This window comes from Danio aesculapii, chromosome 13 (genome assembly GCF_903798145.1).
Source record: "Danio aesculapii chromosome 13, fDanAes4.1, whole genome shotgun sequence".
Taxonomy (NCBI): Eukaryota; Metazoa; Chordata; class Actinopteri; order Cypriniformes; family Danionidae; genus Danio; species Danio aesculapii.
Genome location: NC_079447.1, coordinates 2,427,100 through 2,496,786, shown reverse-complemented (window position 1 = coordinate 2,496,786; position 69,687 = coordinate 2,427,100). Strand labels below are relative to the sequence as shown.

Sequence of the window (69,687 nt, the reverse complement as noted above, 5' to 3'; positions counted from 1 at the left end):
CACTGAACGGTGTTCAACTATAACATGACATCTGTTGATTAAGTCACCTTTTTTAACTGTTTAAATAACTCTCAAATACTCTAAGATCACCAGAGAACACAAATTAAATTAGACAGATTTATCCAGTATAGGTAGATAAAACAAAGAAAAGTTTTACTCTTATCAATTAATTAACTTTAAATAAACCAGAATAAGCAAAATATAATGTGGTAATTAAACAATCACCAATATAGAACAAACACACACAGAAAGAGAGAAACACAACGAATAGTATACGGCTAAATGGTAATATAAATGTTTATGGTAATCGTTTATTAATTATAGTAATACAATATAATGTAACTAATAATTTAATCAAGTAATATAACAAACAGATAATAACAAATAACATAACAAACATTTATATCAATAGTTACTAATACCTTACTTTGTACAAATTTAAAGATAATATATATATATATGATCTTGTCATCTCCTCTCCATACATCAATGAGGGGCTTAATTATTCAGCTTTCAGATGACATACAGGTTTGTTTCAGACGATTGCCCCTCATGTCTGGTTTTGTGGTCCGGGGTCACATATTTAACATTTATTTATTTTGATTCATAGTCTCATAAATGTTTAACGTTACAAACTTCTGGTGAGCACAAACCCTCAAATATTTAAACTGCCTTTTGCTGATATCTTCATTACATAATAGATCAATATTCGATCTGGCTTTAAAAAAGGTGACTTAATCAACAGATGTCCTGTTATAGTTGAACACCGTTCAGTGATTCACTGAGAGACTCTGCGCTCGCTGCCTGTAACGTTAACTGACATTATGCTAGCTCTCTATCCTCTTCCCGTTCTTAATTTTGATTCAGTAAAATGTCCAAAAAACACAGCGAAATAGGACCTCATTGAGTCTCAACCTTTATTACAGCTCATGACGGACATTTCTCAAAGAGGGAATAACAGAAATCTTATCTGAGACGGTGTGTGTAAGCTCGAACGTCCAGCAGGCGCGCCGTTATGATCGATGACTCTCGCTTGTTTATTAATGCCTGTGGAAGCGGTGACGTAATTTTGACAGTGAAGTCTCGCTGTTTGATTCGTACTCGTAATCAGGACTTCGTGTCCGTGGAGAAACTATAATTCGTGTTTGTAAAGTACACCCATCGTAAATTTATCAGTCATAAACAAACAGAAAAACAAAATGTCGTATCTGTGTCTGTTCTAATCGCAGATTTTGCAATTGTACCCTCGTAAAATTACGAGTACGCTCCGTTTTCCTTTACGATTTTATAATTACGGATGCGTGAATTTTATTTACGCACGAAATATTAATGACAGTGATTTTATTCCATATCTATCCCCCGGTTGTTACAGCAGATTAGTAATATTTACTGACAGCAAAAAAAATCATGGTTTGTACATTACGACACTAATTCAAACAACAGAACCCCCAAAATACAAGCATACATTCATTTACACACTGGACCAGTCACATTAGAATTTTCTGGATTTTGTTGAAGTTATGGGAGCCTCATCGGCATGTGACGCCAATAGTATCTGGATGCAGCCTTTATGATGCAAGCTGAGTTTGCATTACTCAGCGATGCAATGTCAGACACAATGAACTCAATAGAGTGACGTCACTGTGACAGTGAGCCCATTAAAAAGCATTGGATGCAGATTGCACTGCACCAGGGCTGCATCCAGACCCCTCTCTATAATGCAGCAAAGACAGATTACTAAAGTCAACCGATTGCAATATACACCTACCAATTCCTGCGTAAAACTAAAATGACATTCATTCATGACACTTTTATCTCATCTTTTATTCACCAAGTGTGCGAAGATCAAAAGTGTCTTTCTCTAGAGGAAAATGCAATGAAATCGTTAATAAAAATGACATAAAAATATGAGCCAGGGCCTTAATTTAACACAAATTTAACTAGGGGTGTCAAAATTAATTGTTTCTTCGGTGCACCGCGATGCAGACTCGGACAATTCGGTATCGGTTCAGTAATAATCATAACCGGTTATTATGTACTGACGTCATTTATCTCATAGGTGCTCTGTCGCGAGGGAGGCGAGCGCAGGTATTTACAACACTACAGGCGCCAACTACTTAAAAATTTCACTGTGTGTGTTTTCTGGACAGTCTTTCACTGGCACTTACAGCAGAAGCCCCTATTTCTCTGCGATTGAGGGAATGAAAGTACTCCATTTCTTTCTCTCTCTCTCTCACTGTGGCCCATTTCACCTGCTGGCGTGTCTTTTCCTCCCCTCTCTTTTCCTCTCGGCTGTATGCATTCCTGCTGCTGTACCTGTGCATTGTCGCGGGACCCGACCAGATTTCATGCGGCGCGGGAATAAATTTCCGAATAAAGCGCGGGAGCGGTCGGTAACTCTGGTGTAATTTTAACAGGAGTGGGCGGTCTAATAATATCGCTTCCAAGCGAGCAAGCAATCGCGCGTGGCGTGCGTGCGTGGCGTGCGTGCGTGCGCGTGTGTGTGTGTGTGTGTGTGTGTGCGTGTGGTGCTGTCTATGTTTGTGTATGTGTGTGAATGAGAGACAGTGTGGTGCTGTGTGTCCATGTGTGTGTTTATACAGACAGCTTGTTATAGCCACCTTTCAAAATACAACACTGTGTATGGAAAGCATCGTCAATGCACCGTGATGCACTGAAATATCGAATTGAACCGAATCGATGGCATGATAATCGTAACCGAACCGTGAGACCAGTATAGGTTCACACCTCTAAATTTAACCCTTGTGCACTGTAGGGTTGCACGGTTTACCGGTACTATGGTAGTATCACTATACTATGGCTCCAAAATACTGGCGGTGCCACTGTAGTTCGTAAACGGTAGCATCTCATTAATGGTCTATCTACAATATATAATATTGCATGTGGAAAAATGCTCCCACGTTTGTGCAACGATAAACCATTTTATTTTAATAGTCTGTGTAGCCCTTTAAGATTGCAAAACTGTGTAGAATTCGTGCCTTTTATGGTAGCCTACTACATGTTTTCTAACGCTTCAGTTCGAACGCACATCTGAATCGGTTCATTTCTGTTACTGTTAACATGATTGAGTAGCTACAACAACAGTGACTATCTCTTTAAAAGAGCAACTCAAAAAGTGACATTTTTAATTACTTTAGATTGATACCTGATAAGACTGAAAAAAATAGATGAAATACCCAAATTAGCAACAAGAAACATTGAAACTATTGTTTTCTAATATATTTTAGTTAGAAGACCCGACTTTGTGGCTATAAATGAATAGAAGATGATGTTCTGATAGATAAATATATGCTAATGTATGTACATGTATACGGTTATACTTATTCATATTATAATGTGTGACATCCGTATGTGTATAATGAGGATGGTCAGTTGAGATTATTCTGGAAGGAATTATATTATGACATGTGTTCTTACCCTGGATGTAAATAGTGCTTTAATTTCTATTTATTTTTGATTATTATATTTTATTTTATCTTTTTCTTAAATTTTTTATTTTTCTTCTCTCTTTATGCTGTTTTTTTTTTAATTGTATAACTTATTTGAGTACTGTGTAGTAAATACACCTGACAATAATGTATTGTACGTCATTTTTTACACCACTTAAGTTCAAATACTGTGATACCAATGTACCTTGAAATGTTGTATGATTGTACTCAATTAAATGCTCACAATAAACATAAAAGTAATTTTTTTTAAAAAGAAACTATTTTTTCTAATGTAACAAATTTGATTTGGTATAATTTGTTTTGTTATTTTAATGCATTTTTGTTGGTCATTTATCTACAAAATAAACAAAAAGAATCAATCAGTTTTAGGTTAAATGATGTACAAATAATACTTTTTTGGCCTTATGGGAATTGTGAATTAAATTCAAGTAGGCCTATTATAACATAAATTGTAGTATTTCTGACAATTTTCTTTATAATTTGAGTTATGAATTACAGTATCGCAATACTACTTGGTATTGTGATACTTCAGCTAGTATAGTATCGTAAGATTAATAATGATATCGCGACAACTAGGGCTGTGGAATTAATCGAAATCGAATCGCAATTTGAAATGTTGTGATTAGTTAATTGCAAGAGGCTGCAAAATAAACTATTTATGTATCTATGTAAACAAAAATAACAAATAACATCTGAGATGAAGTGCTTTAAAACCAGTCCGCTATGCTTCAGAAAATTAAACGTGCTAGACTTTCTGTGATGGTGTTGTGAGGCATCACAGTCATGGTATCAGTTGTTATGAACTATGCATTACAGGAGAAGAAACGATTGAATCTTCTGTCAGGACAAGTAAATCGTGCTGAAATTGTGTGATCTGAGCGAGGCTGACCGGGGCTTTATAACACAATAAAAAAAAGAAAACAAGCAGGAAAGCACGGACAAGTGGGATTAGGCGTCTGCTGCTTCAGAAGCATTAATAGACAAATTAATATAAAAGAAAACAGCATGTGTAATATGGGAATATTTTGGTTTTAAAGTCACAGACACCAAACAAAAACAGGTAATTTTTTAAAAGCTGTCCCAAATTGTTGCCACAACTTACAAATCATTGAGCTGAAGCTCTAATTAAATTAAAATCAACTTGAAGCTTGAATTAAATTGTAAATCAAATCAAAATTGCAATATCTGTCAAAAAATTAGATATTTTACCCAAATCACACAGCCCTGGTGACAAGCCTAGTGCACTGTTCAAATGTACCACCCTTTTGTTATGTTAGGGATGAAAACATCCACTATATTAAAACTAAACTGCTGTAAAAATGCATCACATAAATATGTTTTTCACATTTCTTTGCATAAATCTGTTAATCAGCCTCAATCCTGATCAAAACTACTAAATGTTTTTAAAAATGACAGGATTTTAACTCTTTAAATGTCAAGTTCACAAATGATGTCACTGATTTGGTGGAAAAACACACAAAATTCTGTATTTTCAATATAAAGGTAATTGTGGACTGGACTGTTTTTTTTTTTTACCTTTTAGTCTTGGACATGTAAAAAGATTAGTAACAACATTGCCTTTGATGCATTGTTAGTCTTTGTGCAGCATAAGATTTTCATTTTATTCTCCCTAATTTACTGTTGGTGCTGTTTTTTCCCCATAGACTTCCATTATAACCACATTTTTTGATTGCAAAACCATGACAGTATATAATCATGCATTCTTGATTGTTGCTGGTTTTCCCTGTTGGGAAGAGGCAAAATTTGTCGTTTTTACTGTTGATTATAAGTTGGCATTTTAAACCCTTTAGATAGGCCTGTGCACAAAAAGCTTAGTTTCTGGATTTTATATGGAGTATAAGAGCAAATTAAAGTGGGTAAACATAACGAAAGGGTAGTAGATTTGCCTAGAGTGTATTGTTTTTTTTTTAAATTCAAAGCATTTTCCCAAAATATGTGTCAAAATAAGATTTGTTACCAAAATTATTCTGCTAGCTGAAACAGAGAAAGTTGTGGCCAAATTAAGCCTCAAAATCACCCCCAGGCCTGTAACCAGGGGGGTCCAGGTAGTTTGGCAGACCCACCCCTCACTGACAAAGGTCCAGAATTTACATGACCCATACCTGAGCTCATTTGTCCTATTTTGACTGCTATTCCATCATAAATTGTAAAAAAAAAAAAAAATAACCCATTTTTTTTCTAATGATATATGATGTAATAAATTTGTATTAAGAAAAATAAATATTTGCATATTTCTTTATTCTAAATAGTTAGGAAATATTCTGGTACATCAAAAAGTGTGGTTATGATGTCCATCTGACAAGCTAATTTAGCTAAGAATAGTGCTTAAAATGTCACCTAAATTACGGTGACGTGGTGGCGCAGTGGGTAGCACGTTAGCCTCACAGTAAGAAGGTTGCTGGTTCGAGCCTTGGCTGGGTCAGTTGGCTTTTCTGTGTGGAGTTTGCATGTTTTCCCCATGTTGGCATGGATTTCCTCCGGGTGCTCCCCCACAGTCCATGTGATATAGGTGAATTGGCTATGCTAAAATTGACTGTAGTGTATGAGTGTGTGTGTGAATGAGTGTGTATGGATGTTTCCCAGTGATGGGTGGACGGGTATCAGCTGTGTAAAACATCAGCTGCGTAAAACATATGCTGGATAAGCTGGCGGTTCATTCCGCTGTGGTGACCCCAGATTAATAAAGGGACTAAGCCGAAAAGAAAATGAATAAATGAACAAACTTATAATTAAATAGAAAGTGAGGCGAATGTCTAAAAAAGGTCCACTTTTTTGAGGAAAAAAGAACCGCCTCTTTCACCAAGCTGGCTATAGGCCTGACCACCAGGTGGATGAAAACATCCCCAACAGCACACAAGGGTATACACAAGCAAACAGTCAAATATGAAACTAGTTTACTCACCTTCATAATATTATAAGTTTCACGGTATGTATTTGCTGCTGCTCTTTTCTAACAATGAGGAAAATGAACCATGACATTTCTTAAAGAAATACGGTAAATGCTAATATTTATCAGGTTTTTGTTCATTTATTGTCTCCACTACGCATTTCAACTAGTTTTACTGACATCTTATAATTGTTAGTGCATTGAAACTGAATAATTAGCAACCTTTGAACTGAATATCTAGTAAAGTAAATAATAATAATGAACCTTTTTATATATTTTAAGTCCAAACATTAAGTCAAAAAAAATTTCAACATTTGCTTTTTATACTTACGAAGTCTTGGGGTTGCTGTAATTCAAACATGACTGACTAGACATCAGTTGTCGAAAAGGTAACAGTTAGATACACACTCCGTTGAGCGAGCTGTGCATGCGCAAACAAAACCATCAGCGCGGTAACAACGACACCTGGTGGAAAGCTTGTATATTTAGGGACTTACTGGTCAAACTACTTATTTAAACACAAATTAACAAACACTTCAATATTCTAGCGCTTCTGAACATTTTATAACTTCAAACCACTAGCTTTGTGTTAGTCCGAGCTAAATTCTCATTATAGTTTTGTCACACGGGATGTAAACAAATAGCTAATTAGCTCAAAGAGGAGGATTGTGTGCTTACTCATGAATAAAAAAGGTTAACTCTGAAATATCTGAAAATGAAGCTGACTATTTTAGAATATTATAAATCATATTTTACCACAGAATTCAAAGTTAATGAATGACTTACATCGACGTGTGTTATTCGGGTTTTTCCGTCCTTAATGAGGCCACTTCCGGTTGAATTTTAAGCTGGAAAATTAGAGCATTTTATTTGTTCATATATTTTATCAATAAACTGCCAGTATTTTCGTGTAGACAAAGAGTTTTAGATTATCAAACTAAAGCATTGCAATACAAATAATATTAGTGTTCCCTACTGAAAAAAACAGCCTACACCAGCCTAGGCTGGTTGGCTGGTTTTAGCTGGTCAACCAGGCTGGTTTTAGAGGGGTTTTGCCCACTTCCAGGCTGGTTTTCAGCCATTTCCAGCCTGGTCTTAGCTGGTCAGGCTGGGAGATGACCAGCTAAAACCAGCTTGACCAGCCTAGCCAGGTTGGGAGCCCAGCCAAAACCAGCTATGTCCAGCTTAAACCAGGCTGGTCAAGCTGGTTTTAGCTGGTAATTTTCCAGCCTGACCAACTAAGACCTGGCTGGAAATGGCTGGAAACCAGCCTGGAAGTGGCCAAAACCCCTCTGAAACCAGGCTGGTCAACCAGCTAAAACCAGCCAACCAGCTTAGGCTGGTTTAAGCTGTTTTTTTCAGTAGGGTTGTAAAGAATTTCTTTTGTATGAATTGAAATTTTATTTAACCACCCACATAGCAAAATTTCTCTGGCCCACACAATCAGCTTTGCTTGGCCCTCATGCTGCAGGAAATTACGGTACATGCCTGGATCAAGTTTGCCTTGCAGACAAAGGGTCAAACATTGACCATATCTGGGCCAAGCCTCAGCCAGAACTGGGCCAGATATGGCATATGTTTGGTTATTGTCTGGAAGCCAGACTTGTTGTGTCACAACTCCAATGCAATTGATAGACCCATAAAGAATTGCATTTTAGACACCATATGGGCATGTTTTTCTCGAAGCAACTTGATTGGTTGAAATGTTTATTTTATTTTAAAGCAGAACAATTCAATATGTGCTTGTGCATGAAATAAGACAATCAGAAAAAAACTATTTTTATATTTTATTTAAAAAAATTACTGTGACATTTGGTTTCTAATAATATAATTAGTAAAAAAATTATATTTATGCAATGTAGGTTAAAGTCAGTTATTTTGCATAATACATAAAAAAATTTAATAATTAAATCTTGATTGTTTCCTGGATTAAAATGAAGGCATTAAAAGATGCAAACAGAAAGATGGAAATTACTTTGTGTATTAAAATAATTCTTTACCCAAAAAATGTATTTTAAATGTGGCTCCAGATAGACCAAATATAAGTGGCCCACTTATTAATTTTAATCATCTGGGCCAAAGACTACATTTGATATCTGGCCCATGTCTTGTGTGCCACCTTAAAGGCAGTGCCACTTCTGCTAAACCCGGGCCATGTTTGGCCCACATGCCGTATTCCAGTGAACGCCTGCTGTGCCAGCTCTATGCCAAATCTGGGCCAGAATTATCTGCTACCTGGTATGATGAGGGCATTAATAACACGTCTTCTATGTCCATTCTTTCTTTATTCCACCCAGCATGTACAGTACATTCGTCAACAACAAAAATGTCAACTCGAGCAGCAAAGTTCCCAGCAGCAGACATTAAAAAATATTGCATTTTAGTTTATATTGTAAACCAAACCAACCACAGCCTGGAGAAGTATTATATTTATGTAACAAAAATACATTTATATTCAGACACCGTTTTAGAAATGTTGTAAAATGACATTCATTTTCAGATTAGTAAAATATTTAAACAAAATAGACCTTTGAAGCATTTGACATTCATGATTTAAAATATATATATTTAATAAATCTGAATATTATGCTTATATTTTACTTATTATGACCAAATTCTAATATCATCATTACATTGGGGGTCTTTTATATGCCACAAACATATAAAAGACCTCCAACCTAAAATGTAAATGAAATGTATTTAATTCAGTGTTGGTGTTTAATCCCATTTGTACTTGTATGTCGTTGTTTTGTCATAAAGAACACTTAAATAAGTTTGATTAAAGATAATTCATTTAAATGTCAATTTTTATTTTTTATAATCTTATTTACTATTTTATGCATTAAATATTTTTATTTTCTGCCAACTTTTCCATGGACCATCTGATATTATTCTGCAGACCCAGTTTGGAAATCCCAGCATTAAAACAGTTTATTAAACCTGGAATGAATCAATAAAACCCTTAAAAGTGCTCTGCAGAAAACCATTAACATCCTACCAAACAGACATCAAAAAAGTCAGATGGTTTTCTGACTCAAGCTGTTCTGATGCAAAGAGAAAAATGTCTCCAGATTTAGTCTGATGTCTTTAGCGTGTGGCCTGTCCTCTGGTGTCACGGACAGCATCTTCTCTATGAATTTATTCTAAACAAAAAACAAAACAAAATTACAGACTGAACTCAAAGAAATCCCATCAATCTTTACTTGAAAATCAAATGTCTTACTTCAGCTGGATATCTCTCACAAAACTGCTCAGGAAACTTTTGATTTCTCAAATTTGTCCAGATCTGCAATATCAAAAACATGAATTAATCAATCAATTCTTAAAAAAAAATACAGGTAGTGCTGGACAAAAATTAAACCCATCCAAAATAAAAGTTTGTTTTGAGATAATTTAGGTGTGTGAACTGTGTATTTTTTTGTTTTACATACATTTGTATATTTGTTTTGTATATATATTTTGGGGTTTGGTTCTCCATGATGCCCCTAGCAAGATGCCACCCTGGGCGATCGCCCATATTGCCCATGCCTAAATCCACCACTGTATATATACCGGTGAGTATATAAATATATATATACACACACACACACATACACATATACACACACATATATATATATATATATATATATATATATATATATATATATATATATATATATATATATATATATATATATATATATATATAACAATAAACACACTCCCCGGCCACTTTATTAGGTACACCTGTCCAACTGCTTGTTAACGCAAATTTCTAATCAGCCAATCACATGGCAGGAATTCAAAGCATTTAGGCATGTAGACATGGTCAAGATGATCTGCTGCAGTTCAAAGCGAGCATCAGAATGGGGAAGAAAGGGAATTTCAGTGACTTTGAATGTGGCATGGTTGTTGGTGCCAGACAGGCTGGTCTGAGTATTTCAGAAACTGCTGATCTACTGGGATTTTCATGCACAACCATCTCTAGGGTTTACAGAGAATGGTCTGAACAAGAGAAAATATCCAGTGAGCGGCAGTTCTGTGGGCGCAAATGCCTTGTTGATGCCAGAGGTCAGAGGAGAATGGCCAGACTGGTTCCAGCTGATAGAAAGGCAACAGTAACTCAAATAAGCACTCGTTACAACCGAGGTCTGCAGAAGAGCATGTTTGAACACACAACACGTCCAACCTTGAGGCGGATGGGCTACAGCAGCAGAAGACCACACCGGGTGCCACTTCTGTCAGCTAAGAACAGGAAATTGAAGTGTGTATCACACCGGATGCACACGGCACGCACATGACAGTTGGAAGTATCGCACACCAGACGCGCACATTTACATGTTATTTAAAGTGAAACTATTCAGATGGCGCTCTGTGGCGCAGGAGAAATATGAACAGTATGTCATGGCTGGGATTTGCGGCGCCGGTGTGTGTAACCTGACAGAAACCTTTGTTAAGAATTCTGAAATGCTTATCGCTGCGTGGCGCTACACAGTGCGTAGCCGAGCGGGTCATCTGGTGTGCGACCCCCTTGAGGCTACATTTCACACAGACTCACCAAAACTGGTGTATATATTTACACACACACATAGGCATGTATTTATTTGAGAAAATGTTTATTTGTGTTTATTTATGTTTATAAATGTTTATTTAGATAAAAACAAATTGTGTATATTTTATGTACTGTATGAGTGTGCACTGTATGAGTGTGCATACATATACATAATAAATATATATATGTGTATATATAAGTGTGTATATATATATATGTGTATATATAAGTGTGTATATGTATATATATATATATATATATATATATATATATATATATATATATATATATATATATATATATATATATATATATATATAGTCAAAACAAACTTTTTTGGATGCAATTAATCGTGATTAATCTTTGCCCAGTACTAAATATAACATAGTAATATAAAAAACAAATAAACATTTCAAATAATCAATAAACCCATTATAAATGGCAGCACGGTGGCGCACTATGTAGCACGATTCCTTCACAGCAAGAAGGTCGCTGGTTCGAGCCTCGACTGGGTCAGTTGGCATTTCTGTGTGGAGTTTGCATGTTCTCCCCGTGTTGGTGTGGGTTTCCCCCACAAGCCCAAAAACATGTGGTACAGGTGAATTGGGTAAGCTAAAATGTCCGTAGTGCATGTGTGTGAACGAGTGTGTGTGGATGTTTCCCAGTGATGGGTTGCAGCTGGAAGGGCATCCGCTGCGTTGAACATATGCTGGGTCAGTTGGCGGTTAATTCCGCTGTGGCAACCCCAGATCAATAAAGGGAGTAATCCAAAAGTATAAATGAAACAATACTGACCTTTGCTCTCTCCATCCCAGAAGACATGTTCCACAGCATTTCAAACCACATCAGTCCAAGGGGAAAAATGTCTGTTTTTTCATCATATTTCCTCAGATTTTCCTACAAAAAATAAAATCTCTTATTTATTCTACTTATTTACTTTATTCATTTATTATTTATTTGAATGATTTCATGTTAGTTTTATTTTAATTAAACATCTTTATCCATTTAAAAAAGGACATCTATAAAAAAATACTTATTTAAAATAAACTAAAACAACCACTCTTGAGTTTTTTGGGGGAGAACTTATCTTGTTTTACATTAAATCCATTTAAATTTGTAAAAACTAATAAGATATTGATAACTTAATTCCTTCATGTTCTCTCAACACAAACTGATTGTGTGGAACCCAGCATTTGTATGTACAGTGTATATAAAATTCATTTATTTTCCTTCGGCTTAGTCCCTTATTTACCAGAGGTCGCCACAACAGAATGAATCGCCAATTATTCCAGCATATGTTTCACGCAGTGGATGCCCTTCCAGCTGCAACCCAGTACTGGGAAACACCCACACACACTTATTCTCACACACATACACTCATATACTACAGCCAATTTAGCTTATTCAATTCCCCTAAAGCGCATGTGTTTAGACTGTAGGGGAACCGGAGCACTCATAGGAAACCCAAAACAATATGGGGAGAACATGCAAACTCCATACAGTAATGCCAACTGATCTAGCCGGGACTTGAACCAGTGACTTTCTTGCTGTAAAACCACAGTGCTAACCACTGAGCCACCATGCAGCCCCATGTAAATACTCATAAAGTCTTCATAAAATGTGCTAATACAAGCTGTTATAATCTTTGTGAAAAAGCCAGAAGTTTAAATATGTCACCTGTTCAGGACTCATATATGTGAGTGTGCCTTTCCTCTTTGACCGCTCTATAGGATCTCCGCTGGGATTCTTCTGAGCTGCCACCAACCCAAAATCTCCAATCTTCACTATGCCGTCATTGAACAATATGTTATCAGGCTAAAATAAAAGCATACGGTATTAGAAAAATGCTTATTTTAAACACAATATTCTACCAGATAGAAAATATCTCCTATATGATGTTGAACAGATTTTTTCACAGTATTTCCTATAATATTTCTTCTTCTGGAGAAAGTCTTTTTGTTTTATTTCAGCTAGAATAAAAGCAGTATTTAATTGTTTTAAACCCATTTTAAGGTCAATATTATTACCCCCCTTAAGCAATATTAGATTTGGATTGTCTCCAGAACAAACCACTATTATACAATGACTTGCCTAATTACCCTAACTTTACCCTAATTAACCTAGTTAAGCCTTTAAATGTCACTTTAAGCTGTATAGAAGTGTCTTGAAGAATATCTAGTCTAATATTATTTACTGTCATCATGACAAAGATAAAATAAATCAGTTATTAGAAATGAGTTATTAAAACTATTATGATTAGAAATGTGTTGAAGAAATCTCTCCGTTAAACAGAAATAGGGGAAAAATAATACAGGGGGGCTAATAATTCTGACTTTATCTGTACCTTCAAGTCTCTGTGGATGAGATTGTTTGAATGGATGTATTCCACCCCACTGCTGATCTCATAAAATATCTGATGGATTTCCAGAGCGATTCTTTGCTTTCCACCGTAATTTCTCTCCTCTATCCATGACGTCAGTGTTCCTCCCTCACAAAACTCCATCTGAATAAATAAATATGTCCTGATGCAGATGAAAGGAAGAGAAAGCATACGGAGGTTCATGGAATTAATCTTGAACGTTGTAATGTACATTATTGTTTAAAGGTGCCTTCATTTACACACTCATTTACACACACACACTAATACACTACGGTTAAGTTAGTTCACCAATTCACCTACAGCTCAAGTGTTTGGACCGTGCGGGAAACCGGAACATCCGGAGGAAGCTTACGGCAACATGGGGAGAACATGCAAACTCAGAAATGCCAACTGACCGGACTCAAACCAGCGACCTTCTTGCTGTGAGGCGACTAGTGCTAACCACTGAGCCACCATGGCACCACATAGGTTAAATTGTTCTATCATATCTACATTGGTATGTGGCTTTGGTAAGTGCAAACATTCTGCAGAAACTGTTTTAAATTTATAACCACGGAAATTACCCCTAGAATGAAAAGAGAAGGTTTGACCATATTTGGAAGGGTCATGAATATTTATGAGTTCTGCTCTGATGCTCAGCAGCATATTAAGGATCCTGTGTGGATTGTAACAGTCTGTGTTTTTGTTTTTTTACCTGGATTTACATGAGAACGAGAAAAATGACATGTTTGAGGCTCACTTCATGCCCATTTCCATGTACTGACCCTATATTATTTAACTGTGCCTAGGTATATGCAGATTTTCATTGTATGAAAAACACCACACCATACTTGATTTTATATCATGAAGTTTGCTGTTAGTGTTTGAACCAAACTATCAATTTATTTTAAGCTCATCTTCTGACTTGTACAATTGGTGGTTATACTGTAATCAAACTGCATCTTTGAGAAACTGCTAGGTAATTTTACATTATAGACATGTTGTAAAGCTGCATCTATTTTCATTCATTCAATTATTTACCATAGGCTTAGTCCCTTATTTATTAGGGGTCGCCACAGCGAAATGAACCGCCAACTATTCCAGCATTTGTTTATGCATCCGCTGCCCTTCCAACCCAGTACTGGGAAACACCCATACACTCATACATTACCGCCAATTTTGTTTACCCAATTCACTTATAGTGCATGTGTTTGGGGGAAACCGGAGCACCCGGAGGACACCCATGCCAACACGTGAAGAACATGCAAACCTCACACAGAAATGCCAACTGACCCAGCCGGGACCCAAACCAGTGACCTCCTTCTGTGAGGCGACAGTACTAACCACTGAGCCACCGTGTCACCTTCATTTATATTCATTCATTCATTTTCTTTTCAGCTTACTCCCTTTATTAATCTATGGTCGCCACGGCGGAATGAACCGCAAACTTATCCAGCATATGCTTTACACAGCAAATGCCCTTCCAGCCACAACCCATCACTGGGAAACATCCATACACACTCATTCACACACATGCACTACGGATAATTTAGCTTACCCAAGTCCCCTATACCATGTTTTTGGACAGCGAAATGAACCGCCAACTATTCCGGCATTTGTTTTATGCATCGGCTGCCCTTCCAACCCAGTACTGGGAAACACCCATACACTCTCACATTCACACAAACACTCATACATTACCGCCAATTTTGTTTACCCAATTCACTTATAGTACATGTGTTTGGGGGAAACCGGAGCACCCTGAGGAAACCCACACCAACACAGGGAGAACATGCAAACTCCACACGAAAGTGCCAACTAACCCAACCGGGGCTCGAACCAGCAACCTTCTTGCTGTGAGGCTATTCACTGCGCCACTGTTCTGCCCTCATTTAAATTAATTAAATTGAAAAGTAAACAATAAAATAACATAAAAAAGTACAAATAAAACCTGGATTCACAAGGAAATTTTAATTCCTTTTGACGTTCTGTCATAAACGTATAGCTAACAGCAAACAAACTCACTGATTTGAAGGATCACACTGTCCACCGGCTTTAGCAGAGGATGTTGATCTGAAATCAGACACATTTACATTAACGCATTTGGCAGATGCCTTTCCTAAATAAACATCTGTTTTCATATGAAGAGACCTGTACACACTTGGTTGAGATAAGACTTTCCATTCCTAATGTGACATCATCACTGACATCATCATCATCATCCTCATCACTAGCACTTCTCTCATCAGTATCATCAGTGTCAGTTGAAGAACCTGTTGTGCTGAAAGTAAAACACGTAAACATCATTACAGTGAAGAGCTGAGTGTTTCGGTCTACAGTGTTGAAGATTTGCTTACTTTGACTTTTCGTTTGTTTCTAGGTTTGACATCCAGTTGTCAGAATCAGGCCAGCACGTGAAGTACCGCACTATGTTTGGGTGATCTAGTCGAGCCAATGCCTTCACCTCAGGTTCAGCTTCACTGTTTTAATATTTAAAAAAACATACATATATGCATTAATAAATAAATAAGTGCAAGAACAAACAAATGCATGAAAATATACTGTATGTCACGAATGCATACATAAATATACACTGTAAGAAGTATCCATAAATGAGCTGTTTTCAGTATTTTGTGACTCATGTTTTTATTTTTCTCCGATTACTTATGCTGTTGAATTGCATTCTGGGATCTTGATCTTTCTTCTAACAACTTTTAACCTTGAAAAGTGTGAAAAGGTGACTTTTATGATCATTTTTAATAGATTAAAGGGCCCCTGTTATGCATAAAAAGGTTTTGGGGGTCTCCAACAACAGGCTGATCTGCATGCAATGTCAAAAAACACTTTTATTGTCTTATAATCTGCGTTTATTTTTACCTAATTATCCCAGCGACTCCCATATGATTTGTTCAGCGATTAATTAGTTCCCAAACCCCTTCTTAGTGCGATGCTAATCTGCGCTGAATGGTTCGATGAGCCAGTCTGTTGTGATTGGTCGACAGCGTTCAGAGCAAACAGAGAGAAACGCCCACCACGGCTTATCAACATTATTGAAGTAGTCAGAGTGCAGAGTGTATGTGTGAGCCCAGTGCAGGAGTGCATTAAAGCAACATTAATATAAAAATATAAACAGCAGCACATTGCTCTATTCTTAACCATGACACACATTCAGTATTAATCCACACAGCGGCAAAAGCTGAACTATTTTGAAACTTGACCGCCGCATGTATGTAGGAACAGCTGACGGTGGCCATAGCAGTGACAAACAGCAGTGGATCGGGAGCTCACATGCGCATTTAAATCCATAAACAAAGTGGCACACGTCATGTTTTCAACATGATTTTAGATGTGATATTAGAATATATAAGAGTTAACCAGATACAGGACAAGCCGTGTGGAGTGATTACAACAAAACACAATTAAATACATCATTTGCAAGCTAGAGAAACAAGAAGGCAGCCATTTTAATCACACTTACTTATATTGTGAAATGGAGGAAGAAACTGATCCATGAACTGTGTACTGTAAAGTTTGGGGGTTCAATTTTCCAAGGTCTGTATGCACAGCAAATGGGCGGGGCTTGAGTTTCATTTCGACGTCACACAGACACGGCTAAAGATTCGTTACCCCCACGATTCATTTGAATCACTCTGAGTCAACTCTTTTATAGTTGAATCAACAGTTTTAAAACATGGCGCACTTTCAGATTTAAGCCTTAGCTTTATATACAGTATCACCTCACTTTGAGCTGTATTACACACTACATAGAAAAGTCATTTTCAAAAACCCATAATAGGGGCTCTTTAAAGTGCTGAATTGTCTGGGTTGGTGTTGTATATTACGCTACAAACCCCTTGTAATAAACTGCAGCACATTTTCTGTTATTATACAGACTTATTCCTCCAGATATTATTTCTTATACATTAACATAATATTTCAAGCTACTAAAATGTCAATAAAAGTCACTTTGTTGAACTGTAGAGTTGAATTTTCAACATCAGAAGTCAACAGAGCAGAGATCAACACTCTATAATGCAATTCACAACCACAAATATAGCCAAAATACATAAAATACAGAAACTGTTCATTTACAGATATATTTTACAGTGTACACTACCAGTCAAAAGGTTTAATATACCATGATTTTTAATATTTTAAAAGAAGTCTCTTAGTATAATAGTAGAAATACACAAAAAGCAGAAGAAAACATGAAAAAGTATAACATGCATGGATTTATAAAATATATAAACATGCATACGGTTTATAATAAAATACAAAAAATATGGAACAATAAATAAATACATGCATGAATATGAAAAAACTCTTGTACGACATAATCATAAGTGATTGAGGTAAAATTGGTTCTATAGACCATTTTGAAGGATGTAAACAAACACAATGGTCCCCGTGTATTTCCTGTTTTACATTTATTTCTATAGCTTCGAAGAATCCAAAAAGAGCCACATATTGATAAAAAATGTTATGACAGCTGTTTTAACATTTAGTTCTGACTGAATCGCCTCTTGTTACAGTTTTGAAATAGTTTGCTAACAAGCAGGAAATGTTCATGGGCCAATGACATGACCACACATTGAAATGGTCTATATTCAAACATTCTGACTTTCTCCTCAAAAATGGAATTTCAGAAAAGTATTCTTTGCCAATTCTAACCAGGTAAATCATATCATCAACAACTATCAAAGTACAACATTGTTCACAGTCAATTATAGTGCTAATGTTGTTTTGAAGAATTAGTTAGATGCGATTTCAGACACAATATTCAAAGTAGCATGGTATATGGTATATCTGTTATATACCATATGGAGCATCCCAACTAATAAAGTGTGGTATATATGGAGCATCCCAACTAATGAAGTGTGGTATATATGGAGCATCCCAACTAATGAAGTGTGGTATATATGGAGCATATATAACCATGGAGCATGGTGTATATATGGAGCATCCCAACTAATGAAGTGTGGTATATATGGAGCATCCCAACAAATGGAGCGTGGTGTATATGGAGCATGTCACTGAATAAATGTGCGAATTTAAAACCAACTTTACCTCATTCACAAGTGTTCATTCTAAGATGAGTCATGAGCTCATGATATGAACTTACCAGTTAAACTCGACTCTCTTCACAGCATAGATCTTGTCATCAATCTTATGTTTTACTTTGCAAACAAAACCATAGCCTCCATCACCAAGCTCTTCGATCACATCAAAAGTTTGAGACATCCTGCAGAGTAGAAGACACAGCAATAACAATAATAAGCTCTGGAAAGGCGCTATATAAATAAAATGTATTGTTATTAATATTATTATTATTATTATTAACAGCAATAGACAATTTAATTATGCATCATTCCCATAAACAAAACACGGATTTAATGGTATTAACATAAAAATACTCTACTGCATAACAGTGTTTTTGGACCATATATAGTAAAATACTAAAATTAACATAGACTATATAATATAAAGGGACTTTGGAATTAATCAGTTGTGGTGATTTTATAGTTGCTATGGTAACAACCATAATAAACAACAACTACTAATAAAAACAAATGCCCCAATATGCGTATATTATACCAAAATACACCAGTTTACTGTAGTAAAACTACTACAAACTAATAAAATGATATATTTTACACAATATAATACACTTATGGTAATATTTACAGTACTAAAACAGTATTTTTCAATGTGGCATGTCAGGTCAAGTATGCTCACCCTGAAAACGAAGTCAGTTTGTGACCACTGGAGGGGGAAAAAGAACAGGATTTAATCGATGACAAGTGCAAAGTTTCATTATAGGTAAATTAAAACACACAAACCTGTCACTTCCATTCCTCTCCTGGTCATTTTTCAGAGTCCACATGTGGCTTTTACTGCATTTGCGTACCTCACCTTTCTCCATCAAGCTGTACAATAGTTTATTTGTTGATTGTGTTTGTTGTCCCAGTTTGCTGGCGATATGAGAGGCTTTTAAACCTCCTGATTTCAGCAGATCCATCACATGTTTTTCTTCAAACGCGTCTCTTGTCATCTCAGGCTTTATTTGCTCTGGTTTGGCTTTTTGTACGTCATTCATCCTCTCCACCAGATCCCAGACTGGCCGCTTATTGTTTTCCACTGTTTTAAAAACCTGATTTGACGTCTGTAGGCTGTATAAATGCCTGTTCACGGTGGATTTCTCTAATTTTAATTCTTTAAAAATGTCCTGTACGGTGCTCCTGCCGTGTCTCCTCAGGTAATCACAGATCTTCCTCTCTATTTCATTTTCTGCGGACATTTTTGCCATTTTGTCTGTCAGAATGTTGTATTCCACCTCCTCTGGTCGGTCTAGAGTCCTTAAACGCCCAGATTCTCGTGTTAAAGTAGGCTTGTCCAGCTTTCGGTTTCGATTCCTGCTCCGTTTCGTCCGTCAGCTGCATAGACTAACCTTTTCTGATGTTACGGTCTGTAGACCCGCCCATCGGGTGGCGTGTCATCATGGAGGGCGTGGTCCAGGGCGGAGTCAGTGAACACATTACTTATTCCCCTTCTCTCCTCCATTGGAAATGAATAGCGGTAACCAGGAGTTAAAGAGCCCATATTATGGGTTTTTGAAAATGCCCTTCCATGTAGTGTGTAACACAGCTCTAAGTGAAGTGAAATATCCAGCTAAGGCTTAAATCTGTAAGTGTACAGTGTTTAAAACTATTGATTCATCTATAAAAGAGTCGACTCATAGTGCTTCAAACGAGTCGTCTTGATAACGAGTCATTAGGTGTTTCGCGATGACGCAGCCACGAAACACAAGCCTCGCCAGTAGTTACGCACGCAAACCAGGGAGATTTGAAACCTGCGGCCCGCCCACTAACACAGAAAAAACACTAGACACACACACAGACGCCGCCGGTCGAATGAAGTCACGCTGTGCTCAGATGGATAATATTGACAGTCTCTACCCAAAGATGAAACTGTGAAGAGTCAGTGGTTGAGGTTTATTCACTAGTGTAAGTAAGTGCGATTAAAATTGTTGCCTCGTTTACTCTAGCTTGCAAATTATGTATTTATTGTGTTTTGTTACTTGTTAACCTGGTACAGTACACGCGGTTACTCTTTATATTCTCTTATCACATGTAAGCCACGTTAAAAACGCGACGCGTGCCGCTTTGTTTACGGATTGAACGTTAAAGGCTTTTGTGAGCTCGCGTTCCACTGCCGTTTGTCGTTGCTATGGCGATCGTAAGCTAGGAGACTCGCGTCGCTTTCCCTAGTTCTGAGGAGCGTTGTGTGTGTGTGTGTGTGTGAGAGAGAGAGAGAGAGAGAGAGAGAGAGAGAGAGAGAGAGACTCGCGTCGCTTTCCCTAGTTTTTCTGAGGAGCGTTGTGTGTGTTTGTGTGTGTGAGAGAGAGAGAGAGAGAGAGAGAGAGACTCGCGTCGCTTTCCCTAGTTTTTCTGAGGAGCGTTGTGTGTGTGTGTGAGAGAAAGAGAGAGAGAGAGAGAGAGAGAGACTCGCGTCGCTTTCCCTAGTTTTTCTGAGGAGCGTTGTGTGTGTGTGTGAGAGAGAGAGAGAGAGAGAGAGAGAGAGAGAGACTCGCGTCGCTTTCCCTAGTTCTTCTGAGGAGCGTTGTGTGTGAGAGAGAGAGAGAGACTCGCGTCGCTTTCCCTAGTTTTTCTGAGGAGCGTTGTGTGTGTGTGTGAGAGAGAGAGAGAGAGAGAGAGAGAGAGAGAGACTCGCGTCGCTTTCCCTAGTTCTTCTGAGGAGCGTTGTGTGTGAGAGAGAGAGAGAGACTCGCGTCGCTTTCCCTAGTTTTTCTGAGGAGCGTTGTGTGTGTGTGTGTGTGTGTGTGTGTGTGTGTGTGTGTGTGTGTGTGTGTGAGAGAGAGAGACTCGCGTCGCTTTCCCTAGTTTTTCTGAGGAGCGTTGTGTGTGAGAGAGAGAGAGAGAGACTCGCGTCGCTTTCCCTAGTTTTTCTGAGGAGCGTTGTGTGTGTGTGTGAGAGAGAGAGAGAGAGAGAGAGAGAGAGAGAGAGAGAGAGAGAGAGAGACTCGCGTCGCTTTCCCTAGTTTTTCTGAGGAGCGTTGTGTGTGTGTGTGTGTGTGTGTGTGTGTGTGTGTGTGAGAGAGAGAGAGAGAGAGAGAGAGAGAGAGACTCGCGTCGCTTTCCCTAGTTTTTCTGAGGAGCGTTGTGTGTGTGTGTGTGTGTGTGTGTGTGTGTGTGTGTGAGAGAGAGAGAGAGAGAGAGAGAGAGAGAGACTCGCGTCGCTTTCCCTAGTTTTTCTGAGGAGCGTTGTGTGTGTGTGTGTGTGTGTGTGTGTGTGTGTGTGAGAGAGGGAGAGGGAGAGAGAGAGACTCGCGTCGATCTCCCCAGTTCTTCTGAGGAGGGTTGTGTGTGTGTGTGAAAAAAGCCTTACACTATGAAGCGCGTGTGCACTGTGACTACTTTTATATTGTTGATTACCAGCTGGGCATTTCACTCTGTCTCGTGCTGAAGCCTGTCACTGTCGACCAATCGCAGCAGGCTGTCATCGGTCCAATCAGCGCAGATTAGCTTCGCGCTGAGGAGGGGGTTGGGAACAAATGAATCGCTGAACGATTCATATGGGAGTCGCTGGGATAATTAGGTAAAAATAAATGCAGATTATAAGACCATCAAAGTGTTTTATGACCTTGCATGCATATTAGACTGTTGTTGGAGACCCTTACAACCTAAATATGACCCTATTTCATGTATAATATGGGCTCTTTAAAGCCGAAAACTGCTTTTTACATCGAAAAGGACACCCCTGCCAGATTAAACACACCCTTTCCTTAAAATTTAAACTTGATTGACTAATCCAAGCCATTTCTCCAACAAATATTAATGTTACCATTAAATAATCAACCTAATAATCCATTATTGATACTTAGATGAAAATAAATGATTTGTGTGTGGGTGTATATATATATATATATATATATATATATATATATATATATATATATATATATATATATATATATATATATATATATATATACACATACATACAAATAAACGTATCTATGCAAAAAAGTTTTTTATGTATAGTCTTGTTTTTGTTTTATGTATGTGTTTTACATATACCTAATGAAGATAAAACACACACACACACACACACACACACACACACAGACACACACACACACACACACTTTTGTTTTAGACGTAATAGGTCGTAGTTAATCTTTGCCCAGCATAATAGTAATTAATACAATATTAAAATGAATAGAATATTGCAAAAAATGTGGAAAATACATCATTTTATGATTTAATCTGAGAAATATCGCTAAATTACAAGTATGCCATCTCAGATGCAGAAAAGTTAGTTCATGCCTTTATGACTTCTAGGCTGGATTACTGTAATGCTATGTTCGTTAGTTGCCCAGCATTCTCTATTAACAAACTTCAGCGAGTACAAAATGCAGCTGCCAGAGTTCTTACCAGGTCTAGAAAATAGACCAGGTAAGGTCTATTTTCCGGCGCCTAGACTGCAGCTCTGCACAAGATGTTTGGCCATAGGAGAAATGGTCATGCCCTGGTTTCTCTCAAGGTTTTTTATCCTTCACTTTTGCCAATTGGTGAAGTTTGTTCCTCCACTGTCTCCACGGTGGGGACTTGTAGAGCTGCGCATCATTGGATTTGCTCTTCAGTGTTTGGACTCTCAGCAGTGATTATTAAACCACACTGAACTGAGCTAAACTGAACTACACTGTTTCAATTCATTATAATCTTCTATGTGAAGCTGCTTTGACACAATCTACACTGTAAAAGCGCTATACAAATAAAGATGAATTGAACTGAATTAGCATATAGGATAGCAAAACATAACATATAAAGCTTAAAATATAATAATAATCTAAAATAGCTAGTAGTATAAAACTCTTTTCATTTCATTCAAAATCATTTTCAATCATTCATAAGCCTAGAATAATAGCACAAGAGTGTTTATACAGTAATGCAGCTTACAATTTGGCCCTAAAATTGCTGTTTGAAATGTTTATACTTCAAACCACTATGTTTACTTGATTGATTCCTTAGTAGATATTAAGGAAGATGTGAATTATTAACTGTTTAACTAAGCAAGGAAATTTTCTTATATTTTTCTTCTGGAAAAAGTCTGATTTCTTTTCGTTTGAAACAAAAAGTAGTTTTTAAGATGCTTACAAATATTTTTAGGGTCAATTAAGATTTCTTTGTTTTGGTTAGCTACAGTTCAGTTCAATTCACCTTGATTTCTCTAGTGCTTTTACAATGTAGATTGTGTCAAAGCAGCTGAATGTCATGATTACCAGCGATCTCTAACCACCAGAGGTCGCTGGTAAGCACTCACTTTCACATGGACTACATCTTATGAACTACATATTCAATCATGCCACGCACACACACACCTGCTTCAAGTCTCCACTGATTAGACTCCCACAGCTGATGAGTAAGGTGAAGCTGCAGGCCAGGAGACCCATCCGCACGCTCAGACCTGCACACACAGACCTGCACTTCCAGACCTATCATTTTCTCAGACAGTGCCACCTGCTGTTGGGTTGGGTGAAGCGGCAGGTACGGAGACGCAACTGCACGCTCAGACAAGCACTTTCTAGCAAGTAGCAACATCAGACACACGCTGTAAGGTTATTGATTATTAAAGCGATTACTGAAAATGACCAGGTTTTATAGCATAAATCAATGTGGTGTAAAATATTACACTAACAAACAATAATTTTAGTGTTTGATTTGATCAAAATTTGTGCCAAAAGATAGTATTATTTTAGGATATTTACAGCTTGCTCTTATTTTCAGTGTTATTGGGACACTTTTCTAGCAATGTTTTCTGGCAAAATAAACGTTAAAGTAAAAATGTTAAAATAAAATGTTTAATATATAACGCAATTATTGTTTGAAAGATATTTTAGTGCTATGTAGGTCTACTGTACATATTACTGTATTTTCTATCTGAAAGTGTTAGCACAGAAAATAAGAGTAACACAATAACAGTTAAACAATTATTAATAAGTTCTGTAATGATTACAAATAAGTCAATATGAGCTCTCTAAGGTTGAAGCAAAAATAATTTGTTTCTGACTTGTGAATTTTTTCCCCAGATAGATATTACAATTGAAAGCCAACACTAACACAGTGCACCAAATGCTGCAGATATTTCAACTGTTTTTTGCTCTAGAAATGAAAAATCTCCCTAACAAGAAAGTAAAGCATTTATTTTATTTGATGTTATTTTCTACGTAAAAACATTATTATTAATCCAATAATTATTTTTCACTATTTTTCTCTGCATTTTTTACAGCTTGATGATTTGCAGAACCTAATGAAAATTATACAAAAATAAAGTTTGTTGTGAAAAATTACTCAGAGTACTATAGTTTATTGTATGTTAAGAAATGTATTGTATATGAAGATAATATTTATTCCCTCAACTCAATACGAAACGGTGATAAATGATTAAAAAACAATAAAAAAAATATTGAAGTAACTGAACAATATCTATTTACAAATACAAACAAAAACAAAATCTAGTATGTTTAATACTTCATATAATAATGTATTTAATCATAGCGTAATATTTTATAGTAGAAAAAAATAGTTTTAGTTACAATTTAAAAGCAGCTGATTTCAGGTCAGTCGATCTTTCAAACAGCAGGTGGCACTGAAAGGTCTGGAAGTGCAGGTCTAGCCGTCTGAGCGTGCAGGTCTGAGCGTGCGGTTGGGTCTCCGGGCCTGCAGCTTCATAATGTTGCAGCTGATGCAGCTTCTGGACTAATCACACACACTACTTTAACAGCACACACACTCACTTCCTGGCTGAGTCTTGTTTACCTGTAAAGTGAAAATTCAACGCGTTTTCCTTAGTCTTGGTTCTCCGTGTTTTGACCCTTGCCAAGTTAATCTGTTTGTCCATGTTCACTGCCTGCCTTCCGACCTCTCGCCTGTTATAGTGACTGCGATTCTGCCGTTATTCACCAGTGTTGACCCTTGCTTGCCCGACTACCGAATAAACATGCACTTGGATCCCAACGTTGTCTCTGTCATCCACGTGTTACACTGAACATGGAAGTTCTAGTAAATTAAAACTGTGTCAGTCCAGTGTTCAGAGTTTAGTTCAGTTCAGTTCAGTGTGGTTTAATTTTCACTGCTGAAAGTCCAAACACTGAAGAGCAAATCCATCAATACGAAGCTCCACAAGTTGGTAAAATCTAGATCTGATATGCGGCCGACCGGAAGAGCGATATATTAATAAAGCAGCATTTTTTTAATGGCACTGAACAGTAATTAATAGTTTTACAGTACTGTGACGGTTGGGTTTAGGGTTGCGCTGGGAGTAGGGGTTAAAAAAATTCAATTTATTGGGTAATTTAATAGATAACATAAATAATACTCTGTACAAATACTGTTTTTACATTACTGTGATGGTTGGGTTTAGAGTTGGGGTGGGAGTAGACCTTAATAAAAAACAATAAATGTGAAATTTAATAAATAACAGAAATAATTCTCATTAACCTCCGACCGCAAACGTATCCGATCTAACAACAACCCCACAAGTCCCAAACAGAACAAACAATGACAGGTCAGAACAAGTTTATTTATTTTAATAATGAATGACAATAACAAATAAGTTCACCAATATTTTGACTTTTTATTTAATGTCAATGTACAGGGTTCTTACACCTTTTTCAAAGTCAAATTTTAGCCCTTTTCAAGCACTTTCCAGGTGAAATCTTCCAGCACTTTATAAGTGTGGCAAATGACACTTACAAACACACACATTTATTAACATTCTCATTTGAAAGAGCGCAGATTAAAAAAAAAAAAGCGACAGTCAGATCCCGCTTCAAGCACTTGCACAGACTCCAGTTTTCACTTTATGCAAAAGCAAAGAGATTTATTTAAAGTTTTTATTATCACCCATTTAATAAGGATTATGAAGCACTTTTCAAACCTTGAATACACTAGAATAAAAATCAAGCATTTTCAAGGATCTCCAGCACCCATAAGAACCCAGCATACACTGTAAAACACATCTGTTAATGAACAGTTTCTGTATTTAGTATTTATTTGTGGTTGTGAATTTTGCATTATAGGATGTTGATCTCTGCTCTGTCCACTTCTGATATTGAAAATTCAACTCTACAGTTTAACAAAGAGACTTTTATTGACATTTTATTCATTTAAAATAATATAACACCAACCCAGACGATATATCACTTTAAACTATTAAAAATGTTAACAAAGACCCCTTATTTTAAACTCCCGGGCGGTGCGGGGGCTCAGTGGTTAGCACTGTGGCCTCACAGCAAGTCATTCCATTCATTCATTCATTTTCCTTGGGCTTAGTCCCCTTATTCATTGGGGGTCGCCACAGCGGAATGACCCGCCAACTTATCCAGCATAAGTTTTACGCAGCGGATGCCCTTCCAGCTGCAACCCAGTTCTGGAAAACACTCATACACACTCATTCATACATACACTCCGGCAAATTTAGTTCATCAATTCTCCTATAGCGCATGTGTTTGGATTGTGGGGGAAACCAAAGCACCCGGAGGAAACCCACACCAACACTGGGAGAACATGCAAACTCCACACAGAAATGCCAACTGATCCAGCTGGGACTCGAACCAGTGACCTTCTTGCTGTGAGGCGACAATGCTAGCCACTGAGCTGATTTATCAGAATGATCTACAGTTACAGATTATGCAAAGCAGATGTGTACAATAAGACAAAACTTTTCTTGAAAAGCTGATGGACTCAACTACTCTTCCAAAAGCAAAGAGAGTGAAGCGAAGCCAACAGTATGTCATCCTTTTTTAATTTATGAAGACATGCAGAATGAATACAGTAACGAAACAGCATGATCAAGAGCTTTAGACTAGAGATAATTCACCCAAAAGGATCATTTACTCACCATTTACTAAACATCAAGTGTTTCCAAACATTCACGAGTTTCCTTTATCTGTTGAACACAAAAGAAGATATTTAGAAAAATGTTAGAAACCTGTAACCATTGACTAAAAATAAATACAAAGGAAGTCAATGGTTAAAGGTTTCCAACATTTTTCTAAATATCTTTTTTTGTGTTGAACCGAAGTAGGAAACTCAACAGGTTTCAAACAAGTGAAGGCTGAGTAAATTCATTCATTCATTTTCCTTCTGCTTTCAGGGGTCGCCACAGTGGAATGAACCGACAACAATTCCAGCATATGTTTTACACAGCAGATGCTTCTCCAGACGCAACCCAGTACTGGGAAACACCTATACACTCTCATTCACACTCATACACAATGGCCAATTTAGTTAATCCAATTCACCTATAGACCATTTCAAAGCATGTCATTGGCCCATGAACGTTTCCTGCTGGTTATCAAACTATTTCATAACTGTAACAAGAGGCAATTCAAGCATATCATAATGTTAAAACAGCTGTCATAACATTATTTATTAATATGTGGCTCTTTTTGGATTTGCAGAAGCTATAGGATTTAAAAATGTACAACAGGAAATATGCTGGGACCATTGTGTGTTTGTTTACATCCCTCAAAATGGCCTATAGCGCATGTGTTTGGACTGTGGGTGAAACCGGAGCACCCGGAGGAAACCCACGCCAACACGGGGAGAACATGCAAACTCCACACAGAAACGCCAACTGATCCAGCCGGGACTCAAACCAGCAACCTTCTTGCTGTGAGGACACAGTGCTAACCACTGAGCCACCCCGGCGGAGTAAATGATGACACAATTAAAATTTTTGAGTGAACTATCCCTTTAAATTGAAGATGTTTCACAATGATTGTTCTTTCTTTTGTGAAGCGCACTTCTGCAGCTGAATATGTCTGAATAGAGTGAGGAGGAGTACATGATGCAGATTAAAGATGAACTTTTGTGTAGTTTGTTTATCTGAATTGCACATTTGCCATCTGATTTGTAAGTACTTCTGTTGCTCTTACAGTGAACAGTCAGTACAGCAGAAGACAAAATTATTAGCAAATATTAATTATTAATATTCCCGAGTGATGTTTAACAGAGCAAGGTCATTTTCACAGTATTGCCTATTATATCTACTTAGTTTATTCTTTTAGTTTGGCTGTAATAAAAGCAGTTGTTAATTGCTTTGAACCCATTTTAAGGTCAATATTATTTAAAGGGCACATAGTTTACCTCTTTTTTTATGGTTTAATAATGATATTATGGTTCTTTTGAGTGTGTCAGTTTAGGTTCAGTTTAAAACACAATTCAGATTTGTTTATTATAATGTATTAAAAAGTGTCATGTTGGGGGCGTGTCCACAGCTCGCTGATTTAGGGGTGTGTTGCTTCACATGTAGATTAGTTTCGGCTTCCCGCCAACGTAACAAGAGGGCGGGGCCATGAGCTCACCTGCTCTGCGTTTGCAACAGACTCAGACAGACTGAGAGAAGGAGCAGGAGTGAGAGGATCAGCATTCAGTCGTACATGTACGACTCTGACACAGACCAAGCAGATAGTATCTGTGATGTCACCCACAGGTTTCTGAAGAATGCAAAAGAAGCTACATGCACCGACCGGGGGGATACCAAACAAAGCAAAGAGGCAGAGCGTGGGGGAGCTACAGATGCCTGCCAGCATTTTGCATAGACAGGCTTTTCCATGGGAGAAATGCTTAATACTTCATTACCTGCGACTCGTTTGTGTTCTGACCACATGTGCTTGGTTGTACACTATATCAATAAAGTGTTTAGACTTTTAAAAACACTGTAGTAATACATTGAGCCACTAAACATTGTTCTTATGACGTTTTTCTACAGGAGGAAAACGCGAATTACTTCCAAACACTTCAGATATAGTGTGTGTTAGTAAATGCAGGACTATTGATGAACTCCAGCATAACACTGTATGACAACGCTTCAGATGACTGTTCTAGAGCCTACAGCTAATCAATCTGTCACATTCTGGAGTGCTTTACAGGTCTAAAGAAAAATATTAATGATAAATGATCTTAAATAAAACAAATACATTTATAGAGACGGTAAATAAGTGTATAATTACACTCACCAGGGAAATGGAGGCCACGTGAATGGGTTATGAGCACAATTAAGTGCACACAGCATCCCATATCATCTGATAATTGTTGGAAATAATTCCAAAAGGCAGCTGACTGTGTAAAGCCACATAAAACAACACATAAATGCAACATATATGCTGAGTTCAGCAGCTAATCAGCCGGAATCAGCTGAGGTGAAGTGACGGCGACCAGCGAGACCTAGCTGCCACTCAAGTGGCCACGCCCTTAATTATGTAGACTTAATATAACCTAAAATAAAGGAAATGGATGAGTTATAAAAAAATTCACCCTCTCACAGTTGTCATGATGGGTAATAATAGCTATATGTACCAAAATGGTTCTTTGTCCCAGGCTGTAAACACTTTTTTTTCTGTTGTAAAGTTGGCCATTTTAACAGTGGGCTCAACAGAAATGTGCTCCATACGGACTAGAGGAATTTCCATGAATTGCAGTTTCAGTTCCATATTTGCTTCACGAGGGATAGCGGGAGACTGCAGCTTACTTCAGTCATGCTCTAGCAGAGCTGTTCACTGTTCCTGTCAGCGATCTCCCAATAATATCTAGCTGCAACTCAACCGCCATCAGATCGATGCGTTTCAACAGATTTAAGGTGTTTTACTGTATTTTACATTTGTCTGTATATTTTTGAATAGTAGATATTTAATAGCAGATATTCAGTCAGTCCAGTTTAAAGCAGAAGCTGGTCTTGTGCAATCTCACTGTTGACCTGTGGTTCTCTTTGAATCTGTGTATGTTTTTTTTTTTAAATATATAAAGAAGCTGGCCACGAAGTGAAAAAGGTCGAAAACCCCTGGGGCCTCATGTATCAATGCTGCGTACGCCAGATTTCACACTCACGTTTGGATTTACTAACGATGAAATGAGCGTGAGAATGTGCGCTGGTCCACGCCAACTTCATGTCTGGCATACGTGCATTTCTTGTGTGTATCCCCATTGGCGACTCCTAGAGGCAGTTGTGTTAAATTGCACACTACAAAGTATCTTTGAGCCGTGCAATGGCAGCTGTATGGGACGGGATCATCCACATGTCTAGCAGATTTAGAAGGTTTCCATACAATGCAGTTGATCAGCCAAACATTAAAGCGCAATTTGCAGCGATCGCCGGTTTTGCCAATGTAATCGGAGCGACTGACCGCACGCACATTGCAATAAAGGCGCCATCTGAAGATTGCTTGCTTTTGCCATTGCTTTTTCATTTGGTTTTGCCCAAGTAGAGTCATTAGCATATTCATACAGGGGAGGAGGCAGGGAGGGGTTTTGCACTCGTGCACGTGCGCTCAGTTTCACGTTAATTCGGATGTACAAAGAGAATATGCGTGGGATTCATACATGAGGCTCCTGGTCTACGGAACAAACCACTGTTATACATGACTTGCCTAATTACCCTGATTACTCTAGTTAAGCCTTTAAATGTCACTTTAAGCTGAATACTAGTATCCTGAAGAATAGCTAGTCTAATATTATTTACTGTCATCATGGCAAAGAGAAAAGAAATCAGTTATTAGAGATGAGTTATTAAAACTATTATGTTAGGAAAAGTGCATTAAACAGCGCTCGGGAAATATTAAAAAAGTTAATTTCACAGGGCTAATAATCTTGGCTTCAACTGTATGTGGTATACCCAAATGATCCTATAAGAGCTGGTCCATCAGACGGTCCTGAGGTCTTGATCTGTCTTCAGGAGTGTGTAATGTTGATCCAGATCCAGGATCAGCTCTGTGGCGTCTGGTCTGTCTTCAGGAGTGGGACTCAGCATTCGCTCCATCAGCTTGTGCTGTTTTTATCAGCATCAACAAAACACATGAACAAGTTAGACCATGTCTACTAGGGTTGCACGATATTGGAAAAAAATGACATGATATTTAGTTTTTCTGCGATATATATTGCGATTTGAATATAACTGCACAAGATGACTTGACTAACTCTATATGGAAAGTATTTATCATTTTGAGGCAGTGCATCTGCATAAAATATACCAAAAAAATTACCAAACAAAATAATGCACAAAGATAAAAACAACCCAGGCTCATTCTGAGAATGTAGTCCTGTGGACGTTTCTGGAGACCGCGAAATACGCAGCCGGGGGTACGTACGGCTGCATTTCATTTTTTCCTTTCCTTTCGGCGCTTGCCGGCCAGCCAGCCGGCCGCTCGCCTCCATGTGGAGGGCTTTCCCGCTGCAACCAGTTTGTCCGGTTAGCTCTTCGTGTACTCTGGCGGACTCAAGGTGCAGAGAGGGGCTGACCACGACGACGACGAGCGGGTTCGAGTCCGGGAAGAGCGGTTCCAGAAATCAGGTAAGAAAACAAAAACAAAATCCAAAAAATGAAGTGAACAAGTTCGTCACAGGGTGAGAATGTGGTCAAAATCCGAAAACGTGGTAAAAATCAGACGAGGGCTTTTCTTTTTCTGGACGGCTTTTGTGAATCGTCGTTGGTTGGGTTTAGGGACGGAGGAGGGTGGGTCAGCCGATTGGCCGGTCGCACGGCAATCATTCTGTCATCCAGGCAGACAGGCGGAAGGTCGTTCGACAGCGGCCTCTAGCGGGTTTACGCCAGAACGGCGCAGGGAAAAAGCGCACACAGCGGCCTCTCGCGGATTCGCGAAAACAAAAACTGCAAAAATACGTACCTCCCGGGACGTATTTCGCGGTCTCCAGAAACGTCCACGGGACTACGTTCTCAGAATGAGCCTGGGTTGGATAAAAATGAAATAAACAGCGCTTCACAGTTTTCGGTGGAGTCGAACAGCATTGAGGTTCAGAAACGCAATGATCATATGTAAATTAACACTGTATAGTCTGCACTGTATAAATAATTCATCAATTAATCCTTGTTAAAGTGGCAAACTTTAGAATTTCTTAGTTTAAATTTGCTTGAAATCTCACTGTCACAAGGCTTCAATAACATTAAAATGAAGGTGTTGCGTTGACAGGTGTGTTTGTTTGTGTGTCTGTCTCTCTCTCTCGCTCTCTTTCCACCTGCAGGCCCCACCCTAACTACGCAGGCGACGTGCCCTGGGATTGGAGGAGGTTACCCAGGGCGTCCTTTAAAAAGGGAACAACGGGCGTGGGGCGAGAGAGCGAGTGTTGTTTGAGATTGTTGTGATGAAGTTATTTCTGTTGCTGAGTTGTTTTTGTTGATTGTGTTTCCCGTGCTGTTGTACTAGTTTTGACTTTGTGTTGTATACCCATCCGTGTTCCCCCTTCCTATTATTTTGTTTTGATTTGTGTGTTTGTTGATTGTTAATATTGTAAATATATTATACACGGTAAGAGGCAGTAGGGGTGGACGCCACTTTTCTCTTTGTAAATATTTTCACCTGTTTTTGTTAGTCAGGGAGATAAGTGTAGATTTTGTATTTTTATTTCTGTTATTTTATTAGGTGTAGTTTCATTTGGGTGTTTAGTTAGTGTATTTTTGTTTATTATTTTTCAGTGGGTTCACCCCGAGGTAGTTGGCTTCATGTTTTTCTTGGTGATAAAAAAAGAAAAAGACAAAAAAAAAGACAAATAAAGAGACCCTACACAAAGGGGTCATTAAAAGTGAATTTTATTTGTCGGGTGTTCGTTTATGTTGCAGCCTTGACCCTAGACCAGGGTCATAACAAAGGTCTTTCAGAATCAGAAAGAGCTTTATTGCCAGGTATTTTCACACATACGAGGAATTTGTTTTGGTGACAGAGCTTCTACAGTGCAACAGGATTACAGAGACAGAACAAAAAACAGATAATAAATAAATAATAAAAATAGAAGTAAGTAGTGAATGCAAATATACAGATTGACAAGTGTATGTAGAGCTATATTATTATATACAACATTATATGTGCAGCTGTTATATGCAAATTGGCATGTAAAGTGTGTGGTTAAATAAGTTTATATGTGTATAAAGTGTATGGCAAGTAGTGATGTTGGTTTCGCAGGTTATTATCATCAAGTGTTCATGAGATGGATTGCCTGAGGGAAGAAACTGTTTCTGTGTCGGGCTGTTCTGGTGCGCAGTGCTCTGTAGCGTCGACCAGAAGGTAAAAGTTCAAAGAGGCAGTGTGCTGGGTGTGAGGGGTCCAGAGTGATTTTGGCAGCCCTTCTGCTCGCTCTGGATAAGTACAGTTCTTGGGGAGTAGGAAGAACTGTACTGTTGGGGAGAACTGTACTGTCTTCCTACTTGGGGAGTAGGAAGAACTGTAGTTTCATGCTATTAGATTAGGTCAAGTTTTATTAATCCCAACACGGCACTGCAGATTCTGCGATGTGACTATTGCAGATGTACACATTGCCATATCAATGCTGAAACCAAATACTGTGCAGCTCTTATGTCCACTCTAATACGTTTTCATTTTAAAAAGTGTCTTTTTCTCTCCGTAATGGCCTTTTGACCACACTGAGACGCTGTTTTCAGGAAATGACAACGCTGTCCAAAGGGGATAAATCTGAAAATGGTGTTTTCATGTTGCAGTGTGGACTGAGAAAATGGAGGCTTTTGAAAATGAGGATGCATTTTCAGCTAACATGGTGGACGACACTGTAAAGCAGATGTTCTGGATGCTGTCCATTTTGACAGCTTTATTAATCATGAATATAAGTTTGTAGATGATCCATATTGAGTGTCTTCAAAGCACAAAGAATGTGTACTGTGTACAGAGAATGAGTACACTGTTGACACATTTTGCCGCGACGTTTCAGAGACAGAAATAAATCCCAGGCGGATATGAGCAGGTAAAAGTCTTTTACGCCTGTGCGAATGCTCAGTCCATGAACAAATGGCTTTCAGTCATTTAAGTGTGGATTGCCATTTTTTCTGAAAATTTTTTAAATTAAATTCAATTCCCCTTTATTTGTATAGCGCTTATACAATGTAGATTGTGTCAAAGCAGCTTCACATAAAAGATCACAGTAAATAGGAACAGTGTAGTTCAGTTTTCAGTGTTTAAGTTCAGTTCAGTTTAGCTCAGTTCAGTGTGGTTTAATAATCACTACTGAGAGTCCAAACACTGAAGAGCAAATCCAACGATGCGCAGCTCTACAGATCCCGAAACATGCAAGCCAGTGGCGACAGCGGAGAGGGAAAAAAACTTCACTGATTGGCAAAAGTGAAGAAAAAAACCCTTGAGAGAAACCAGGCTCAGTTGGGCACGACCATTTTAATTTCTCCGCTGGCCAAACGTCTTGTGCAGAGCTGCAGTCTCAGCGGCGGAGGCTGGAAGCTGACTTCGCGAAGACTAAATGATAGCATAGAGATGTTTTAGAGATGTTTTCAGATTTATCTGGATTAGTATAAGTGTAGTCTTAGATAATGACCATCTTAGAACGATAGCTATAAATATAATGATAACTGTATTTGTTTTCACACCAGGAAACAATAATAATCTGTTTATTTTTTGCTTATGCTTTTATTTTTTGCATTAACCTGTTATAAACAGTAGGTGTCTTCACCTTTCCACATTTCTAGCACATCTGACCAGTGAATCCAGCTCGTGTGATCAAACAGTGAGTTAAGCGACTGTAGTAAGTGCAGTGGAATAAAAACACGAATTATTTTTCCTCAGCAGGCAAACACAAAGACGACAAAATTATACTGTATACCTGAGGTACTTTTATTGTTATACTTCAATTTACCAGCCTGGCTTGCATAAATTCCATGTATTTTTATCATTATTTTCCATGGTATAACCTAATGTTTTTTACATTGTCATTATCTTCTAAAAGAGCACCTGACATCAAGCAAAGCTTCTCCACAATGTCATCTGTAGCTTTAAATTGCACAAGCTCTTTATACTTCAGTGGATTCTGACTGGCTGTCAGTGTTTTATTGTTTATTTGTTGACGATCTTTATGGTTATAGCTGTGATCTGAACTCTGCTGTTGTTTTACATTCAGACCAAGTTTATATTTATGGTTATCATGATTGATGTGATGATGATGATAATAATAACAATAATACTTTTTATTATTATTATCATAAACCAGCAGCTTTTCTTTCTGCAAGCTTTACATTTAATACCATTTTGAGTAAATTAGTACAGCTTAAGGGCGCACTCACACTATGCTATCCGAACCGTGCCCAAGCGCGTTTCCCAGTATGTTTGTGAAGTGTGAGTGCTCTGAATCGGGCTCAGGCACGGATCAATTGGCCGGCCCTGTCACTGCATCCCACACGACTAACAATATGAATAAAGAAATCTCCACTGTGCTGAGCGAGAACTCTTCTCTTCTGTTAAACTGAACAGCACATCATTGAAGACGTAAGCATGCTAAGGCTTGGTTGCAATGTAAGTGCAGGCCGTTGGGGGAGACGGAAGGAGGGACAAGCGTGCTTCGGCATGGTTCAACGCAACTGTACATAGTGTAAGTACGCCCTAAATCAATGTTTTGCATCTAAACAGTTTGGTTTTGTGGCCAGTAGTATTTTGATAACAACAAGGCTTTATTCTGAAATAATAACCGACTGGATGTACATTATCCCTTAATTACTGATCATTTTGGCATAGTTTAACACTGGTACAAAAAAAGTTGATCATGAAATGACACTCACCTCAAAGATAAACATCTTCGTGAACTGTTGTGGAAAAATCCTTATTCTTAATTTATCCCATATCTAAAAAAACACACACAGAGAAAGTTGCATCATTATTTATACACTGTAAAAATTAAATTAAAAGTTAAAAAAGAAAAAATACAATATAGTACAACAGTCCTCAATATTGCTGTTTTCCAGCATGAATGCTCTCAAATCAAATACACTGAGAAGTACAACGACAGATATAAGAAAATACATCTGCCAATAAGGTCAGAAAAATAATCTTGGTTTCCTACTAAATAAGTTCTTTTTCTCTAGTATAAAATCTATTGTATATGTTGATCCCTTACAAATTTAAAAGACAAAAACACCAAGCAAGAGAATCATTCACACAGACTAAGATAAAAAATATATATTTAAATATACCAATAAAAATACATAGCATGTAATGTTAAAAAAAACAAATCAAACCTTTTCCTTTTCGTGCACTGTGCCAAGATTCCAGATGAGTTCGAAATAGATGAGACCCAGAGCATAGATGTCCACCTTTCTGTCATATGTTGTTTGATTCATCTAGATAATCAGATTACAACAAAGATGTACAAAACAGGGTTGGGTAACTTAGTGCTGAGCAAAACTGAATTACGATTAATGGCATGCAAAATATATATAATATAATATATATAATATAATATAAATAATATATATAATAATTATATTATAATATAATATAATATATTATAATATAAATTCATATATATATATATATATATATATATATATATATATATATATATATATATATATATATATATATATATATATATATATATATATATATATATATATATTTGAGTGTGTACTGTGCATATTATTATGTATATTTAAATACACACACACACACACATGTATATATTTGAGAAAATGTTTATTTACATATAGATATAAAATATATGTGTATATGACACAAATTATATATACATATAAATATCAAAGTAAATATCAAAGTAACAAAACTGTTTTGTTTAGTTTTGTTTCTGTGTATGTGTGTGTATGTGTCACATATACATAATAAATATATATAATACACACATATATACAGTATTTAAAAAAATATATTTATTTTTGATATAATTAATCGTGATTAAACCCAGCACTACCTAATTTAACCATAAAACATATATATTTTTGTATATTATAGTGACGCGTAGTAATTCTTGAAGCACTGACTCCAGCTGCAGTCCACTCTTTGTGAATCTCCGCCACATTATTGAATGACTTTAGTTTTACAATTCTCTCTAGGTTGAGGTTACCCCTATTGCTTGTACACTTCTTCTACCACATCCTTTCCTTCCCTTTGCCTCTCTATTAATGTGCTTGGACACAGAGCTCTGTGAAGAGCTAGCCTCATTTGCAATGACCTTTTGTGTCTTGCCCTCCTTATGCAAGGTGTCAATGGTCGTCTTTTGGACAACTGTCAAATAAGCCTTCTTCCCCATGGTTGTGCAGCCTACAGAATTAGACTAAGAGAGTATTTAAAGGCCTTTGCAAGTGTTTTGAGATAATTAGCTGATTAGAGTGTGGCTCCAGGTGTCTTCAATACTGAACCTGTATATATAGTTGTATCTCAATCAAATAATTAAAAATGTGTTATTAAATACTACAACAGTATGTTATTGTTAATAAAGCTATGTAAACACTATATAGAGTGTTCCAATTAAAATCATACTACAAAATATAAACTTTTTAATTGCAGAGGATCTTATTTTGCCTGATTCATTATTCTGTATGAGCATGAGGAAATATGGACTCTTACCAAAGCCAATATGACTTGTTAACAGTGTCTGGTGTAGATTAGAATGTAGATCTCCTGACTGACCTGTTCTGGGCTCATGTAAGTACGTGTTCCCGTCCTTTTAGTCCGTTCCAGCAGCTGCTCCTCATTTTCATTTTCTGCCGCAGTCACAAGGCCAAAGTCTCCAACCTTTACTCTTCCCTCACTGCTGAACATTATGTTTGGAGGCTGAAGCAAAAGTCATGAATTCAAATCAATGTATGTGTGTTTTAATAGACTACACAGAGCAGCATCATAACAGAAGCCAAGAATTTATTTAGTCTGATGAAACAGCACTCATATTGCAGTGTCATTTCAGTTTATTACACATAACTTAAATACTAAACTATTTAGCTTTATTTTCTTTGAATGCATGAATTAGTTTGGTTGTTACCAACATCTAAAGAACATTTCAAGTCAACAGCACCTTTAGAAATACGTTTTCTGAGACTTGTTCAATGCTTAATTTGCATAAATCACACATATTTATGTGCAGTATTAACATTGTTTAATTGTATAAATAATAATTTTAAACAATGTAAACAAACTGGTGACACTACAGCTGTTAAAAAGTTGATAAGTGCTTTTTTTCTATGGCGATTGGCCAGAAATGGTAAATTTGTGTATTTGTGTAACACTTTCAACTAGTTCGATTTACTAAAGGATAAATACTACATTTTTTAAAAAGCTATATTTGTTTTTTTGGTTGTAAGATTTCTTAAACAGCATTTTGGTGTATCTGTATGGTTGTTAATCCCATCCACATTAATGGGATGGCCATTGAGCCTGTCTCATCCTTCAAGTTCCTGGGGACCCACATCTCAAAGGACCTTTCCTGGACTACCAACACCTCCAGCCTGGTCAAGAAGGCTCACCAGCGCCTATTCTTCTTAAGGCAACTTAAGAAGAACCAGCTTTCATCAGCCGTCTTGGTGAACTTCTACCATTGCACAATAGAAAGCATCCTGACCAACTGCGTCACAGTCTGGTATGGAAGCTGCTCTGTTGCTGAGCGTAAGGCACTGCAGCGGGTGGTGAAAACTGCCCAACGCATCACAGGGACTACACTGCCAGCCATTGAGGACATCCAGAAGAAACACTGTCTGCGCCGAGCACGCAGTATTCTTAAGGACACCTCTCACCCTGCTCACAGACTGTTTTCTCTCCTGTTTTCCGGCAGGCGCTTCAGGCTACCCCCGGACAAAAACCAGCAGACTGAGGAACAGCTTTTTCCCCAGAGCTCTCTCCGCTTTGAACTCTGCCCCTCACTGACTCTTTTGCCCCCCTAATATACCCCCCACTCTCCTCTAACTTAAACTCCTCTCAATCACTGCACTATTTAACACTTGCACATTTAAAGTTTGCACATATTCATTGCACTGATTCACTTATTTGAACTGGACATACCCACTGCACATGGACATTTGTAATTATGTTTATCTATCTGCACACTTCTGCTATTAATAGCATCCTGTACATATATTCATTTCTTGTAAATCTGTTCATAGCTAATACAACCTGTATATAATGTTGATAGTACATCCATCTCTAAATATCACCATAGTTTTTCTATAACTGCACTTTATATCTTATACCTGTATCCTGCACTTGCTGCTATTGCACTGCTGGTTAGACCGAAACTGCATTTCGTTGCCTTGTACTTGTACACGTGTAATGACAATAAAGTTGAATCTAATCTAATCTAATCTAATCTAATCTAATCTAATCTAATCTTAAAGTGCTTCATGATTTATTGATTGATCGATTCTCACCTTCAGGTCTCTGTGGATCAATAACTTAGAGTGAATATACTCCACAGCCTTCAGCACCTGCCGGTAGATCTGAGCCGCTTCTGTTCTCCGCTCCGGGGAGTGTTTGTTTGAGGAGTTTCTTTCTTTAATCCAGGCTCGGAGTGTGTTTCCTTCACAAAACTCCATATGAATGTAGAGAAACTTTGTTCCCGGGCCGCTGCCAGAGCTATAGCCAGCAGACAAAGACTACATTAACACAGACACCAAAACAAAGACACTCTACGTATTATAGTTGGTTAAAGGCACATTTGATCAGATTATACAGTACATGGGTTCTCAGAAATGAATAAACTTGCAAAATGCACATACAATGGAGATCGAAATCGCAGCTAAATTTATAAAAACTTTCTTCAGAGTGTAGATCAGTGGTTTACAAGTCCTATATTTTGTGAAAAACAATATAAAAAAAAAGATTTTTGAAGGTTACAGCAGTCACAAATGTGTAGTAAGTGAAGAAGATTTTGCTTTGATTGACTTGAGCACATCTTATCCAGAGGTCATCACTAGTCTCTTACAGGATATAACTAGTCTCTGAGGGTGACACTAGCATTGAAGGCCGAATTCTGGAGGCAGAATTGAATTTGAACCGCAAATCAAGTGCTTTGCACACACCTTGCAACCTACGCTAGTTTGGGTGTTGCATCACTCATTTGCTTGGGCGAGTGTTCAGCAGCTGCTGCGTCCTACAGAGGCTACAACTGCAGCCACACACATTATGGTTCATAACAATGCCCATTACCAATTTTTACCCAATCTCATGTCTCGTCTCATGGAGTAAGCATCTCTAGTCACACCCCTAATATACATATATAGTGTGTTATGTGTGGTGAAAAGCTAGTCAACACAGTATTCATGTAGGCCCTGTGTTAGTTTGAGCAGGTGTCCTGTTTGGTGCATTACTCTGAGAAGCTCTCTGACGACTCGTGTTTGTACGCTGTGTCCTCTTCCCAAGATGAGAAGTAGCGGACGATGTTGGGGTTATTAAAATCAGCCAAAGCACCAACCTCACGACGAGCTTTTCTGGAAAAATAAAGCACACACACACTGTCACATTATGTAGACAATAAAAAAAGATATACTACATTTCTGAATCCATCACACTGCTGGTTTACATAACTGTTGTGCAGGTTGTGAATGTAAAATCATAGGTATCATGATGATGTTATTTTAGGGATATAGTACATCCAGGAGGTTCTTTAGAACAAGTTATAAACACAATAATGTGAAATGAAACTTTATAATCAGGAGACTGTATTAAACTTTCAAAGGTTAAGCCAAACTCTCACCTAAAACACCAGATAAAACATTAATTGTGCATTAAAGTTAACATTTCTATTTAGACTTATATTTACATTGTTTTTCTGTGTGAACGTGCTTGACAGACATTCATGACTGTTATACATTTGTGTCTTTAGCAGTGCCTCATTTTTAGACAGCTTGCCAATATATATGAATATAACACGAATATTTTTCATTCATTCATTCATTCATTTTCGGCTTAGTCCCTTTATTAATCTTGGGGTCACCACAGCGGAATGAACCGCCAACTTATCCAGCATATGTTTTAAGCAGCGGATGCCCTTCCAGCTGCAATCCATCACTGGGAAACATCCATACACTCATTCACACTCATTCACTACGGACAATTTAGCTTACCCAATTCACCTATAGCGCATGTTTTTTTTGTTTTTTTTGGACTGTGGGGGAAACCGGAGCACCCGGAGGAAGACTAAATAATATACAATGAAGATTATGCAGTGTTGATTATTCAACATCTGTACCCGAATAGTGAACACCTGAAAACTATAATTCACTTTTATCTTTATTATATTTTATTTATTTATGCTTTTAATTTATTTGTTATATATAATTCAACCCCCCCCCCCCCCCTCCAATCAATCCAAATAAACCTGATAAATCATTTGGTGAAATTGTATTCACATCGCAATATACATCACAGAAATACAAAATATGGTAATGTCAGATTTTTCCAATATCGCGCAGAGCTAATTCAAGTATAAGGATATTTGCTAAACTAATTTCAATGACTTTTCTAAAACTTTGTGGGTTTTTCTGGAAAATGCCATGTCAAAATTCCATGACTTTTGCAGGTTTTCCATGACTGTATGAACCCTGTTAAAAGACAAAGAAACTGGAATGACTTACTCTGTACTTTTCACTATCTTCACAGCATAATATTTGTCCTCAAGCTTTCGTCTTGCCTTGAAAACTCGACCAAAGCCACCTTTGCCGATCGGATTTATTGAGTCAAAGTCTTCTAAAAATCTACAAAGATGAATGTAAAAGCTTCTAAACCATGGATTTCCAATTAAAAAAAAATGTTGTTTATAGATATTCAGAAAGAACAATTTGCCTTGATTTAGTAGCACTGTTTGAAGATTGAGCTCCTGATGCCTTTGCTGGGTTTGGTACCTTCATGTCAGGACCAGCCTGGAAATATATTAGTATTAGTATTATATATTAATAATAAAAGAAAGCATAAATCATACTGTCACTGTTTCTTATGTTTGGAGAATGCTGGAGAGTTTGGAGAATTGGAAAACTACTTCATAAAAACATTCAGTTCATATTTTTAAAATTCAATGATAAATATGATATAACAATACCATGAAAAATATAAACAAAAATACCAAGAACACATATTTTATGCAGCAATTATGACTTTATCTTATGATGAACACATAATTTAGATTAGTCATAATTACAACTTAGCAAAACATGATTTTTGCTAAATAATTTTCCAATACCTCTTTACTCCTGTCCCGGCCGTTTGGTGACAGAAACCTTGGTGCTAATCTAAAAGAGAAAGTGTATAATCGTTCACATCAGTGTTGTTATTGTTAAAAATATAACTTCTGTTATTTAACTTCTGTAAGAGCTTACTTTATTTTTGGCTTAACATCCAGTGGGCCCACAGACTGCAACACATCAGTGAATTCATTAAAACACAAAATGTAATGCAGGTTTTAAGAGAATGAACAGACTCTAATATAGTTATGATTGCATTTAAACAATTTCTTAATAACACAAACACATGCAAACCATACAGGTCAGAGGATATCAAAATTATGCATCTTATGTATATGTGATCAACAGTAAAAATGACACATTTGACCTCTTCTCAACAGAGAAAACCACCAACAATCAAGAATGCATGATTACATGCGGTCATGGTTTTGCAGTGAAAAATAGTATTATAATGTGATTATAACGGAAGTCAATGAAGCAAAAACAGCCCTCAACATAATGAAAGAGCAGTCAAGTTGAACAATACATAAGGGTTAAAATGTAAACAAATAAAGAAGCCTTATCTAGGTTATTAGAACAACATAGACTTACAGGACTGGTGGCCATTGGAGAACTGGCAGCAGCAGAGTCTCTGAAGGAGATGAAATCACTTGTGCTGGAGGCGTTTGCTGAGCGCTGGACATCTTCAGATTTACTACAAAACACATCAACAGTATCTTATTTTAGATTAATATCATATCAGAGGAGATGGATTACTTATGAACTGTAATCTGATTATAAAGCACATGACGCAAAAGCATTAGATGCATGATCAATTCCACTTTTGCTATTTTAAGGAATAAAATGCGTTCTGCATGCGGAGCATGGTCTAACAGGGTTGTGCTTCTTCTCTTAATGAGTTCTGGGTGGGTTTTGAGTATAACGTGCCTTAAACCAATTAGAGTCAGTTGAGTCAGGCCATGGCACATTTGCTATTTACATGACGGACTTTGTAAGTGTAAAAACTGAACACTTCATTAGTGAAAAAACTGTTAAACAGAGCATCTGCAGCGCGAGGATAAAGAATGAGCCTCCTCCATTCAGCCTCTTTACTTTCTCTTTACTTTACTCCTTTACTTTGGTGGAGTAAGGAAACGGTGGAAACTCACTCCACTGAACACATCCATTAGCCCACATATTTAATTTCCTTTAAGTGAAAAGATTTGCTCAACTTTTTCTAAATTCAGTTCTAATCTCCAGCAAAGGAATAAATGAACAATAATAATGAAGTGTGGTCAAAACACTGAGTTATATCCAAACACACGTCCTGTTCTGATGCCCCATATGGTGATGCAGACGTCTCCAAAACCCCACAGGATGAGAAATCTACACTTGTGTTTATTAAAACAAATATAAATCTGCAGATAATCAATAATACTGCTAATAATAATAACATTATACAGATGCAGATTGTCTACAAAATGCCCTAACACGCTCTGCGCTGGACTTTAGAGCAGCTTTTAGTTGCTCAATGGCACGGTCTACTTCAGTTCCTCAAAATAGCAACACGCCAACAATGCGCCTTAACACACCTCTTTTTCAGACCAGCACACCCATGAGTCCACAAAGTGGCGAAAATAGATTTGCTATTTATCGTGTCACAAAATGTGAAAATTAGGGTTGCGCTGGTCTGAAAACAGCAACAAATTGCGTCATACAGTACACGTCTTGCACCAGGTGTATAATAGGGCCAGAATTAATAAAAACATTAAACAACAGCAACACTGCAAATGCATTAAACGAATGTATCGCAGCACCAGATTTATTATGAAAATAAAATATATTTATTAATACAAACTAAAAATTAGGGGAATTAACTCCCAGAGAACTAACTGTAATCATGTTTGTAATCAGTGTTTCTCAACCACGTTCCTGAAGAACCACCAACACTGCATGTTTTGGACATCTCCTTTGTCTGTTAGACCCATTACAGGTCTTTCAGTCTTTGCTAATGAGCTGATGATCTGAATCAGGTATGTTTGGTTGAGAAGACATGGAAATGTGCAGAGCTGGTGGTCCTCCAGGATCGTGGTTGAGAAACACTGATGTAATCCATAAAAAGTAGTCTGATTACTGAAGTATTTTAAAAACTAGTTTACTCCAAATACAAGTACTTGATTTTTGCAACTAACCATTATTAACCATCTATTGAATACCATGTGCCAAATGCACAAGGTGAATATAATATATTATGATATAAAGATGCATTATTATTGTTATAACTTACGATGTATCTTGGGATTGGGAGAATGTGCCATCTTCAGAACTCTGTTAATTAAAAGCATGCACATGTATTAATGAACATGATGTCATTAACATTTAGTGTAAAGCCTTTACAGTGTTTCGGAATGCTCCTACCGGTGTGGTCCAGCCAGACTGATCCCGAATTTCACTCCAAGCGTGTTGAGCTGCATTTTGTTTTGCTTCTTTAGCGCTTCTTCCTTGTGCATCAGGGTATTCCCTCCCATCCATCACAACTTTATAAACAAATCTGAAGAAATAAATGTCTGTTTTACAATCTCAGTATGAATCAATGTAAATCACAGCAAGATTAGAGGCATAAATTACTTATTAAATTACTAATAATTAAACTTAATTACATTACTCATTGTTTTTTATTTAAATTAAACAGGGCATTAAATGAGCAAATGTTTCAGGAGTCAAATTTCATTATACAGTTGAAGTCAAAGTTATTTGCCCTCCTGTAAATTTAGTTTTCTTTATCAAATATTTCCCAAATGATGTTTAACAGATTCAGGAATTTTTCACAGTATTTCCTATAATATTTTTTATTCTGGAGAAAGTCTCACTTGTCTCACTCAATATTATTAGCCCCCTTAAGCAATATTTGTATTAGTGTCATGATCACCAGTGGTCCAGGCTTGCAATTTGCTTATAAACACATGCACCTTCACCCGGACTACAATTCTGCCACTTTATGAACTACATGTCCCGTCATGCACCTCACACACACCTGTTCTGGAATCATCGTAAATTACACACACGCACACAGCTGGGAGCTGATCTAACATGGACTATAAAGACTGCTTACATTGACACACATATTGCTGAGTCTTGTTGGTTTATACCTGTAACATTACAAAGTTCTCCTAGTTCAGTCTTTCAGTGTTTGACTCTTACCTTGTTCCCTTGTTTACGTTGTCTGCCGCCTGTATCAACCATTTGCCTGACTATGCTTCTGAATTTCCCTGTACGTACCTGTTTGCTCCTGTGTTTGACCATTGCCTGTCTGACATTTCTGAATAAAGCTGCACAAGGATCCTCTCTCTGTTGTTACCCAACTCTTACAATTGGATTGTCTACAGAACAAACCACTGTTATACAATGACTTGCTTAATCTCCCTAATTTTACCCTAATTAACCTAGTTAAGCCTTTAAATGTCACTTTAAGCTGAATACTAGTATCTTGAAGAATATCTAGTCTAATATTATGTGCTGTCATCATGACAAAGATAAAAGAGATGAGTTATTAGAAATGAGTTATTAAAACTATTATGATTACAAATGTGTTGAAAACAAATCTTTCTGTAACACAGGAATTGGTTAAAAAATATACTAATAATTCAGTATTTAACTGTATGTGTGTGAGACTTACATTGGGTTGTGAGGAGGACCTCTTCTATCCACTAACTTGAAGTCATATACACGTTTTTTCTTCTGGCAGTAGTTATTGAGATATGCGATGTAGTTGTTGTCTGGCGTGGTGCTTCGAGAATCATCTGCAACACTCGAATGGCGGTCCAGGCTAGCACAAAAGACAAAATGTCAAAATAAACTAAAACAACATGTGCAAAATAGAGTAAAATAATCTGTTAAATACATACCATATATATATGTAATATGTATACAAAAAAAAACTATTGTTGACAAATATGTCACAAAACCAAAAAGATTTCTTCATCATATTTATGTATATACGCGTGGGTTTCCTCCGGGTGCTCCGGTTTCCCCCACAGCCCAAAGACATGTGGTACAGGTGAATTGGGTAGGCTAAATTGTCCGTAGTGTTTGAGTGTGAATGAGTGTAAATAAAGTTATTGGTTCAATCCACTGTGGCGACCCCAGATTAATAAAGGGACTAAGCCGAAAACAAAATGAATGAATGATTATTGCAAGTTTTTGATTGTAATGGGAAAATGAAATTATCCTGTAAATAAATTGTTGCTGTAAATTCTACACACACAAAATCTAAATTTAATATATTATTATACATATATTATTACATATTTTAAAAATAATTGATTAATATTATTCATAACATACATTGCTATTATTATTATTATTATTATTATTATTATTATTATTATTAAAAGTTTAACTAATTAATTTAGTAAATATTTACATTTTAAAATACAACAGATTACTTCCAGATTAATTATTTAGATTTACATTTATTTAGTTGCTTTTTATCAGTTATTAATTTTGCTATTTTCAACACATAATGTAATGTTGTTAAACATTTTGTTCATGTCACTCATGTTATTAAATAATATTAAATATTACATTTATTAAATGTATTAAATGACCTTACCTATAAGATGTAGTTTCTGACCTCTGAGCTCTATTGCTGTTCTCATCCAAGACCTTAAAAGCAAAAAACACAGCTTTAAGAGTTTTTACATATTTGTATTTATTTTTTTATTTGCATTTGTAACTGCTGTGTTACCTCTGTATTTTGTGTTTTGTTGAGCTCTTCATAAACACGAAGAGCCGCTGCCTCTTTGGCTTCCTTCTTATTTTTCCCATAACCTTCAGGAAACTCTTTATCATCGCAAACATACTTACACACATAAGTAAACCTGAGAAGCAGAGAATTTGCATTAATAAAGAGCATTTCTGCCTTAACCATGATTAGGGGTGTGTGTAAATATCTTGAATACTGACCGAGTGAGGTTTCCGGTATCCATCTTAGTCGACTCGCAGGCCTTGAACAATAACCTGCTCTTCTGCGAATGCTCATTGAGCCAGCACGTATAATTCGGATGAGATGTAAATTTATTAATGGAAATGTTTTCAACCGCTGAGGGTGTCTGCAAAGACATATGCATTCATTATAGTGCTGGACAATGATTAATCATGATTAATTAAATCAAAAATAAAAGATTGTTTTGACATAATATACAGTTGAAGTCAGAATTATGAGTCCCCCGTATATATTTTTCCCCCAATTTCTGTTCAACGGAGAGATTTGTTCAACACATTTCTAATCATAATAGTTTTAATAACTCATTTCTAATAACTGATTTCTTTGTCATAATGACAGCGCATAATATTTGACTAGATATTCTTCAAGTATTCAGCTTAAAGTGACATTTAAAGGCTTAACTAGGTTAATTAGGGTAAAGTTAGGGTAATTAGGCAAGTCATTGTATAACAGTGGTTTGTTCTGGAGACAATCCAAAACTAATATTGCTTAAGGGGGCTAATAATATTGACCTTAAAATGGGTTTTAAAAAATTAAAAACTGATTTTATTCTAGCCAAAATAAAACAAATAAGACTTTCTCCAGAAGAAACAACATTATAGGAAATACTGTGAAACTTGTTTTGCTCCATTGAATATCACTTGAGAAATATTTGAAAAACCAAAAATATTTTACAAGATGGCTAATAATTTTGACTTCAATTTGGCTTCAATAACTTTGACTTCAATTTTGTATGTGTGTGTGTGTGTGTGTATTACATATATTTCTATTATTAAGTATACGTGATTTAAAGGGTTAACAAATATTCATAACATTGCGATTTAGGAGTGTTAGTAGAAACCTCAGCTTTATATTGCATGTCATTCATATTTGTTAACTCTTTGCAAACATGATTTATCATTAACAAAGCATTAGTCAAGGGAATTAGAAACTTTATAGTAAAGTTTACACTACTTCAACATTATCGAATGTGCTACTAACATTTGTTCATGTTAACTGATGTGTTAACTAATGTATTATCAGTTTAATATAGGTTTAGTTAATATTAGCAAAGATTAAGTAATGCTTAACAGATGTATTGTTTACTATTAACTAATGCATTAACTAATACACCCTTCTTGTAAAGTGTTGTTTACCTATTCATGTTTGTTAACTCTTTACTAACATGATTTATAATTAACAATGCATTAGTCAAGGGAATTAGGAACTTATTGTAAAGTTTACACTACTCCAACCTTATCAAATGTGTTACTAACATTTATTCATGTAAACTAATGTGTTAACTAATGTATTAACACATGAATATAGGATTATTTAACATTAACAAAGATGAAGTAATGCTTAACAGATGTGTTGTTTACTATTACCTTGTGTTAACTTACTGTAAAGTGTTTTTTTATAGTTAACCTATTCATGTTTGTTAACTCTTTACTAACATGATTTATAATTAACAAAGCATTAGTCAAGGGAATTAATAACCCTATTGTAAAGTTTACACTACTCCAACCTTATCTAATGTATTACTAGTTGTTTATGTTAACTAATGCATTAACTAATGTATAACCACATTAATATTGGATTAGTTAACATTAACGAAGATTAAGTAATGCTTAACAGATGTGTTGTTTACTATTAACTCATGTTAACTAATGCATTAACTAATACACCCTTATTGTAAAGTGTTTTGTTTACCTATTTATGTTTGCATTATTTATGAAAATTTGGAACCTTATTGTAAAGTTTACACAACTCCAACATTATCTAATGTGTTACTAACATATGTGTTAACACAATATAAATTCAGCTAACATTCACAAAGATTAAGAAATGCTTAACAGATGTGTTGTTCACTATAAACTCACATTAACTAATGCATTAACCAATACACCCTTACTGTAAAGTGGTTTTAGTTAACCTATTCATATTTGTTAACTATTTACTAACATGTTTATCTAATGCTCTTTATTATCAAAGCATTAGATAATGAAATTAGGAACCTTATTGTAAATATTTTACACTACTCAAACATTATCTAATGTGTTTAATATAGGTTAATATAGGTTAATATAGGTTTAGTAAACATTAGCAAATATTAAGTAATGCTAAACAGATGTGCTGTTTACTATTAACTCATGTAAACTAATACGTTACCTAATACAACTCCAACATTATCTAATGTGTTACTAACATGTGTTCATGTTAACTAATGTATTAACACATTTATATAGGTTTATTTAACATTATCAAAGATTAAATAATGCTCAACAGATGTGTTGTTCACTATTAACTCATGTTAACTAATGCGTTACCTAATACACACTTATTGTAAAGTGTTTACCTATTCATGTTTGTTAACTCTTTACTAACACGATTTATAATTAACAAAGCATCCGTTATTAAAATTAGGAACCATATTGTAAAGTTTACACTACACCAACATTATCTAATGTGTTACTAGCATGTGTTCGTGTTAACTAATGTGTTAACTAATGTATTAACACATTAATATAGGTTTATTTAACATTAGCAAAGATTAAGAAATGCCTAACGGATGTGTTGTTTACTTTTAACTCATGTTAACTAATACACCTTATTGTAAAGTGTTTTTTGTAGTTTACCTATTCGTGTTTGTTAACTCTTTACTAACATGATTTATAATTAACAAAGCGTTAGTCAAGTTTACACTACTCCAACATTATCTAATGTGTTACTAGCATGTGTTCGTGTTAACTAATGTATTAACACATTATTATAGATTTAGTAAACATTAACAAAGATTAAGAAATGCTTAACAGATGTGTTGATTACTATTAACTCATGTTAACTAATGTATTAACTAATACACACTTATTGTAAAGTGTTTACCTAGTCATGTTTGTTAACTCTTTACTGGCATTTTTTTAATTAACAAACGATTAATTAATTGAATTAGGAAACTTATTGTAAATATTACACTACTCCAACATTATTTAATGCTTTACTAACATTTATTAGTGTTAATTAATACATTAACACATTAATATAGGTTTAGTTAACATTAACAAAGATTAAGTAATACTTAACAAATGTGTTGTTTACTATTAACTTGTGTTGTTTACTACTATTACTATTAACTAATGCATTAACTAATGCACCCTTATTGTAAAGTGTTTTTTCTATATATTGTTTACCTACCGGCTCATCACTGTGAGTGCTCTTCAAGCCTTCCAGGGCGTTTTTAGCAGCATTTTGCTTTGCCTCCTTCTTGGTTTTACCAGTACCATCAGGAAATTTCTGTCCATTCACAATAGCTCTCATAGTGAACCTAAAAACACAGATTTCATTAAAACATGCAGTTTTTGACCTCATTAAGGACACATAAACAACACACGAGCTGTTCCTTCCTCAGCAGACTTGTATACAGCCGAATGAATGGAATATAATAGATTATAACACTTTATTTAATACCTTTTATTGTGGCTTGGTCCATCAGTGGGTCCCTCCTCAAAATCAACAGTGCATTGGGTTTTCTGCTGGTATTCATTCAGCAGAGAAGTATAATTCCCTGACAGAGACTCCATTGCGAATGTCGAATAAAAAGAAGCAGACTTTACTGAGTGTTTAATGTTATCTGAGTCACCTCGTGAAAGTCACATATTTCCTAGAAAAGAAAACACTCCCTTTACACCTTTACACGGTACTACTCACGTCAGTTTACAATGACATCCAATTTACTTTCATTTCTTCAATAAGTTTCGATTTCCGCAATTGCGTCATCGACAAACAATAGATTGACCAATCAAAGACGACGCGTGTTCATCGGCCACGCCCATCTGATAAAAAAAGATCGTCAGGAGGTGAAGCAGACATGTATATTAATTGGAGACAATTCTGTAATAAATGAAGGGGTGCACAAGTTGTACAAATGCACAATAATGCATTTGTAGTTATAATGGTTTAGATTGATTTGTTTTTGTTAATATTAACATTCAGTTTTAAAATTACGTCATTTTTGGCAAGTAACAATGATTTTTTTTTTTAATTATGAAAGAAAGTTGATTATAAAGTATGATAAATGTTCTTAAAGGCTCGTAAGATAAAATATTTTAGTTTTTGAAATTTATTTCACGAATATGTAAATTGTAATGTAACAAAAAATGTATAAAAAGTCAAAACAAAATATAATAAATATGTTAATGAAAGACAAACATACTTAAATAAAACTGCTTTAATGTGTTTAGAAGTTATAAATTATTTGATTGGAATATAATTTATTTTAATATAAAATATGTTTCTGTCTATTTAAAAACTGGTTACAAAAAATAAATAATAAATAAATATTAAAAGTACTAGAAAACATTGTAAGTATGATAATGATTCATTTGGTAAAATCATTTTATATTGTAGATTATTTTTTAAATAATTTGTTCATTTATATTTTATATATATTCATTTATTATATTTATATAATCTCTCTCTCTCTCTCTCTCTCTCTCTCTCTATATATATATATATACACACACACACACACACACATAAATTCTTTTTGTTTTCTACTACTCTCTCTCTCTCTGTGTATATATATATACACACACATAAATTCTTATTGTTTTCTACTACTCTCTCTCTCTCTCTCTCTCTCTCTCTATATATATATACACATAAATTCTTATTGTTTTCTACTATCTCTCTCTCTCTCTCTCTCTCTCTCTCTCTCTCTGTGTATATATATATACACACACATAAATTCTTATTGTTTCTACTACTCTCTCTCTCTCTCTCTCTCTCTCTCTCTATATATTATATATATATACACATAAATGCTTATTGTTTTCTACTACTCTCTCTCTCTCTCTCTCCTCTCTCTCTCTATATATATACACATAAATTCGTTATTGTTTTCTACTATCTCTCCTCTCATCTCCTACTCTTTCTCCGCTCTCCTCTCTCTCTCTCTCTCTCTCTGTGTATATATATATACACACACATAAATTCTTATTGTTTTCTACTACTCTCTATCTCTCTCTCTCCTCCTCTCTCTCTCTCTATCTAGATATATACACCACAGATATTCTTTTACTATGCTACTCTCTCCTGACGACCTCTTACTCTCATCCTCTCTCTCTCACTCTCTATCTCTCTCCCCTCTCTCTCCTCCTCTCTCATCTCTCTTCTCTCTATATATATATATATACAACCATAATTCGTTATTGTTTTTCCTACTATCTCTCTCCTCGCTCTCTCCTCTCTCTCTCGCGTCATCTCTCCTCTCTGTGTATGAGTATATATACACACACAGAAATTCTTATTGTTTTCTAACTTACGCTCTCCTCTCCTCCTCTCTCTCTAATAATATTATGACACAATAATTCTTATATGGTTTCTACTATCTCTCTCTCGCTCTCTCTCTCTATCTCTCTGTGGTGTAATATATATATATATAATATATATAATATATAGATATATACTATATAATATATTATAGATATATATATATATATATACACACACACACATAAATTCTTATTGTTTCGTACTACACATCATTACATAGTATTAAGTATTCCCTTCAAAACCCGAGACCAACATCTAAATCAGGGGTGACCAAGTTTGTTCCTGGAGGGTCGGTGTCCTGCAGATTTTAGCTCCAACTTTAATCAAACAAACCTGAACAAGCTAAGCAAGCTCTTACTAGGTATACTTGAAACACCCGGGCAGGTGTGTTGAGGCAAGCTGGAGCTAAATCCTGCAGGGACACCGGCCCTCCAGGACTGAGAATGGTGACTCCCCATCTAAATATTTAGATATAAATTAATATTTAGATATGCTTTTCCTACAAAACCCAAGAACATCTAAATATTTAGATACGCTTTAGTCTGACTGATATTTTCTCTAGAGTATTACTGGAAAGTAATATTGCCTGTTAAGTAATTAGTACTTGTTAATCTATAAACAGCACTGTTCTGTTCCACAAATCAACACACCCTGGAATGGATTGTACAAACATAATGGAAAGAATAACTATGCAACCACAAATTTTTATACTTGTCTGATATTCATTTACATTATAAATGATATGATCAACAGTCATAACACACAATTTTAAACAAAATATTAATGCAATATTTAATGAAACATAAATATTAAACACAGCTATGAAAGAAACCTAAAAAGAAGCATTTGTTTAGTTTTAATCATCATGATCCGCTGCCGTGTCTCCAGGACAATTCGTGCCCAAATCCTCTTCATCTGTTGAATGAGAAAATGTCAGCGCTTGCTGATTAAATCAAATAAATGATGATTTATTAACACTTCTCACCATTATATGCCGTCCCGCACCAGATGCAGTAATAATGAACTCCCCGAAGATATGAGGTGAGAAACTGCAGCTTATCTAAAGGCTGAAAAACAAGGGTCAAACATGAATAAAGGTAAATATTGTGAAATTTTTATATTCATTTGAATGTGCTGTATTCCCAAATGTCATTTTAATTTGTTGTGTTGAATTTATAACAGTCTGAAAATAAAAATACAAAATACAAACTGTATCAGTGCATAATTAGGTACATCTAAACACTATAAACAAACAGAATAAACAAATAAAATAAAATAAAATAAAATAAAATAAAATAAAATAAAAAATAAAAATAAAAAAAAATAAAATAAAAATAAAAAATAAATAAACAAAATAAAAATAAAATAAAATTACATAAAATAAAATTTAAAAAATAAAAAAATAAAATAAAATAAAAATAAATAAAATAAATAAAATTAAATAAAATAAAATTTAATTTAATTTAATTTAATTTAATTTAATTTAATTTAATAATGCAGCTTATCTAAAGGCTGAAAAACAAAGGTCAACCATGAATAAAGGTAAATATTGTGAAATTTTATATTCATTTGAATGTGCTGTATTCCCAAATGTCATTTTAATTTGTTGTGTTGAATATATAACAGTCTGAAAATAAAAATACAAAATACAAACTGTATCAGTACATAATTAGGTACATCTAAACACTATAAACAAACAGAATAAATAAATAAAAAAAAAAAATAAAATAAAATAAATAAATAAATAAATAAAAATAAATAAAATAAAAATAAAAATAAAAATAAAAAAAATAAATAAACAAAATAAAATAAAATAAAATTACATAAAATAAAAAATTAAAAAAAATAAATCAATAATAAAAAAAATAAATAAAATAAATAAAATTAAATAAATAAATTTAATTAATTTAATTTAATTTATTAATTTAATTTATTTAATTTAATTTAATTTAATTTAATTATTAATAATGCAGCTTATCTAAAGGCTGAAAAACTAGGGTCAACCATGAATAAAGGTAAATATTGTGAAATTTTATATTCATTTGAATGTGCTGTATTCCCAAATGTCATTTTAATTTGTTGTGTTGAATTAATAACAGTCTGAAAATAAAAATACAAAATATAAACTGTATCAGTACATAATTAGGTACATCTAAACACTATAAACAAACAGAATAAATAAATAAAAAAAAATAAAAAAATAAAATAAATAAATAATAAATAAAAATAATAAAATAAAATAAAATAAAAATAAAAAAAATAAATAAACAAAATAAAATAAAATAAAATTACATAAAATAAAAAATTAAAAAAAATAAATCAATAAATAAAAAAAATAAATAAAATAAATAAAATTAAATAAAATAAAATTTAATTTAATTTAATTTAATTTAATTTAATTTAATTTAATTTAATTTAATTTAATTTAATTTAATTAAATTTAATAATGCAGCTTATCTAAAGGCTGAAAAACAAAGGTCAAACATGAATAAAGGTAAATATTGTGAAATTTTATATTCATTTGAATGTGCTGTATTCCCAAATGTCATTTTAATTTGTTGTGTTGAATTTTTAACAGTCTGAAACTTCCTCACGACCTCCTACCAATCAAAAAATAACAGTAGACCCTTTTCAAATGATGTCACGAGGTGTCCGGTTTCACTCAACGCAGTGCATCTTTACCTCCAAATACACAGAACTCCCCATAGAGAATTCACCCAGTCAGCTGTATATTTACTACAGATATGGTTAGATTTTCACGACGGCTGTTTTCTAACAATAAGAAGTCTGGATTTTAATCATAATATTAAAATGCAGTATTATTAGGTTATGAAATTATTTGTAACATTATTAATTAGAGTAAAAGGTATACAGATATTAGATTAAAAACACCCAGTAGGTGGCAGCAGGACACTGTCTAGAGGACTTAATTCATTCAAATGAAGAATCTGAAAAAAACACACTAATGGATCAGAAAATAATAAATGATTCATTGCATTTATAGATGAAATACCGCATAATATGAGAAAATTTAATAAAAAAATGCACTCATGCTGGAACATTCACATAACAGATAATATACATTTATATTCATAGCAGCATCAAAGTGAAAATTAATCCATTATTGAGGAAATAAACTGAATTAATAAGTGAAAAGGTTGAAAACATTTCATTATTTTGATAAACAATAACTTAATCCTATTCTTAAAGAGCCCATATTATGGGTTTTTGAAAATGCCCTTCCATGTAGTGTGTCACACAGCTCTAAGTGAAGTGAAATATCCAGCTAAGGCTTAAATCTGTAAGTGTACAGTGTTTAAGACTATTGATTCATCTATAAAAGAGTCGACTCATAGTGCTTCAAACGAGTCGTCTTGATAACGAGTCATTAGGTGTTTCGCGATGACGCAGCCACGAACACAAGCCTCGCCAGTAGTTACGGCGCAAACCAGGGAGATTTGAAACCTGCGGGCCCCGCCACTAACACAGAAAAAACACTAGACACACACACACACAGACGCCGCCGGTCGAATGAAGTCACGCTGTGCTCAGATGGATAATATTGACAGTCTCTACCCAAAGATGAGTTGTGAACTGTGAAGAGTCAGTGGTTGAGGTTTATTCACTAGTGTAAGTAAGTGCGATTAAAATTGTTGCCTCGTTTACTCTAGCTTGCAAATTATGTATTTATTGTGTTTTGTTACTTGTTAACCTGGTACAGTACACGCGGTTACTCTTTATATTCTCTTATCGCATGTAAAGCCACGTTGAAAACGCGACGCGTGCCGCTTTGTTTATGGATTTAACGTTAAATGCTTCTGTGAGCTCCCGTTCCACTGCCGTTTGTCATTGCTATGGCCATCGTAAGCTAGGAGACGGGAGAGGTGTCGATCTCCCTAGTTCTGAGGAGGAGCGTGATGTGTGTGTGTTTGTGTGTGTGTGTGTGTGAGAGAAAAAGAGCAGGTCGAGTGTGTGACGGCTAGGAGACCGGAGACTCACGTCGCTCTCCCTAGTTCTTCTGAGGAGCGTTGTGTGTGTGTGTGTGTGTGTGTGTGTGTGTGTGTGTGTGTGTGAGAAAAAGAGCAGGTCGAGTGTGTGATGGCTAGGAGACCGGAGACTCGCGTCGCTCTCCCTAGTTCTTCTGAGGAGCGTTGTGTTTGTGTGTGTGTGAGAGGAGAGAGAGAGAGAAAAAGAGCAGGTCGAGTGTGTGACGGCTAGGAGACTCGCGTCGATCTCCCCAGTTCTTCTGAGGAGCGTTGTGTGTGTGTGTGTGTGAAAAAAGCCTTGCACTATGAAGCGTGTGTGCACTGTGACTACTTTTATATTGTTGATTAGCTGCTGGGCATTTCACTCTGTCTCGTGCTGAAGCCTGTCACTGTCGACCAATCGCAGCAGGCTGTCATCGGTCCAATCAGCGCAGATTAGCTTCGCGCTGAGGAGGGGTTTGGGGAACAAATGAATCGCTGAACGATTCATATGGGAGTCGCTGGGATAATTAGGTAAAAATAAATGCAGATTATAAGACCATCAAAGTGTTGTTTGACCTTGCATGCATATTAGACTGTTGTTGGAGACCCTTACAACCTAAATATGACCCTATTTCATGTATAATATGGGCTCTTTAATAACTTAATCATTTTCAAACTCAGAAAGCAGTTCAGTATTGAAAGAGAAACATTTGGACATGTCTAATAATTTTATAGACTTAAATCACAATGTGCAGTCTTAATGTTTTCAGCTGTAAACTCTCTAGAGAAGTCTCCCATTCAGTTGATGGTAAACCGGAACTAAAAATGCGCTGCCAATAGGGAGAACGGAAGTGACGTCATTGTGAAAAGGGTCTATTGCTTAAGGGGGCTAAAAATATTGACCATAGTGGTTTTTATATTTAAAAATATATATTATCCAGCTAAACATGTCTCAAAAAATAGAACTTATTCGAGCGGTAAAATGTAAATACCGTGCAAACTTTCCTTGCTCTGTTAAATGTCAATTGGGAAATATTTGACAAAGATTTAAAATGAATTAATTAAAAAAAAATTCACAGGTGGTCTAATAATTTTGTCTTCAACTGCATAATCACAAGATAACACATGTGGACCAGTGAGATATCTGTGACCTCATATGAGCCCTCTTTTATGCGATGTCAAAAGTCAAATCTGAGATCTTACACGAATCCCAAAGTTTAAAGATGAAGTTATACCACGCAGAGGTCATCAGAGGAGTTACAAATATGTAAGGTCAAAGGTCATTTTCATCTCTATGGCATATACAAATATTATAAAACATCTGTGATTTGTGTGGTCAAGAGGAAAAGTAAAGCTCAGATGAATGATGAAGGTCAAAGATCAACGCAAATGGGAATGGAAAAGGTTAAAGATCACCTTCAAATCGACATGTTCTGACACATTGTAACCCCTGTTTACTACTATTACCAATGCATTTTACTATAAGCAATTCATAAAAAAAATATTTGTTTTACATTTTCAACATTTTACACACATAAACCATAATGATAGAAACAGAGATAGAATGAGGAATAATTAAATAAATAAATAAATAAATAGGTAGGTAAATAAAAATACAAAATACAAACTGTATCAGTACATAATTAGGTACATCTAAACACTATAAACAAACAGAATAAATAAATAAAAAAATAAAATAAAATAAAATAAAATAAAATAAAAATTAAATTAAATAAAAAAATTAAATTAAATTAAATTAAATTAAATAAAAAAATTAAAATTAAATTAAATTAAATTAAAAAATTAAAATTAAAATTAATTAAATAAAAAAAATAAAATAAAATTAATTAAAATTTAAAAATTTAAATTAAATTAAATTAAATAAAAAAAATTAAATTAATTAAATTAAATTAAAAATTTAAATTAAATGAAAAAAATTTAATTAAATTAAATTAAATAAATTAAATTAAATAAAAAAAATTTAAATTAAATTAAATTAAATTAAATTAAATTTAAAAATTAAATTAAATTAAATAAAAAAATTAAATTAAATTAAATTAAAAAATTAAATTAAATTAAATTAAATTAAATTAAATTAAATTAAATTAAATTAAATTAAATTAAATTAAATTAAAATAAATTAAATTAAAAAATTAAAATTAAAATTAAAATTAAAATTAAATTAAATAAAAAAATTAAATTAAATTAAATTAAATTAAATTAAATTAAATTAAATTAAATTAAATTAAATTAAATTAAATTAAATTAAATTAAATTAAAATTAAAATAAATTAAATTAAAAAATTTAAATTAAAATTAAAATTAAAATAAATTAAATTAAATTAAATTAAATTAAATTAAATTAAATTAAATTAAATTAAATTAAATTAAACTCAGTCTAGATCCAGTTGGTAAAAAATGCGTTTTGATATATTTACAGAAGGACATTTACGAAATGCCTTCATAAAACATGATCTTTACTTAATATAATAATGATTTTTAGCATGAAAGAAAAATCCCTAATTTATTTGAGTATGTATTGTTGGCTATTCCTAAAATTTTCCTGTGCAACTTAAAGTCCACGTGAACGGGAAGCTGCAGACTTTTATTTCAGTACATTGATGTACTTATAACTGAATGAGAATATTGAGTAGGGTGTTGCGTTGGCACGTGTGTTTGTCTGTGTGTGTCTGTCCCTCTCCCTCTCTTTCCACCTGCAGGCCCCGCCCTAGCTACGCAGGTGACGTGCCCTGGGATTGGAGGAGGTTACCCAGGGCGTCATTTAAAAAGGGAACAACGGGCATGGGGCTCTCGAGTGTTGTTTGAGATTGTTGTGGTAAAGTCATTTCTGTTGCTGAGTTGTTTTTGTTGATTGTGTTTCCCGTGCTGTTGTACTAGTTTGACTTTGTGTTGTATACCTATACGTGTTCCCCTTTGCTATTATTTTGTTTTGGTTTGTTTGTGTGTTTGTTGATTGTTAATTGTAAATATAAACACGGTAAGAGGCACTAGGGGTGGACACCACACTTTTCTCTTTGTAAATATTTTCACCTGTTTTTGTAAGTCAGGAAGATAGGTGTAGATTTTGTATTTTTATTTCTGTTATTTTATTAGGTGTAGTTTCATTTGGGTGTTTAGTTAGTGTATTTTTGTTTATTATTTTTCTGTGGGTTCACCCCGAGGTAGGTAATCTGGGCTTTTTTTTGTGCATCATTCCCTCCCAGACAGTATTAATATGCAGTTGTTATGAAAACCTTCAGGGTCTGACGTTAACAGAACAACCATCAATCCAAAAACCGAAGCAAACAGACAGACTTTGATTAAAGATTACCAAAACAAACAACTTTTTTCAGCAGTTTACCTTGCATGGGTTAATTATTCAGAATAATAACGTGAGCTTGCATAATAAACATTGTAAATTTTGACTTCAAGTGGACTTTAAGATACATTTTATTTCAATATCACATATTATAAATCATGCTAAACAGCATTTCCGAGGTGTAACTCACAGTCAACTCCTCTTCTTCATCGCTGTCCTCAGTTTTTATTTCCTCCTCCAGAAGCTCAGATTCTTCATTTTTCTCCACTTCAGGCCAGTACCAGCAGTCTCTGGGAACTGTGATCCCCTAAAACAACAATCACAGCACCAGACGAGTGAATGCGCTGATTTATGGTTATGTGAAATGCCAAAAACACTCATGCAAACATCCTAAATTGGCAAGTACAGAGAAAATAAGTATTGAACACGTCACTATTTTTCTCAGAAAACATATTTCTAAAGGTGCTGTTGACTTGAAGTTTTCCCCGGATGTTGGTAACAACTAAAGAAATCCATATATGCAAAGAAAACAAAACTAATTAGTTTACAAATGAAGTTATGTGTAATAAAATGGACTGACGCAGGGAAAAAGTATTGAACACATGAAGAAAAGGAGGTGTATTTAGGCAGTGAAAGCCCAGACAGCAGCTGAAATCTCTCAGTAGTTCTTCAGCAACTCTCTGCCCTTCCTTAGTGTAAATGAATATCAGCTGCTTCAGTCCAACATCTACATTAGCAGGAGGATGAAGACGAAGCCAGGGTGGATATTTCAGATCCAAAACACAGCCAAGGAGACTCTCAAATGCTTTCAGAGAAAGAAAATCAAGCTGTAGAATGGCCTAGCCAGTCACCTGACTCCAATCTAATGTAAAATACAAAATAAAGCTCAGATTTGATAGACGAGACCTACAGAACCATCAAGATTCTGACACTCTTTTGAGGCCTGTGAGAAACTCAAACCTGAGCAATGGATGAGGCTTCATTCTCTATATGAATGGCGTCTTTAAGCTGCAGCACCAAAAAAGACTTTTATATAAAGTATTAAACACATTTCAGTAGTTCAGCACGTTCTCCTCGTGTCATTTCATTCTTATTACACACAACTCATTTTTCTGATCTTATTGTTTTGTTTTATTTTTGTGTCTGTATTATTTGGGTTTTTAACAAAATCTGCTTCAATTAAATGTCAACAGCTCCTTTAGGAATATTATTCCAGGAAAATACATGACAATTTGTTCAGTATTTATTTCCCAGCTGTAAGTCTTGATTTGCGTGACCTTCTGGTTGTCCAGTTGTTCACATGCGCGCTGGCTCTTCCTCAGGTCACCCTGTGTTTGACGCTCTTCTCTTTCTGTTCTCTTACGCACCCTGCAAATAAACATGAACAATATTGATAATAATAAATTAGTGTTGTCAAATATATTGATAAATATCAATACTAAAATATTTTAAATGATTGGCTGCATATTTTTGATATTTAAACAAACATAAACAGCATGAAGAAATTCTGATGGCTTGTTAATCAGGGACATCTTTTTAACTATAAAAAGGGCTACTTACACATATACATGTCATATAAAAACATATATATATATTTAATATATAAATATTATCCATCACTACATATCTCCAATTATAAGTCTTAGTAAGATGATATTTAACGCTTTATGTTTAATATTTTAAAGTGTTATGATCAAAGTTCTGTAGTTTCAAAATATAAAATACAATAAAATTCAATAATGATTGTGACATTAAAAAAAACCTTCCTCAAAAGTTGAGACACATTAAATGCTCAGGAAGATCATATTAACGCTGGTAAACAGAGAAAGTGAGGGTTCTGGAAATAAACCTTCCTTAAAAGCCTGATTATATGATCATATTTCATACTCAGGATTTTTCTAAAGAGAAATGTATACATAATCAAATAAACATTAAGTTGCCTAATTCCAGTATGTGTTGGTCTTCAAATATTACTAACAATATGAAAGTTTCTTTACATATATTATATTATTATATTAAGTGAATATTTGATCAAGAAGCATTTTCTAGACAATGTTGTAGTAGTAAGAAAATAGGTGGTGTACTATTACCCACCCAATCCAAATTTTAAAAGTAGGCAAAGAAACGACGAAAGTCAATGTATCAGATTCATTTGATTTATATATATATATATATATATATATATATATATATATATATATATATATATATATATATATATATACATACACACACACTGCACAGCTGTGGTTTGCTGACTAACTAAAAAACGAGTTCAGGAGCGGGATTTTGCCGCCGTTTTTATATCAAATTTAAAGGGGACTGAGGCGATCATTAAGTAGTGGAGAGGTAATCGCAAAGGTGTTAGGGGGGCTGAATGGAGGGCTAAAGCGACGCCCATGCTGTTTTATCATTTTACTTGAACGTTTCAGCAAGACATCATTCAGCTGATTTATTGTGATCTTCGAAAAACTCAAATACGCAATACACAAAAATTAGGGAAGTCTAATCACTAAAACAAGTGAGTATACCGAGAGTATGATCCTCAGAAGTGGTAATACCCAAACAGCTCGTGGAATAAAGTAGGCATACTGAGTATACGTGCGTATAGCAAAGACTACACCACTGTTTCTAGACTAGCAAAAAATAATGTCTTGTTTTCAGAAATAACGTCAAAGTTTTTCCTTAAAACAAGCAAAATAATCTGCCAAAGCGGTAAGCCAACTAATCTGGTTTTTCTCTTTGAAATAAAATTATTTTGGTTGTTTTAAAGAAAAATTCATTTAATTTTGACTAATTATTTCTGAAAACAACACAATATTCTTACTGGTCAAGAAAATGCTTTGATTTAACAAGTTGTTGATGTTTGGACTAGAAACAAGACAAAAATTAAGAAAGAAAAGCATTTTTTGCAGTGTGGATGTTTTTACCAACATACAATAACAGAGGACATGTGTACAATAAGTTTAACAGCGAAGTTTGATCATCACTGTTATTTGGTGGTGTTATACTGATGGTGGTTGAAGAGATTCCCCCCAAAAATGTGTAAAGCGCTTTGAGTGTCCAAAAAAGGCTATATAAATGTAAGGAATTATTATTATTATTAATATTATTATTATAATTATTATCATTTTTCTTATTCTTATTATTAATATTATTATAATAATAATTATTATTATTATTATCATTATTTTTCTTATTATTATTAATATTATTATATTAATAATAATTATTATTATTACTATTATCATTCTTCTTATTATTATTATTATCATTATTCTTATTATTATTAATATTAGTATTATTATTATAATTATTATCATTATTCTTATTCTTATTATTAATATTATTATTATTATTACTTTTATTATTATTATTATCATTATTCTTATTCTTATTATTAATATTATTATTATTATTATTATTATCGTTATTCTTCTTCTTCTTCTTCTTCTTCTTCTTCTTATTATTATTATTATTATTATTATTATTATTATTATTATTATTATCATTATTATTTGTGGGGTCTGTTGTAAATTTCATGACACCAAAACTGTTGTGAAATTCCAAGACGAGCCAAAAACCCAGGGAGAACTTTTGGACATGTTCAAAGCAAAATCCTTTAATAACAAGAACTCAGCATCGCTGTGGCGTCATTGAAAGAACTCTGAACTAGTACAGCAGACACTCAGTTTAAATACATTTGTGGGGACAGTCTAAAACAAAGCATGCAAATGAAGTGTTGTTGTCTGCAGGGTAAATTGCCTTTCCAGGCCTGATCTCATCAGCATATAAGTACATATTCACGATACAGAACCCGTCTGATCAGTTGACCGGCTTGACCACTTGTTAGGCAATAGACACAACTGTGCTGTGAAACTGACAATTTGCATTCCTTTGGAAACAGTCAGGGCTCAAGAAACCAAGAGATTTTAAGGTCAGTCACACCCTAAAAACCAAAGAATATAACTTTTTAGTAGGGTTGTGACGATGAGGAAATTTCCACACCGGTTAATTGACATAATTACCGGTATCACCGTGGGGGTGAGGGTTTTATGGCGGCAAATCAATGCCAATATTAATCGAGCGCAGCGGTGATGTTTGCGCGCGAGGAGAAGTGAACTGTGAGCAGATTACAGATCTACACGCGAGAACACTACAGCTCGCAAGCGCACAGGGGATCTTCACGCGCGCGCTCAAATGATCCAGCGCGAAGAAAACAAGTCCCGCGCGCGCACCTCATCATCTGTGCGCACGATGTACGCTCTCGCGAGCGAGGTCATGCCTACAGCGCTCGCTCGCTGGTTCTTCTCTCTGCTCCCGCGAAACATTTTGGATTTTTGTCAGTCCTGGGGCGGGACTTGGTTCACTTGTTATCTCTAGCGCTATTGGCTACTCTACCTTTCCGGAAGTTAGCCGGGATTGGACGCCGATTAAACGACGAACCATAATTCACGTGATCTTATCATCACCTTAACAAACATGGCTTCAATGGACCAGCACGTAAGTAATCATTTCATTTATTATGAAAATTATTGCCTTTGTTAGAAAAGGTAGTTATTAGAAACTTTATTAACAGGCGCCCTGTTTACTGACACATTGTCTTGTTAAATCAACTAATCTACTTAATCTTTAATTTATATTTAATTTACACAAAGCAAATTAAAATTTTTATTATGCTTACTTTGTAGTCAAAGTATCAATACTTCATCAATATATGCAATTGCACCATTGAAGGTAGTAAAACTACATTATTCACAAACTAGTGTATACTTTATATTTGGTATTCTGCTCAAATAAAGTGTATAGCATTGCACACTGTATTTTTTCTTTCACATTTAAGTTTTCATTATATAAATTTTGTTTAGAGGGAGCACTGCAAAAAATGCTTTTCTTACTTAGATTTTTTGTAAATTATTTAGAATCATATTTTCCATTAAATTAAAATAAATATTTAATAAAAAGATAAATACCTAAAAAAAAAACAAATGTGGGGACGGTGTCACGGTGGAAAAGTGATGTCACCGGTGTTGCGTCGTGAAACCCGTAACACCGTCAACACCGCCTAACGTGGCAAGCCTACTTTTCAGTTATATATAGATTATTGCTAATTTGGAACTAGATTTTTTATTCCCACAGGTCAAATAAAAAGAACTGGAACCAAATCATCAACAAGTACCTGAAATCCTCAATTGATTTCTTCTCCAAATGTTGTTTCATGTGGACTTTTCTCCGGTAATTCTGAAGCTCCTCGTCTGCTTTTCTCTTCTTGACTTCTTCCATCCCAATCCCGCCTCTGTCTGAACAGGACATGTGGAAACAGCAGCATTTCCAGAGCTGGTTAATAACGGCGTATATGTAATGTGGGTATGGGTGCTTCCCAGTCCTGGGGTGCAGCTGGAAGGGCAGCCGCTGTGTAAAACATATGCTGGAATAGTTGGTGGTTCATTCCGCTGTGATGACCCCTGATAAATAAAGGGACTAAGCTGAAGGAAAATGAATGAATGTAATATGGATTATGTTATCAGACTACAAAAATCAAGTACTTGTAATTAGAGTTAATTACTTTTAAAAATACTCATAATCAGACTACAGTTACCTTTTTATTTACACAATGGCAGTAAGTTGTTCACAATACATTGATTTATCTCTCTTGGCATGATGACAGCACATAATATTAGACTAGATATTCTTCAAGACACTAGTATTCAGCTTAAAGTGACATTTAAAGGCTTCACTAGGGTAATTAGGGTAAAGTTAGGGTAATTAGGCAAGTCATTGTATTACAGTGGTTTGTTCTAGGGTTGCACAATATACTGTTTGAGCATTGATATGTGTGTGTCCGCAATAGTCACATCGCAAGATATGCAGTGTTGTGTTGGGATTATAGCTGACCAGTAACCACAGGTCAAAACACATGAGATTTGAGTGGAAGTTAACCATGTGCATGTGTTTTAAGGCCTGTGACTGTGTGAGCATTCGAAGAGAGTTCAAAGCATTTTAATAGAAGGTTAATAAAGATTATATTGAACATTTTATATGATGAAGACTATGCATTGGTAATTTTTATTCGATTATTTAATTTCTGTCCCAGAGTACTGTTAGACTCTCCGCAGAAAGCCGTAAATCACAGTTTATTTCACTTTAATATTTGCTCCAGTGTGTTAATTTATGACTGTATTTTGTTTATTATTTGTATATAAAAAATTACATAAAATATATTCATATTTTGCTCTCCTATAAAATAATCTCAATTAATGTAAAGTCTTTGCAAAAAGAATTACTTCAGTCATCTGGTGAAATTATATTACAATATATTATATTATATTATATACACAATATATATCGCAGAGAAAAAACATCGTAATGTCAATTTTTTCCAATATTGTGCAGCCCTAGTTTGTTCTGTAGACCAGTGTTTCCCAACCCTGTTCCTGGAGGCACACCAACACTACATATTTTGGATGTCTCCATTATCTGACTCATTAACTTCAGGTGTTGGAGTCTCTTCTGATGTTATGATAAGATGATTCAGGTGTGTTTGATTAGGGAGAGGTTGAAAATGTGGACTGTTGGTGTGCCTTCAGGAACAGGGTTGGGAAACACTGATGTAGACAATCGGAAAAAAACATTGCTCAAGGGGGCAAATAATATTGACCTTAAAATGCTTTTAAAAGAATTAAAACCTGCTTTTATTCTAGCCGACAGATCAAGACCTCAGGACCGTCTGATGGACCAGCTCTTATAGGATCATTTAGGTAGAGCACACACAGTTGAAGCCAAAATTCTTCACTCTCCAGTTGAAATGATAATTTTTTTGATATTTCCCAAGTGCTGTTTAATGCACATTTTATAATATTAGTTTTAATAACTCTACTTTTAAATAGTTTCAATAATTTAATAAATAGTTAAATCCATTTCCTCTACATCTCGCTGTCTACGCTCTGCCTCAAGTCCTACGCTGTTTCAGCCTCGCTGCAAACTCAGCCCCATGGGAGGTAGGGCGTTCTCTTTCCGTGCTCCCAAACTGTGGAATGCTCTTCCCACTGACATTAGGAATGCCGGCTCATTGGACGCTTTTAAAAAGCTACTTAAAACTCATCTCTTTAGGACTGTTTTTAATTTGTGAAATCTCTTTTATTCTTACTGTGTTTTTTATTGTATTTTTTTAAATGTTTTTTAAGTAAATTTTGTTTTAAGTAAAATTAAGTAAAATTTTGTTTTAAGTTTTAAGTAAATTTTAAAAAATTAAGTACATTTTTACTTTCTTTTAAGCGCTTTGGGTTTTATAAAAGCGCGTTATAAATAAAACATATTATTATTATTATTATTATTATTATTAAATCATTTTAATAGTTTTAATAGTTTCTAATAACTGATTTATTTTATCTTTGCCATGATGACAGTAAATAATATTAGATATTAGATAGTCTTCAAGACACTTCTACACAGCTTAAAGTGACATTTAAAGGCTTAACTAGGTTAATTAGGGTAAAGTTAGGGTAATTAGGCAAGTCACTGTATAACAGTTTGTTCTGTAGACCAGTGTTTCCCAACCCTGTTCCTAAAGGCACACCAACAGTCCACATTTTCAACCTCTCCATAATCAAACACACCTGAATCATCTTATCATAACATCAGAAGAGACTCCAACACCTGAAGTTAATGGGTCAGATAATGGAGACATCCAAAATATGTACTGTTGGTGTGCCTTCAGGAACAGGGTTGGGAAACACTGCTGTAGACAATCCAAAACAAATATTGCTTAAGGGGGCTAATAATATTGAGCTTAAAATGGTTAATAAAAAAAATTAAACAAGTCGAAATAAAACAAATAAGACTTTCTCCAGAAGAAAAAACATTATCAGACACACTGTGAAAATTTCCTTGCTCTATTAAACATCATTTGGGAAATATTTGAAAAAGGACAAAATGAATAATTCTGACTGTATTATGCATTATAAAATCAGAAACATTTACAGCTCAATGTTACAAATGATTAATAATGTAAAAACAGAATATTCCTGACCTGTTTTGATGTTGAGAGGAACCGGCTCGACCCGTCCAGCACCTGCAGCATGACAATATTTTATTCCTCAAATCTCTCTTATGTTTTGGGTATTTCTGGACTATATGTAAAAGTCTCCATCACTGACCCTCTTTGCCCAGGCCCTGTCCTGCCTTGTATCCCATCTTCTGCAGCAGAGCGAAGCCTTTATTTTGGCTGCTTATGGAGCTCTGCAGTGCGGCTTCTCGACTCTCCTGCTCCTGCTCTTTGAAGCTCTTCTGTCGGTTTTGAATATTTTTTTCTTTATGTAAAGCCTCTTTCTTCATGGCGTCCTTCACACGCTTGACCATCGGGACACCAGGACGAACATCTGAGCTGGAAGAGCGTCAAATATTCATCAAAATTGGCTGTTATTTGTTAAATGTTTAGTTAATTTACTGTTACTCTATACTTACTGTAACTGTAATCTTTATTGTCCACTATTGGGGTGATTAGTGGCCAATAAAGTTTACAGTAACGGTTTTATTTTATTTTACTTGCTTTAATTGTTTATGATCTGCTTTTGTAGTACATTTGCACTATAATCCATGACCTGCCTCTGATTGTATTATTGGAATCACATTGTACATTTATCCTGATAATTTTAGATGAACAAATATTATACTGAGGAGGAAATGTTACAGTGTTTAGGAGGAACTGGTAATATCAGCATTATGTAGTGTAACCTTGAAAAATAACTACAAATGGAACTAAAATATACAAAAAAACATATATTAAACATGCAGATAATTAATATTTAAACATGCATAAAAATTAATATAAAAAAAGAATATCTATATAGTAGAAAACTTTGAACTATTGAAATCTTTGGGGATTAGTAAAGATCACGGCATAGTACCTATAATATTAAAACTGTAATAAAAATATACACTCACAGGCCACTTTATTAGGTACACCTGTCCACCTGCTCGGTAACGCAGATTACTTATTAGCTAATCACATGGCAGTAGCTCAGTGCATTTAGGCATGTAGACATGGTCAAGAAGATCTGCTGCAGTTCAGACTGAGCATCAGAATGGGGAAGAAAGGGGATTTAAGTGACTTTGAACGTGGCATGGTTGTCGGTGCCAGACGGGCTGGTCTGAGTATTTCAGAAACTGCTGATCTACTGGGATTTTCACACACAACCATCTCTAGGGTTTACAGAGAATGGTCCAACAAAGAGGAAATATCCAGTGAGCGGCAGTTCTGTGGGCGCAAATGCCTTGTTGATGCCAGAAGTCAGAGGAGAATGGCCAGACTGGTTCCAGCTCATAGAAAGGCAACAGTAACTCAAATAAGCACTCGTTACAACCGAGGTCTGCAGAAGAGCATCTCTGAACACACAACACGTCCAACCTTGAGGCAGATGGGCTACAGCAGCAGAAGACCACACCCCGTGCCACTCATGTCAGCTAAGAACAGGAAACTGAGGCTACAATTCACACTGGCTCACCAAAACTGGACAATAGAAGATTGGAGAAACGTTGCCTGGTCTGATGAGTCTCCATTTCTGCTGCCACATTCGGATGGTCGGGTCAAAATTTGGCATCAACAACATGAAAGCATGGATCCATCCTGCCTTGTATCAACGGTTCAGGCTGGTGGTGGTGTTGTAATAGTGTGGGGGATATTCTCTTGGCACACTTTGGGCCCATTAGTATTAATTGAGCATCGTGTCAACACCACAGCCTACCTGAGTATTGTTGCTGACCATGTCCATCCCTTTATGACCACAGTGTCTCCATCTTCTGATGGCTACTTCCAGCTGGACAGCGCAC

At 35.3% G+C, this 69,687-nt stretch overlaps 2 protein-coding genes across 2 annotated transcripts in view; both read right to left on the bottom strand.

Moving 5' to 3' along the window:
- Positions 1–8,971: 8,971 nt before the first annotated feature.
- Positions 8,972–50,877, bottom strand: LOC130240005 (uncharacterized). Its single transcript, XM_056471421.1, has 30 exons — positions 50,707–50,877; positions 50,434–50,563; positions 47,220–47,365; positions 47,002–47,134; positions 46,867–46,919; positions 45,931–46,080; positions 44,673–44,805; positions 44,542–44,582; positions 42,867–42,969; positions 42,411–42,445; positions 42,275–42,323; positions 41,881–41,957; positions 41,673–41,792; positions 40,407–40,526; positions 39,468–39,672; positions 37,741–37,884; positions 36,333–36,434; positions 35,877–35,939; positions 31,002–31,121; positions 19,112–19,695; positions 19,008–19,034; positions 18,394–18,513; positions 15,629–15,751; positions 15,433–15,552; positions 15,297–15,344; positions 13,257–13,434; positions 12,590–12,727; positions 11,708–11,809; positions 9,602–9,664; positions 8,972–9,521 (listed from the first exon to the last, which is right to left on the bottom strand). The coding sequence occupies exons 1-30, from the start codon at positions 50,817–50,819 to the stop codon at positions 9,396–9,398; spliced, it is 3,666 nt and encodes a 1,221-aa protein (XP_056327396.1). The 5' UTR covers positions 50,820–50,877; the 3' UTR covers positions 8,972–9,395.
- A 2,461-nt stretch (positions 50,878–53,338) lies between these two features.
- Positions 53,339–69,687, bottom strand: part of gpatch11 (G patch domain containing 11) — a 17,765-nt gene continuing 1,416 nt past the window's right edge. Inside the window, exons 2-8 of the mRNA XM_056470826.1 lie at positions 68,016–68,242; positions 67,889–67,930; positions 65,039–65,159; positions 61,137–61,227; positions 60,050–60,166; positions 53,558–53,639; positions 53,339–53,487 (exon numbers count right to left, since the gene is read on the bottom strand). Of these exons, the coding sequence (XP_056326801.1) occupies positions 53,429–53,487; positions 53,558–53,639; positions 60,050–60,166; positions 61,137–61,227; positions 65,039–65,159; positions 67,889–67,930; positions 68,016–68,242 (739 nt within the window). The 3' untranslated portion in view covers positions 53,339–53,428. The remainder of the gene's footprint in view (positions 53,488–53,557; positions 53,640–60,049; positions 60,167–61,136; positions 61,228–65,038; positions 65,160–67,888; positions 67,931–68,015; positions 68,243–69,687) is intronic.

Bases quoted from the DNA above. Each gene is read 5' to 3' on its own strand.
- LOC130240005 (XM_056471421.1), bottom strand. From the start codon at position 50,819: ATGGAGTCTCTGTCAGGGAATTATACTTCTCTGCTGAATGAATACCAG. The intron at 36,435-37,740 runs GTCAGTCAGGAG...CTGATTATCTAG, and splicing joins CTTACATGAGCCCAGAACAG to ATGAATCAAACAACATATGA. The intron at 15,345-15,432 runs GTGTGTACAGGT...GTCTGATTTCAG, and splicing joins GAAAGTCTTATCTCAACCAA to ATCAACATCCTCTGCTAAAG.